Here is a 55,424-nt window from a genome sequence, read left to right as displayed (position 1 = left end):
GGAAGCTGCCCGGGAAGGGGCCGAGTTCGGGCACTGCTGGGCCCCGGGCTCGTTGCACTCGTTGCTGTGTGAGCCCGCAGCCCTGCCCTGCCCATCGCAGCCGCCGGGGCTCGGTGCCAGCACCCAGCGCTCCCACAGCGACCCACCAGCCACCGCGGGCACCGGCACCCGCAGGCCCCGGCCCAGCACGGCCAGCGCTGGGCCCTCCAGGCCCTACCCGAGTGGGGCACAGGGGCTGATCCCGCTGCGGGCCAGGGCAAGGATCCCCTCGCTTGGCTTTTTTCTCTTGAACAATCCGGGCACAAAGCTGGTGGGGAAGCAAAGGCTGGAGCCTTTGGGGGCTCCAGGCCTTTAACATCGGCCGCTGCAGCTGCAAAATCTGCTCCCCAGATCCTGGCTCCAGCTGCTCCCAATGCTGTGACGGCCTTCAGAGTGTGAATGTGGATTTTGTATCCCTGTGGCCTGATGCTGGCTCGGCCCAGAAGTCCCCGTGGCCAAATGTTTCCTGCCTGCTTTGGTGACATCGCTGCAGGGGCCGCTGCTGTCAGAGCCCCCTCTCTGCTGGTGACAGCTTTGCTCTTGGGGACACTGCTCTGCAGCAGCCCAGGAACACGAGTAGTGCCCAGTTCCAGGAGTGGCATCAGTGGGACCCCGTGTGCACAGGGACCCCCAGCTCCAGGGTGGCCATGCCAGCACCCCCAGGGACCTCCAGCCCCAGGAACCCAGAGAAAGTGGAAACCAAAACTCTGCAAACACTACTTGTGCCCAAAGAAAATGCAAAGAGAACTGTGACAAACAAGGACAATGTATTTACAGAAGACGAGTAAAACCAACAAACTTATTTACATGATAAGAATCATTGTAACAACAACAATCTATAGAACATATTTACAGAAGGGTCCAAGAAAAAACAATCTTCAAAATGTATTTACACAAGACCCAATGAAATAACAACCCGTGAAACATATTTACAGAAGGCTCTATGAAATAACAATATTCATAACATGTTTACAGGAAACTATCAAAGAACAGCCTACAAAACATATGTACAAAATGAAGATTCCACAGCCAGCATCTCTGTCAGTTCTGGAAGAGAGGGAAGCAGCACAGGACCGTTCCAGCCTGGCCCTGAGGGCTGTTCCCTGTGCCCCCAGGCTGGCACACACTGGCACAGTGGCACTCTGCTGCCAGCACTGAGCCCAGCTGGGCTGGAGCCGGGCCCCAGGTGCTGGGATGGGGCTGGTGTGGCCCAGAGCAAGCACAGGACAGGCTGGGGTGGTGTTTGTGCCACCACAATCCAGAGCCCCCTGGGCACCGTGTCCCTGAGCAGGGCACCCAGCCCAGCCCCAGCCTGGCAGCAGGGGACCCACCCTGCCTGTGGGCAGGGCATGGCCAACACCTGCCTGTCCTGTCCTGGGGCTCCATCTTCATCCCAGGATCATGGGCTGCTCCTCATCTTCCTCATCGACCTCCATGTCCTCCATTCTTCCTCCATAGCAACCTCCAGCTCCCCAACAAACTCTTCCACATCCACCTCCATCAGGGGCAGGGCATGGCCAGCACCTGCCTGTCCTGCTGTGGGGCTCCATCTTCATCCCAGGATCATGGGCTGCTCCTCATCTTCCTCATCGACCTCCATGTCCTCCATTTCTTCCTCCATCAAGCTCCACCTCCATCATTTCTTCATATATCCACTTCCATCTCCTCCTCTCCACCTGTCAGGCTGCAGCAGGAAGCCAAACCTCACAGTGGGGTCTCTGTTCCACACCATTCCCACTTTGCTCCAGCCTGTCTGGGCAGTCAGGGGTGCCCCCCTCCCTGGAATGGCACTGCACCTTCACTGGGGCAGCAGTGCACATCCTGCAGGGAAAATCCAGACAGCAGGAACAGCTCAGAATTGATGGACATACTGGGGAGCAGGTGACAAGTGACCACTGGCAGCAGGTGAAGGGTGTGCTGTGCTCGTTTCCAGCTGCTGGCTTCCAGTGCCATCTGGGAGCTGTGGTATCACCAGAATTCCAGGGCTGCTCTGCACTGGTGGATAAGGATTGTAAAATGATCAAATCCTTGAATGATTACACTTACAAGGACCCTAAAGATCATTCCATTCCAACCTGAGCAACCTCCCAGCAGCCCTGAGGTTGCTCAGGGCCCATGGAACCTGGCCTTGAATGTTCCCAGGGATGGGGCATCCACAGCCTCTCTGCACAGCCTGTGCCAGGGCCCAGCACCCTCAGAGTAAACAATTTCCTCCCATCATCAAATCTAAGCCTACTCTCTTTCAGTTCGATCCCATTCCCCTTGTCCTGTCATCACAGTTCCTGACAGTCCCCCCACAGTTCCCTGTGGCTCCTTCACACCTGGGAAGGTGCTGGGAGGTCTCCACACAACCTCCTCTTCTCCAGCCTCAACAGCCCCAGCTCTCTCAGCCTTTCCCCATGGGGAAGTTCCCCTCAGGAACTTTGTGGCCTCCTCTGGAGCTTCAACAGCTTCTTCTGTCCTGGTGGAGCCCCAGAGCTGCAGGCAGCCCCACAGGCACAGAGAGAGGAGCAGAGAGGCAGGGTCCCCTCACTGCCCTGCTGCCCAGTGTGGGGTGAGCCTGGCACACGGGGGGTCTGGCTGCCAGGGGACAGGGCTGGCCCCTGTTGGGATGCAAATGTGAGGCTGCTGTCCAGCTCTTGCTGCCTCGGCTGCACGTGAGCATCACACCCCATCTCCTCACCAGCCATCCATGGCTTCAGACGTTCCTAGCACAGGTTACAAACCAACTCCAGCCCTGCAGTTTTGGTTGGAGCCTCACGGTTCTGTCCTAAATGAGCTGTGAAAATGCTCAAGTCATTCTATTATTTCAGTGGATGCACAAATGTTTGCCTTGTGATGACAACAAATCTTGTTTCTTTTTACACTGTTGGAGGTACCAACACAAGGTTGTCCCATTTCATTACACTTATTCAGAGGACAGACAAACTTAGGACTGACAGTTCGTCTGCACATTGAAATAAAAAAGTAGAAAGGACCTGTTTGGGTTTGATTTATTTACATCCAACTTCTGCTTGTTCCTAATAGAAAATTAACCCTCTCGATTTCCCACACTGTCATTTCAAGCCCTTTTGTTGGGAATTGAATGTCCTGTAAGTACATGAAAGGGTTCTGAGACCTGCTCTTTGCCAGGCATCCCCAGGTGAAGAGGCCCAAAGATCCCCAGTCTTGGCTCTGTGTGACATGAGGGCAGAGAGCACAAAGCCACGGTCACAGGGCCAGAAAAACCTCAGCACTGTGCCCCAGGGCACCCAGAACACTGCTGAGAACCTGGGAGCACCTTCCTGCAGGGCACATGGCCGGGACATCCCCCGGGGACACCGGGGAGCACGGCGCAGCTCCATGGGCACTACAGGGGACATCAGCCCTGGGGCTGCACAGGGAACCCTCGGCCAGCCCTTCTCAAAGGCACCTGCGTGAGGAACAGGGCAAGAAACGGAAAACAGAACAATATTCCAAATTCCCTTCCTCAGGCAGGTCCGCAGTTGCTCTGTTCTGCCCCGCCTGCCCAGGGTGCATTCAGCTCCCGTGAGGGCAGCAAGGGCGGGGAAGGTTCGCACGGAATTACAGGATCGGTGATGTTGGAAAGGGCCTCTAACAACACTCCGCCCACCGTTTCCATGGCTCTGGGCTCCCAGCAGCTCTGGCCCCGAGCAGCCGCCGCACGCAGTGGGCGGATTTCACGAGCTGCATCTTCAGCAGCCTCGTCGCCCTCATGATGTCGCGACATGGCGTCACACCGCCGTAACACAGCCCGGCGCGTGCGCGCTGCGCGCTCCCGACGCGGCTCCTCCTCCTCCCGCCCCCGCTGCGCGGCATCGCACACGAGGGGCGCTTTCACCACACTGATTGGTTCATTGAGCTGCCAATCTGCATGAGGGGCGGAGCGAGGGGCTCGGCTCGTCCAATCACGGGGCGGTCCGCAGCGCCCGCACCGAGCGGCCGGAGCGGGTCCGGGTCCGGACGGCGGAACCGGGGGCGCCGGGACGGACCGGGGGTCAGTGAGGGGCTGGGACGGACAGCGGGCTTGGGGGTCAGGGACAGCGATGTACCGGGGACTGGGGCTCAGGAAGCGGGGAGCGGGAACCAGGAAGGGGCCGGAGGTTGCCCGCCAGGGTCGGGGCGCGCTGACAGTCTAGGGGCAGGGGGCCGGCGAGGGGACAGGGAGCGGGGTGAGAGCACAGGGAGCGGGGACAGCCGGGGGCTGGGATCAGGGCGCAGGGGCTGGGGACAGCACAGGGGGTCGGGGCACAGGGGCCGGGGACAGCACAGGGGCTGGGGACAACCAGGGGTTGGCGCTCAGGAGCTGGGGACAGCCGGGGACCGGGGGTCAGGACACCGGGCCTGGGGGACAACCGGGGCTCAGGGCACAGGGGCCGGGGACAGCCGGGGCTCAGGGCACAGGGGCCGGGGACAGCCGGGGCACAGGGGCCGGGGACAGACAGGGGCCGGGCTCAGGGCACAGGGGCTGGGGACGGACAGGGGCCGGGCTCAGGGCACAGGGGCTGGGGACAGCCGGGGGTTGTGGGTCAGGGGCTGGGGACAGCACAGGGGGTCGGGGCACAGGGGCCGGGGACAGCACAGGGGCTGGGGACAACCAGGGGTTGGCGCTCAGGAGCTGGGGACAGCCGGGGACCGGGGGTCAGGACACCGGGCCTGGGGGACAGCCGGGGGTTGTGGGTCAGGGGCTGGGGACAGTCAGGGGCTCAGGGCACAGGGGCTGGGGTCAGCCGGGGCACAGGGGCCGGGGACAGACAGGGGCCGGGCTCAGGGCACAGGGGTGGGGACAGCCGGGGCTCAGGGCACAGGGGCCGGGGACAGACAGGGGCCGGGCTCAGGGCACAGGGGTGGGGACAGCCGGGCCCGGCTCAGGCTGCGGGCCGGGCGGTGACGCCGTGCTTGCTGTGCCCGCAGCGCTGCCATGGCCGCGGCCTGGCAGGACGTGGTGCGGGACGCGGCGGCCGTGCGGGAGGCGGCGGCGGTGGCGGTGGACGCGGCGCTGCTGGCGGGGGTGCTGATGCGGACCGGGGAGCAGCCCAACACCTCGGATGTGAGTGCACAGCGCGGGGAGGAGCCGCTCCGTGCCGGGGGTACTGAGCCCTTGGCAAGGAGCGGCTCCCCTAGGGACAGCCTTCACTGGGGTGCAGCTCACAGCCCATCCCAATGATGAGTACAGCTCCCCAAGGGACAGCCTTCCCTGGGGTGCAGCTCACAGCCCATCCCAATGATGAGTACAGCTCCCCAAGGGACAGCCTTCCCTGGGGTGCAGCTCACAGCCCATCCCAATGACAGCCCTGCCATACAGATTCCCTTTTCCAAGCAGAGGGATAGGTCTGAGAAGGCTTAGGAAGCTGCCTGTTGTAGTGCTGGGAGTTATTCCCTTTCCCAGCCTCTCACCACCCATATGAACCTTTGAACCAGAGGAGAGTCTCACAGAGGGGCCTCTTTTGGCATGTTCCCAGCTACAGTCAGCCTTTGTCCCATAACTAGGGTGAGGTGACAGGGGTGGAGATGGCTGATGTGTGGGATTTGCCTCTGAGCAATCCCTGGTGGATGGCTGGGGTGGGAGGGCTCAGCCTGTTGGAGCAGAATGCCATGAGGGGTCTCAGAGGAAGAAGTGCCCCTGTGCAGGAGGGGGGGGCACCATTGGGGAAGGGTCCCTGAGGAGCCTGAGGGCAAGCAGGCAGCTGGCAGAGGTGCAAGGAGGGAGTTGTTCACCACAGCACTGCTACTTGATGTCAGATCAGGGCTCTGAGTGATATCAAAGGGTGAGGGAGCCTGGGAGGAGAGGCCAAACACACTGCCAGTGTCCCTTGTTTGATGTGAAAATCCAGGTGAATTGGAAACTTCTCTCTGGTGTAATATATGGGCTGTGAGCGTGACCCTGTGCATGTAGAATGTGCCAGGGCTCTGGAGCAGGGATCAGAGGAAGTAAGAACCAAACAGCCAAAACCCAGGACTGGCAAATTACCTTTTTCTCTGCCCCTGAGAAGTTCTGGAGGCAGTGCTGTCCAGTTCAGGGGGAGGCAGGGGGAGGCAGTCAGCCCAGCCCCTCTGCAGGTGGTTCATAAAGCAGAACCCTCAGAAGTGAGCAATCAGCAGGGTTGAGGCCATCCATATGTCTGCCCTGCAGGGCTGGGGGTGCCCTCAGCCTTCAGACAAGCAGAGGAAGCACCTCCTTAGCCCCTGTTGAGCTGCCCAGACCTGAGTGCTGTGTTGCATCCCTGCCTGCAGGTGGTGAATTATGCCCCCTTCACGCTGCTCCCATCCGCAGTGCCACGGGCCTTGTTTGAACAAGCCTATGCTGTCCAGCAGGATTTTAACCTGCTGGTGGATGCTGTCAGTCAAAACAGAGAATTCCTGGAGCAAACTCTGGCCAGGTAATGTTCTTGCATGTTGCATTTTAATGAGATATTTTAAATGTAAAGCTTTATTACCCTTGTGACATCTCTGTCTTTCTGAGGTTTTCTTGGGCCCCAGAAAATGGGACATCTGGCCAAGACCTGATTCCCTGCTATCATCTTCAACTTTGCCACTTTTTCAGGCTCATAAATTCATACTCGTGGGCTTTTGAGCTCCTGAGCCTTAAATGCAAATCACTGGAGTCTTTGAGTCCTGGTTTTAGGAGTCTCTTTTAGTTTTATTCTGCATCTGCCTGTGTCTGTTCAGTACCCACCAGCTGTGCTGCAGCAGTGATGAAAAGGTGTCTGTTCTGTTTCCACACCCTCCCTCAGTCACCCCCTGCCCTCTTTCCCAGCCACAAGCTCTGGCTGCAGGAGAATTGTCCAGCTCTGGCTCCTGGGTGCTGCTGAGTTTATCTGTGGCTGTTGCATTTTGTCACTCGTGATTGTGGGGCTGATGTTTGCACAAATCCCTCTTCCCTTCCCACTGCCCGTTCTGTGCTGCCTGTGCATGTTCTGCTGCCTCTGGCACTGGGACAGAGCAGAGGAGGCTGTTTTCCAGCATCCTTTTGTTTTGTTAAATCCTCACCCTTTGGAGCTGTTCCAGAGCTGGCTGCAGCCAGAGCCTGTGGGGACACGTTTGTACCTGTGCTTAAAGAATGCAGCACCTGGGGCTTGTGTGTGCTCAGGTGCCTGCCCTGTGCCAGGGCAGCTCCCTGGAGGTGCTGTTCAGGATTTGGGGCCCTGAGGAAAAGCCAGGTCTGCTCTAGCAGGGCCCCAGTGTGTGGGGTTTGGAGCCTGACAGGACAGGGGGATTGGATGAAGCTTCTCTGAACTGTGTGTGCAGGCCCAGAGAGACCTGTGCTTTCTGCCTGAACCTGCAGAATTCTGTCCCATCTCTGCCCTGGCAGTGAGTCACCTCTGCACAGGAGGGCCTTTTGTGCAGAGGCTGTGCTTGGCAAGCTGGGTTTGTGTTGTGGTTTTGCACTGAGCATTCTTGGGGAGGTGTTTCACAGTGCTACAGCACTTGGCTGAGCCCCAGTTCAAACCCAAGAGATCCCCAGAGGACATGGTTCTGCTCTTTGTGCTGGAGAATGCCCCTGCTAAGGGCTTTTTCTGCAGAATAATTAATTTTCTTGTCCCTCTGTGACAGCAGCAGGGGACTGACCTGGTCTGTGTTTCTCTCTAGCACCATCAAGGTCGATGACTTCACAGCTCGGCTCTTCAGAATCTACAAGCAGGTTTTGGAGGAAGGCCTGGCTCAGGTACCTGGGCAGGGCATCCCAGTGGTCTGTGCCCCTTGGCATTGTGCTGGGGGTGCCTGGGCTCTGGCTGCAAGCTTTGGCACTGTGGACTCTGAGCTGTGCCAGGCTGGTCACTCCCTGCCCTGCAATGTCTTGTCACAGTGCTGAGCTCAGGACCTTGCCCTGTTGAACAGCTGAGCTCTTTGGTTGGTGCTGCTGGAAACAGCCTGGCCTGGAGAGGGAGGAGTTCATGGGGTTTGTCCTCTGGGAGCCTCAGGGTGTGCAGGGACATGTGTCCTGTTGAGAACCTGCACCATCCCTGCAGAATCTCCTTTACTTTCAGTGTTGGGAGCTCCTCTGGAGCTCTGAGAGGGCTGTGGGCAGGGAGCAGAGCACCCAGGGGTGTGACCTGCATGGTTTGTATCAAACTGAGGGTGACAGGACAAGAGGGAATGGCTTCAAACTGACTGAACGGGTTTAGATGAGATATTAGGAAATTTACTGTGCAGGTGGTGAGGTGCTGGCACACATTGCCCAGAGAAGCTGTGGCTGTCCCACCCCTGAAAATACTCAGTTCCAGGTTGGACAGGGCTTGGAGCAGCTTGCTCTAGTGGAAGGGGTCCCTGCCAGCTGCAAGGACTGGGGTGAGGTGGTCTTCAAAGTCCCTTCCAACCCAACCTATTCTGGGATTCTCTGGATCTGCTCTGGGAGGATTTTGAAGCAAGGTCAGCAAAGGATTTGCAGTTACAGGCCACAGGAGACCCCAGCTGCCCTCCCTGTGTTGCAGACGGTGTTTTTGGGCATCAACCGCTCGGATTACATGTTTGACTGTGGGCTGGAAGGCACAGCAGCTCTGAGGCAGATAGAAATAAACACCATTGCTGCCAGCTTTGGAGGGCTCACCTCCCGCACTGCTGATGTCCACAGGTAAGGAACACCTCCCCCTGCATGGCCCCTGTGCTCTGCAGGCTGCTCCTTGCTCCATGGACATGGCATTTACAGCTTTGTGTTCCACAGGTTGGTGTTGAAAGTGCTGGGAAAGAGTGAGGAGGCATCACAGCTGCTGCCCAACAACCCAGCCAAGGGGCTGGCCTTGGGAATTGCCAAAGCTTGGGAGCTCTATGGGTCCCAAAGGTAAGGAGCAGTGCAGGGAGCCTGAAGCACAGAGATGGAGAGCTGTGCTGCTCAGGTGGGGTGATCTCAAAGGGTGAGAGGAAGAGGGAGCCTGGAGGAGATGCCAAACACACTGCCAGTGTCCCTTGTTTCATGTAACAATCCAGGAGAGCTGGTGATCCAGCTAGGAGCATGTGGAGTGTTTATGGGTTTGATGATGTCCTTGGTATCTCTTCCAGGGCTGTGGTGATGTTTCTGGTGGAGGATGTCCAGAGGAATATTTTTGATCAGCGTTGTGTAGAAAATGAACTTTGGAACAGGTAAAGTTTGAATTTTCCTGGGATGGGAAAGGAAGGAGGTTATGGTTCAGAATCTGATATGGAAAGCTGAGCATACAGCTGGCAGATCTTAGGAAGTGTAGGATGGGTTCCTAAACAGGGAGTTTTTTGGAACAGGTAAAGTTTGAATTTTCCTGGGGTGGGAAAGGTGGGAGGTGATGGTTCAGTTTCTGATATGGAAAGCTGAGCAAGCAGCTGGCAGATCGTAGGAAACACAGAATGGGTTCCTAAACAGGGAGGTTTTGGGGATTTGTAGGATTTCTCTGGCTCCATAGCACAAAGCTTAGTCTGTTTGTGAAGGAACCTGTAGATGCATGAATTCCACCCCTGACCTGCAGCTCAGGTGCCTGTGGGCAGCCTGGTGACTGTGGCACTGCTCTTGCAGGAACATCCGCGTGCTGAGGAAGCGGTTCCGGGACGTGTTTGAGCAGGGCTCCCTGGATGCCAGCAGGAGGCTGTATATGTGAGTATGAGCCAAGGTGCGCACTCCTGCCTGCTCCTGGGCACCTGGGGCTGCCAGGGGGAGCCTGCAGCCAAGGCTGCCTGGAAGAAATGGCTGAGGAAACAGTTCTCTTCCATGCTCCAGGCTGCTGCTTCCTCCTGGAGCTGCCATGGCTGTGTGTTCACAGTGGTGAGATTTTGCAGATACACATCAGTGCCTTACAGTTGCAGTCATAACCTCCCTCCTTCAGCCTTCATTGCTCTGGGGGATCTTTACCTCCTGCACAAAGGTCTGCTCTGAGCAGCCCTGGCTGTTTGAGAGGCTCCCACAGAGCCATTTCCTGTTCACTGTTCACGTGCTGCTCTGCCAGGGGGGGCTGGGCTGGGTTTTTAGTGCAGGAGAGGAAGCATTCCATGTCCTCTGGGGATCTCTTGGGTTTGAACTCTCTGTGTCTTGCCTATCCCTGTGGAGACCAGGATGGGAGGATCACAGGCTCCCAGCTGGTCCCAAGTGTGACGTTTGTCCTATTTCCAGGTAATGTGCTGGGAGCTATATGAACCCAAGGGAAGGGACTCTATGAACCTAAGGGAACATGTAGTTTCATGACAATGATTTTTCTGTAGTGAGATTTTTTGACCTTTGGGGTCTGTGCTGTGTTTAATTAATGAATGTGTTGTCATGGCTGGATAGTTGAGGGGAAAGTGTATCCCTTGTTCTTCCTCCTGAGCATCCCCCCTGTTGCTGCTGGATATCTCCTGTCTGCCTGAAGGAGCTCCCAGACCAAGTGCACAGTTTGGATGCCAAAGCTTGGGCATGTGGTGCTACAGCTGTGCTGCCAGCCCAGCCCTGGCAGCAGGCTGGTTTGGTGCCTCTCAGGTTGTTGAGTTGATGTCTTACCTTGAATTGCCACAGAAGAACTTTGTTCCTTCCAGCTTCAAGAATCACAGAGCTGTTAAGGCTGGAAAAGACCCCTGAGATCGAGTCCAGCCTGTAACCCAGCACCACTGAACACGTCCCCAAGTGCCACAACCTCACATTTCAGGTCCCTCCACTGCCCTGAGCCGCCTGTCCTAGTGCTTGATCACCTTTTCAGTGAAGAGATTTTCCTTAATCTCCAGTCTAAACCTCCTGTGGTACAACCTGAGGGCGTTTCCTCTTATCCCGTCCCTGTTCCCTGGGAGCACTGCCCAACCCCCGTGGCTGTCCCCTCCTGTCAGGAGTTGTGCAGAGCCACAAGGTCCCCCCTGAGCCTCCTTTTCTCCAGGCTGAGTCCCCCAGGGCAGCATGGGGTAAAAGCTGTTAAAAATGAGGTGCTTACCTCTCTGCAGAGCTGGGTGTCAGAATTACTGAGCCTTTGGTTAGAGCAGAGGCTGGTGTCAGCTCCCCGTGCCTTGGGACAGGCTGAGCTGTGGTTCAGTGGAGAGGAGCCAGGACTTGCTGTGGCAGAGCCAGGCAGGAGCAGGAGGGCCAGAGGAGAAGGGGCAGGGGGCTGTGATCCCCCCTTGGTGCTGGGGCCTGGCTCTGTGAGCACTTCTGGTTTCCTTTCCAGGGATGGCCAGGAGGTCGCAGTGGTGTATTACAGAGAGGGCTATGTGCCCCAGGTCTACGATGAGCAGGTCAGTACCCACCCCCCTGCCCCAGAAACCACAGCTGGGCACTGCCCAGGCAGCTCCAAATAACCTCAGGGGCAGCTACCCTCTGTGGGGTGGGGTCAGTCCTGCCTGGTGGGGCTGAGAGCATTGGGAGGCTCCAGAGAGCAGGGGGGTGACCCTGCAGTAAGAAAAATGGGTGGCTTTCTTCTCCAGGGGGTCATCCCTTAGTGCAGCACTGAATTGTTTCTGTACAGTAGGGGTTAACAGGTATGTTGTACAGGTATGTTCTGTACAACAGGGGTTAACAGCTATGTTGTACAGGTATGTTCTGTACCACAGGGGGTAACAGGTATGTTGTACAGGTATGTTCTGTACAATAGGAGTAAAAGGTTGTACAGGTATGTTCTGTACAGTAGGGGTTACCAGGTATGTTGTACAGGTATGTTCTGTACAGTAGGGGTAACAGGTATGTTGTACAGGTATGTTCTGTACAACAGGGGTTACCAGGTATGTTGTACAGGTATGTTCTGTACAACAGGGGGTAACAGGTATAACTTACTTAAAGGTTTCAGACTTGGTCTACAGATCACTCTGTGCTCTCTTAGCATGATCAGGCTGCAGGTAGTAATAGCACAGAGCAGATCTGGCTGGTGTCTCGAGGTGGCAGCACTGGACCAGCTGGGGAAGGTGCACACTGTGGATTAATTTAACTGTGCCACCCAGAGGTGGCGGGAAATTCACGCCTGCTTTTCTCTGGAGTGCTGCTTCCACCCCCTGTCCCTGCCAGCAGGCAGGGAGGAGACAAACCATATGTTGAGAACTGCACAGAAAAGAGCAGAGCAAACCTTTTGTGTGCTGTTTTCCCTCCTGGCACGGCTGCTCCTGCTCTGCCTCAGAACTGGGAGGCGCGGCTGCTGCTGGAGCGCTCGCGGGCAGTGAAGTGCCCCGACATTGCCACGCAGCTGGCGGGCACCAAGAAGGTGCAGCAGGAGCTCAGCAGGCAGGGGACACTGGAGAAGCTGCTGCCAGGCCACCCTGAGGCCGTTGCTCGGATCAGAGCCACCTTTGCAGGACTCTACTCCCTGGATGAGGTGAGTGGCAGCGGGGCTGGAGCAGGGAGGGACATGCGCTGCTGTGCTCTTAGCAGAGCCCTCTCTTCTTCTCAAGCAGTGGGCCTTGGGGAATTTGTTGGTGCTTCTGCTCAGAGGGATCTGCTGAGGAGCCCCTGCTGCTCCCTGAGGCTTTGCTGTTCACAGAATCATTGAGGTTGGAAAAGCCCTCCAAGAACAAAGTCCAACCTTTGCCCAAACACCACATTATCAACTAGACATGGCACTGAGTGCCACATTCCATCATTCCTTGAACACCTCTGTCACAGACGTATTTTATGAAAAATCCTTTTGCTAGGATTTTTTCTCCTCACAAGCTGAGAGGCCTCAGAAATTAAATGTAAACAATGATTATCTGCTGCTGTGGAATGCAACAGGTGCATCTGTGATTGGTCCATGTTGGTTGTTTCTAATTAATGGCCAATCACAGCCCAGCTGGCTCAGACTCTCTGAGAGTCATGAGCTTTTGTTGTCGTTCCTTTCTATTCCTTTCAAGCCTTCTGATAAAATCCTTTCTTCTGTTCTTTTATCATAGCTTTAATATAGCATTTTTCTTTGAATATAATATATATCATATCTCTTTTAATATAATATATATCATATATATATTATATTAAAAGAAAATGATATATTATGAAAATAATCAATCAGCCTTCTGAAACATGGAGTCAAGATTCTCATCTCTTACCTCATCTTGGACCTCTGTGAACACCACCACACACCTCCAGGGGTGGTCACTCCATCCAGCTCATTCCCATATGAAACCACCCTGTCCATGAAGAAATAATTCCTGGTGTTCACCTGTTTCCCTCCTTCCCTGCCAGGGTGAGGAAGGTGACAGAATGGCTGCTGCAGCCATCGCTGACCCCGACCGCTTCGTGCTGAAGCCTCAGCGTGAAGGTGGAGGTATGAGCTGGGCTCTGGAGGTGTGAGCTGGGCTCTGCAGGTGTGAGCTGGGCTCTGCAGGTGTGAGCTGGGCCCCTGGGAGTTTCCATTGTGGTTTGTGCTGTTTTTGGGACAGGCAGGAGCTCTGTGCCAGCTCCTGGCCTTCTGCTGAGGGACAAAGGGTGGCCTGTGGCTACTCGTAGCCATGGGGGCTAGTCCTGCCACTAAGGCAGTTTGCTCCTGGAGGAGCTGCCAGGGCCCTGGTGCTGGGTGTGGGGAGCCCAGGCAGCACCTGGGGAGACAAAGGCTGGGTTATTTGGGCTGCCAGGGCCACAGAGCTGGGGCCAGGGGATTCTGCTGTCCTGGAAGGGTTTGATGTGCTGCTTTTGTTTGCCAGGGAACAACCTCTATGGTGAAGAGCTCAGGGAGGTTCTGGAGAAGATCAAAGACAGCCCTGAGAGAACTTCCTACATCTTGATGGATAAGATCAAACCCCAGCCAGCACTGAATTACCTGCTGAGGGCTCACAGTCCCCTCCAAGTGTCAGAGTGCATCTCTGAGCTCGGGATCTTTGGGGTCTATGTCAGGTGAGCAGTGTGCTTGTGTTCCAGGGCAGTTCTCTGCTCCTGATGTGGAGCAGGAGCGTTTTGCCCTCTGTGCAGCCCAGGTACAGCTGCATGACAGATGTCTGGGGACATGCAGGTGCAGGGGACAGATGTGACCATTCAGTCTGTGCCCCTGCAGCAGCTCTGAGCACATGAGCTGCTGCTCTAAACCTGCTGCCAAATGAGCTGTTGGAAAACCACAGGGCTGGTGCTGGCAATTATTGGTGCAGTGGGATCCTGAGCTCCTTGTGTCTCATCCCTGATTTCTGGGGGCACTTCTTGGGTTCTGCATGCAGCCCCATGTGTGGCTTTTCTGAAGCCCTAATGATCTCTGGATACCTGAAGGCCTAATGCCCGTTCAACTCTAATAAGAGCTGGTTTTGTAACCCTCTTAGGCCACATTTCCATAGAGTATAAATGGAAGTCCATTACACACAGTTTTGGGAACAAAGGTGCTCTGGCAGCATTCATCCCCTGGCAGTGCCCATTTGCAGAATGGCCAGTGCAGCCCCCACTGCAGGGCCCCCACATTAGCCTTGTGTGCCTGACAGGGACGGTGCAACCTGCTGCTCCAGAGAGCTGCCAGGGGCCCTGTGCTCTGCAGGGCTCAGTGCTGGCCAGGGGCTCAGTGTCCCTCTCTGTGCTCAATGTCCCTCTCTCTGCAGTGTCAGTGTCCCTCTCTCTGTGCTCAGTGTCCCTGTCTGTGCTCAGTGTCCCTCTGCAGTGTCAGTGTCCCTCTCTGTGCTCAGTGTCCCTCTCTGTGCTCAGTGTCCCTGTCTCTGTGCTCAGTGTCCCTGTCTGTGCTCAGTGTCCCTGTCTCTGTGCTCAGTGTCCCTGTCTCTGTGCTCAGTGTCCCTGTCTGTGCTCAGTGTCCCTCTCTGTGCTCAGTGTCCCTCTCTGTGCTCAGTGTCCCTCTGTGTGCTCAGTGTCCCTGTCTCTGTGCTCAGTGTCCCTCTCTGTGCTCAGTGTCCCTGTCTGTGCTCAGTGTCCCTCTCTGTGCTCAGTGTCCCTGTCTCTGTGCTCAGTGTCCCTGTCTGTGCTCAGTGTCCCTCTCTGTGCTCAGTGTCCCTGTCTCTGTGCTCAGTGTCCCTGTCTCTGTGCTCAGTGTCCCTGTCTCTGTGCTCAGTGTCCCTCTCTGTGCTCAGTGTCCCTCTGCAGTGTCAGTGTCCCTGTCTCTGTGCTCAGTGTCCCTGTCTGTGCTCAGTGTCCCTGTCTCTGTGCTCAGTGTCCCTCTCTGTGCTCAGTGTCCCTCTGCAGTGTCAGTGTCCCTGTCTCTGTGCTCAGTGTCCCTCTCTGTGCTCGGTGTCCCTGTCTCTGTGCTCAGTGTCCCTCTCTGTGCTCAGTGTCCCTCTCTGTGCTCAGTGTCCCTGTCTCTGTGCTCAGTGTCCCTGTCTCTGTGCTCAGTGTCCCTCTCTGTGCTCAGTGTCCCTGTCTCTGTGCTCAGTGTCCCTCTCTCTGTGCTCAGCGTCCCTCTCTGTGCTCAGCGTCCCTCTCTGTGCTCAGTGTCCCTGTCTGTGCTCAGTGTCCCTGTCTCTGTGCTCAGTGTCCCTGTCTGTGCTCAGTGTCCCTGTCTCTGTGCTCAGTGTCCCTGTCTCTGTGCTCAGTGTCCCTCTCTCTGTGCTCAGTGTCCCTCTCTGTGCTCAGTGTCCCTGTCTCTGTGCTCGGTGTCCCTGTCTCTGTGCTCAGTGTCCCTGTCTGTGCTCAGTGTCCCTGTCTGTGCTCAGTGTCCCTCTCTGTGCTCAGTGTCTCTGTGCTCAGTGTCCCTGTCTGTGCTCAGTGTCCCTGTCTGTGCTCAGTGTCCCTCTCTGTGCTCAGTGTCCCTCTCTGTGCTCAGTGTCCCTGTCTCTCTGCAGGCAGGGCAGGGAGCTGCTGCTGAACGAGGCCGCCGGGCACCTGCTGCGCACCAAGGCCACCGAGCACGCGGACGGCGGGGTGGCAGCCGGGGTGGCCGTGCTGGACACGCCGTTCCTGGTGTGAGGAGCCACGGCCCCACCCTCCTTCTCTGCTGCCTCAAGAGCTGCTCTGCCCCAGGGATTCCTCCTTAGGGTGCTTGCCACGGTCTGACTGCTGGAGGCTGTGAGGAGGGACTGTGTGATGCAGCTGCTCAGGGCTCCTGGGTGCCAGCCCCAGCTGCTCAGAGCTGGTTCCCCCTCCAGGAAGGATTCCCTTGCTCTGCCTGCTCAGAGGCCCTGCCCTGGGCACAGCCCAGCTGTGACTCCCAGCACTGCAGGGTTCTGGGGGCAGGGGGATGCAGAGCAAAGGGTCAAGGTGCCATACAGGCCTTTGTGCTGCTCCCACTTCTGAGCTCCTTATGCTGCACGGTTTCTGGAGACATACACAGCCTAAGGAATGAGAGGAGAAAGGTGGATGGGCAAGGATCAGCCTTTATGTGCCTCAGTGCTCTCCAGATTAAAGAGGAGAGCCCAGCTCCACTCCCCATGGCCTCTCCAGCCCTCCTTCCCATGCTGCTGCTATCCTGATTTCTGTTTTCCTCTGTGCCTGAGGATCCTCAGGGTTCCTGCACCAGGCACAGCTGCCCTGGGTAATTTGCCCAAGGGCCTTTTGCTTTTGCTTTGCCCAACTCCTGTTTTATTGCACTGGGTGCCTCTGTGCCACACAGGGCAGGCAGCAGTGCAGGGTCCAGGGCAGGCTCCCTCTGCCTCCTGCAGCCATGTCCAACAGATCTCCACAGAATCCCTCAGAGATGGAGGCAGCTCCCAAGGCAGCAGAGAATTGGAGCCTCGTGTGTGTTGATAAATCCCAAAGCACCCTGGGTTTGGGCCAGTGCATCCCACTGCAAATCAAACCCTGAGCATCTTCCTGCCAGGGAGCCCCAGGCTTGGGAATGCTCCTGCTGAGCCTGGGAGCTCTGTGGTGAGGAAGGAATTGCAGGGGAGGCTGGGCAGCCCAGCCCCAGCTCCCAGCACCTTACTGTGGGACCAGCACCAGCAGAGGGGAACATGTGGCTCCCTCCAGGTTTTATGGATCAGTGGGAACAGCACAGCAGTGGAGCAGTGTGGGCTCTCCTGCTCAAGGTCTTCTGCCTCTTCCTCCAGCCCCTTCTCCTCCTCAGCCCTAAAAGCTGCACCTTTCTGGCAGCAAAGAGCTCAGGCAGCCTCAGCCCAGCCCTGTCAGTAACACAGAACCAGCACAGAGGCAGAATCCCTGCAGAATGGGATGTGCTGAGTGGCAGAACCAGCACAAAAGCAGAATTCCTGCAGAGAGGATGTGCTGAGTGACAGAAGCAGCACAAAGGTAGAATTCCTGCAGCCTGGGTGTGCTGAGTGCCAGCCCTGCTGGCTCTTTGCTGCTGCAGCATCAATCACCACTTGGTCACCTGGGAAACTGCTCCATTCTCCAGGTGTGACTGAAACTGGGCTTCCTGGGTGTTTTGTTGGGGGATTGATTACCCCAAGCCAGAGATTAAAAGGAATGTGCAATCTGACTGCTGTTTGTGCCATGTTTGTCCATGCCCAGGGGCACACCTGGCCAGGTGTGCAGAGATCCATGGCTGTGCCTGGAAGGGGAGGTGGGGCAGCCCTGAGCCGTGCTGGCAGCCCTGAACCTCCTCACCCAGCTCCCTGGAACCAGTGATGCATGAGGGGGTTGGTGACATGTGGGTGTCACACTGTGTTGTGCTTTCCATGAGCCTTGGAGCAGCACTGGCTGAAGAGCAGGGAGAAACTGAGGCACAGGATGGAGCCAGCACTGCCAGCCACAGTAAATCACATGTGAAAAAAAAAATAATCCATGGATAAACATCACTGGCAGGACCCTGCCCCTCCCATCCCAAAAGGCAGTCCTGGTTTCTGAGCACTGAGCATCTCCCACCCACACCCACTCCAAGCCTGTTTCCATTTTGTTTTCTTGAATTTTATTCAATTTTGCATTAAATTCTCGCTGTTTTCCAGCCAAAATTACATAGCTAACAAAGAGTAACAGGAGGAACGAGGATGTAGGAATCCTTGTCACCAAGGTGGCACAATCCAGTGGTACAGAGCTGTGGGGGCACATGGGGACAGGCAGGCACCGAGGTTACGGGTGACACAGCTGCTGTGCCAGTGAGAGCAGCAGGTAACAAGTGAGATTTGGGACTTGGCCAACAGCCCAGAGGAGCACCCCAACACCTGCCCTGGGCACCCTGAGGCAGCTGCTCCTCCTTTCCAGCCCCAAGTCAGCTCAGGTTGCAGGTAATCCCAGGCCACTGGCACTCCCCAAAACAGCTGTTGCAGCAAGTTTTAAAGCCCAGTTCTCCTTTGGTTTAAGTGCAAAATCAAAGAGTTCACATGCAGGTTTCACAGAGACATTGCAAAGGAAGTATGAGCCCCAGCTCAGCCTTGGCTGGAGTTAAAGTTCCTTCACTGGAGGAAGGATGGCTTTGGCAGGACCCTGGTGGTGGTCAAGGCTCTTGGGGAAAAGGGTTGTGGGCCTGTAGCTCTCATCATCCTTAAGTCAGGTCAGATTGAAGCAAACACTGACTTGAAACATCTCCCACCATTTTTCCTGATGAGGAGATGAGTAGGACTCCCACAGCCCTGCCTGCCTTGGTTTCTCTGCTGTGGCAGTGCTCATGGTGCCATGGGAAAGGTGCCTCTGCCTGGCTCCATTTCCTCTCCTTCCTCCCCCAGGACACAAGAGGAGCATCCAGCTGCTCCAGCTCTGCTTCAGCTCTGAGCTGGTGCAGCAGAACTGGAGGAACTGGGACTCCATGGAAACGTCACACCAAGGCTTTTCCCTTCCAGTGGTGTCCATGGCCAGTGAAGGACCCTGGGCTGGGGACAATGCACCAGCTGGCACAACACAGTGAGGAGCAGCAGATCTTGGTATCAGATTGCCCCACAAAACCTGTTTAAAGCCCAGAGCTCCCTGGAGCCTTGCCCCAGTGCCCTGGAGGCTGCAGGGAGCTGTGCTAGCAGCAGGCCAGTGGATGCAGGACGAGCACAGCCCTGCAGTGATGATGTGGCTGCTGCAGTGCTCCTGCAGCTCTCCAAGCACAACAGGAAGCTCAGCTGCTCTGTGGGCAGTGGTGGATGCCCCTCCCAGGCCTGCCTGCATTGAGTAACTCCAGCATCACTTCCCCTGCAAGCCCCAAAGCTCCTTCCCACTGTGCACAAGGTGCCAGGGCCCCTCCAGACAGAAAGTAAGTTAACACCCTCTCCCCAACCCCCCAAAATTAAATTAAAACCAAGAACGAGGTGCTGAAAAAGGAGGAGGATGAGTCCCTCTGTGCACCAGGCTGACCCTCAGATGTGTGACATCCATCTGGAACATGACAGACACCTCACCCAGGGCATGGACACAGCCTCTCCAGAGCCAGACTCTCCTTGTTTCTACCATTGGTACATTTAATTCAACAGGTGAAGGTTTCCTTCCCGGGCAGGCAGTGGCTGTTGGAGGGACCTGCCCATCAGATGCCACTGCCACTGTCCTACTGAGCTGCTCCTGCAGGAGCAGTGTCACATCTGCTGTTGAAAAGCTGTGTGATGACACCCGGGTCTGCCAAGGTGGAGATGTCTCCCAGCTCGTGGTCATCTTTGGCAATCTTCCTCAATATGCGTCTGGTGATCTTTCCTGTAATGACAGCCAAGAAAGGGAAGCAGGAGTCAGAATCCCAGGATGGTCTGGGTTGGAAGAGACCTTAAAGATATCTCTTTCCAACCCCCTGCCATGGGCAGGAACAGCTTTCACTGTCCCAGGTTGCTCCAAGCCCCATCCAACCTGGCCTTGGACACTTACAGAGATCCAGGGGCAGCCCCAGCTTCTCTGGGCACCCTGTGCCAGGGCCTGCCCACCCTCACAGGGAACAATTCCTTCCTTATGTCTATTTAATCTACACCTGCCTTCCACCAGTTTAAAACCATCACCCCTTGTCCTTCATTATCTGTCTATATAAAAAGTCCCTCTCCCCAGGAGTCAGGATCTCTTCAGCATCCTTAGCAGAAGAGGGAAGTACCAGACCTGCACATCCTGCTCACCCTGAGTTTGTACCACCCTAATCTGAGCAGCCCTGGACCAGCAGAGCAGGGCTGCTCAACTTCCACTGGCAGGAGCTGTCCACTCCTGCCCTGGAACTCACCTGAGCGGGTTTTGGGCAGGCTGGGGGCGTACTGGATGTAATCAGGTGTTGCTATGGGCCCAATTTTGTCTCTGACTGCAAAAAAAAAAGAGAGATTTTCATTGTAGGGCTGAGGAGAAGCCACACATCCTTTCCATGATAAAAGGACAGAAGGGTAAGACACAGAGCCCAGCTCCTGGGACACCTGGCAGGGCAGTGCCTGGGGACAAGACCTACAATGCAAACAGGGCCAGAACCACAGCTCCCCAACACTGAGAGTACTCATTTTTTCACTCCCTCCATCTTCCACACTCCTCCCTAACAGCTTAACTCCTCCCAACACCATGACCTTGATAGAGCAAGGATTGATTCAAATTCACTCTTGGGTTCCTCCAGAGAAGAAGCTGCCATTGGGTCTGTTTGGTGTATTCAATGCTGCAGTTTGCAGTGAAACAGCTCCTTGAGAGCAGAGCACTAACACCCAGAGCACCTCCCTAAAGAAACGCCATGATCCTCTCAGGATGTCCCAGTCTGGCAGGGAAAGCCCTGCTGCAAACAAAAGCCTGCTGAGCACCCCAGCCCCTCACAGGGCTGCCAGCTCCCAGAAGGCAGAGATGGCATCACATGAGCAGCCAAAGGCTGGCAGAACTAATTTTAGTCTTTGCCACCCTGCTGTGTAATCAAGAGGCACCTTGTGGCACTTGTCCACACTGCACTCCCCAGACCACAGGCAGCACCAAGCCTTCACCCCCTCCACCACCTGTGCTCCCCCTGCCTGCTCCCCAACATTTGCCTGTTGCTACCTTGTTTTTTGAGCTCATCTGTGAGGTCCTGGCTGAACTCGTAGCCCTCTCTCAGGGTCACAAAGCAGTAGAGGCACTCTCCCTTCAGGGGGTGGGGGTGGCTGACCACGGCAGCCTCAGCCACTGCAGGGTGCTCCACCAGGGCTGACTCCACCTCTGCTGTGCTCAGCAAATGGCCTGCAAACAAGGGGGACACAGAGCTTTAGAGACCTGCAAACAAGGGGGACACAGAGCTTTACAGGCCTGCAAACATGGGGGGACACAGAGCTTTACAGGCCTGCAAACAAGGGGGACACAGAGCTTTAGAGACCTGCAAACATGGGGGGACACAGAGCTTTACAGGCCTGCAAACATGGGGGACACAGAGCTTTACAGGCCTGCAAACAAGGGGGACACAGAGCTTTACAGGCCTGCAAACAAGGGGGACACAGAGCTTTAGAGACCTGCAAACAAGGGGGACACAGAGCTTTAGAGACCTGCAAACAAGGGGGACACAGAGCTTTAGAGACCTGCAAACATGGGGGGACACAGAGCTTTACAGTCCTGCAAACAAGGGGGACACAGAGATTTACAGGCCTGCAAACAAGGGAGACACAGAGCTTTAGAGACCTGCAAACAAGGGGGACACAGAGCTTTACAATCCTGCAAACAAGGGGGACACAGAGCTTTACAGGCCTGCAAACAGGGAGGACACAGAGCTTTACAGGCCTGCAAACAGGGGGGACACAGAGCTTTACAGACCTGCAAACAAGAGGGACACAGAGCTTTACAGTCCTGCAAACATGGGGGGACACAGAGCTTTACAGGCCTGCAAACAAGGGGGACACAGAGCTTTAGAGACCTGCAAACAAGGGGGACACAGAGCTTTACAGTCCTGCAAACAAGGGGGACACAGAGATTTACAGGCCTGCAAACATGGGGGGACACAGAGCTTTACAGGCCTGCAAACAAGGGGGACACAGAGCTTTAGAGACCTGCAAACAAGGGGGACACAGAGCTTTACAGGCCTGCAAACATGGGGGGACACAGAGCTTTACAGACCTGCAGGAAGACGCCTTAGGCTGTAAAAGGCCCTAAACTACAGATCTGAGGGCATCAGTTTGATGTGCTTGGGAAAGGACAACAGCTGGAGAGTGACACTCGTTTCTGCAGTGCTCTGGAAGCTGCCAAGTGTCACCTAGCTGCAGAAGCCACCTCCCTTGGCTGCTCCCCCTCCCACCTTTAGGCTTTCTGGAACAGATCATGAACAGTTCACAGTGATGCCTTTCCAAGGCACAGGCTGAGGAGGAGCTGGATTTGGCAAGAGGAGAGCTGCCCACATGGTCAGCCAGGAAGTGCAGAGGAAGAGGTTGGATCTGCAGAGTCCAGGCTCCAGCCCAGTGCTGTGGGGAGGGGCAGTGACACTCCAGATCTGGGGACAGGGGCACAACTCAGTCCTGCACACCTCTGCTCTCACCTTCCACCCCAGCACTGCTGTCACAGAAAGCCACAGCAAAGTGGTCAACTCCCAGAATGATCAGTTGGTGGAGAATAAAGCACTGCTGGTCAGGTGAAAGGATCTAATTTGATCCAGGGGCAAGTAAAGCAGCACCTCAGAGCCAGCAGGACATCCCTGAAGGATACAGGCTCCAGGAAAGTAGGGAGGGAGGTATTAAATAGAGTACATGGAAAATTATGGGCTGAGAAGCAAGTGAATCTCAAAGACTCAGTTAAGAGAGGTGGGAGAATCTTCAGAGCTCTGAGCAGCCTGATCCAGCCTTGAGGTGAGCCCTTCATGGAGCAGCAGGTTGGATTAGTAACCCTTATGGTCCTGCCCAAACTCTGTGAATTCCCTGTGGCCCTAAATCCTGCAGCAGAGGTGCCCTGGCTGGTTACAGAAGGTTCCTTCCTTCCAGGGCTTTGTCTCCAGGGAAAACGGTGCAGAAAGTCACCAAGTCACAGGTTTGTGTGTCCCTGAAATAACCCTGAGCCAGAAACTGGATCCACCTTGAGGACAAGTTGGACAAGCAGAATTACAGGTGCAGAACCATCCCCTTAGAGCAGGGGGCTTTTGAAATGGATGTAGAAGTGTCACAAAGCAAGGTGTCACAAAGCACATTGGTCCCTACTGAAGACAAAACTCCTTACCAGAAACATTCAACATGTCATCAATTCGCCCTGTGATCCAGTAATAACCATCTTTATCTCTTCTGCAACCTAAAAATAGCCAGAAATGAGTGTGAGGCAGCAGTGCCAGCCCTCAGAGCAATTGATAAGGGATTCTGAGGGCAGGACAGGGCAAGATTCCCCCTGCTGTCCCCAGGCCCCTGTGACCACAGCAGCCTGGAGCCCCTTACCATCTCCTGTCAAGTAGTAGCCAGGGAACTTCTGGAAGTAAATGGTTTCAAACTGCTGGTGCTTCCCGTAGACCGTGCGCATGATCCCTGGCCAGGGCTGCTTGAACACCTGGGGAGAGACACACAGCTGGGCAGTGAGAGCCAAAGCAACAAGCCAGGCTGGCACCACAGGGAGAGAGATGTCAGACAGCCATAAACAGCACTCAGACACTTGCTGCCAGTGCTGATCCACTGGGAAAGTCCCACCAGCTTTGGCAGGGGGAAGGAGCTTGGCTGAGCTCTTGTTCCCATGCTGCTGTCTTGCCCACATGTGCAAGTGCATTTAGTGATCAGCTGGAAAAGCTCCCATAGTTCTGGCCTTGGAGGGAGTTCCCACCACCCAAGGGTATGTGGACCAGAATTAGTGGAGGCAGAATCACAAATTTTTTAAGGTTGGAAATGTCCAACCATCACCCACATTCACTATGTCCTCAAGTGCCACCTCCACACATTTTTTGAACACTTCCAGGGATGGTGACTCTACCCCTTTCCTGGGCCAAAAGGTGTGGGTATTCTAGCAGGGATGTCCCAGAGGCCACAGGGAATGGACAAAGGGAGGCTGGGGAAGATCAGCCCTTCCTTACCACATTATTTTTTAAAGCTGGAAATGTCCAATCATCACCCACATTCACCACTAAACCATGTCCTCAAGTGCCACCTCCACACGTTTTTTGAACACTCCCAAGGATGGTGACTCTACCCCTTCTCTGGGCTAAAAGGTGTGGGTATTCTAGCAGGAATGTCCCAGAGGCCACAGGGAATGGACAAAGGGAGGCTGGGGAAGATCAGCCCTTCCTTACCAGGAAACCTTCTGCTTCTCCTTCCAGCTCTTGCCCCGAGTCGTTCAGGATGGCAGGGACCACACCAAAAAAGGGGAATGTCTGCCATGAGGACCAGGGAGAAAGGAGAGATGGAGGTGAATCCCTGCATTAGACCCCCATTAACCAGAGGGAGTGGGAGGCAGGGCAAGGGCAGCTTTGGAGAGCTGTGGTACATGGGACCCACAAGTGTGGCTGCATGGGGATTGAGATTTTGGGTGGTGGTCACCTCCCCATGTGCACCACTGTGCCCCCAGCCCCTGGCAGGCTCCAACCCCCCAGCCATGGCACAGCCAGGGCCCTGCTGAGGCTGCTGGGGAGGAGAACACGGAGGAGTACTCACGGCAGAGCCTGGCTTCGTGGGGGTGGCAGCAGGAAGGGGTGTCAGCATGTGGCCTCCCTGCAAAGAGAGACAAAACCCAGTGAGTTTGGGCTGTGCCAGCCCATCCCACAGCTCTGGGAGCAGCACATCCCAGTCAGGGCTACTCAGGGCAGGTGTGGAGATGGGCCCTGGGAAGGATATGGCAGTGGATGGGGAATCTGGGCACACACTTGGAGCTGGTGGAGAGAAAGAGGGGCAGGAGAGCAGTGTCCAGAGCAGAGTGAGGAAGAGAACCTTGGGAGAGGAAGGTTTCTCCTTTTGGAGCCTGCTTGAGTTGCAGGATAGGAAGAGAAGGAGCACATTAGGAGTTTCCTGGGCAGGCCAAACAAACAGAACCCACAGACCCCAAACCCCACTAAGGGAAAGCTGCAAGGAGGCCCTGCAGGGAGCACAAGGGACAGAGAGGTGCCAGGGACACCCGGACAGGACTCACCGTCTCTGTCTGCCAGAAGGTGTCCACAATGGGGCACCTCTCCTCTCCCACCACACGGTAGTACCACAGCCAGGCCTCGGGGTTGATGGGCTCACCCACGGTCCCCAGCACCTTCAGGGACTTCCTGCTGTGCCTGCAGAGAGGAGGGGGCGGGCAGGGGCTCAGCAGGCCATGGAGCTGTGAGCCAGCTGCCGAGCAGAGCCTGGAGGAACCCCTGGGCTACTCAAAATGCACCTTCCAGGTACAGGTCAGAGATTTCTCAGCACTCTTCCACAGGGGAGGAGAGGAGACCTGGGTCATTTTGGCATCTGCTGTGCAAAGCCAACATCCTCCTTCTCCTGGGACTGGCACTCACTTTTTGACAGGCTCCTCGCCGTACTTCATCAGCATGCGGATGGCCGTGGGTGCTGTGTAGAACTTGGTCACCTTGTACTTGTCAACGACGCTCCACATCCTGCCAACATCTGGGTAGGTGGGGACGCCTTCAAACTGAGCAGGAGACAGAGCAGTGACACAGCTGCTCCTCACTGCTCCTCACCTGCAGCACCTGCCCAAGCAGGAGGAGCCAAACAGCAGCTGGACCCCAGCATGTCCCTATAGGGGTACACAGTGAAACCAGCCCGGGTCAAGAACCCCCTCACGGGGCAGATGGCATCCCCCCTCATCCTAGCACGTCCCCTGACACCCCCTTGCAGCACAGGCACTTGGGTGGCCACCACAGTGACACAGTCCCACCAGCCCAACTGACCCTGCCCACGTGGCAAAGGTCCAAACACTGAGACAGAATCACAGCCCAAAGCACCAACAACTCCCAAAAGGCCTCCCTCAACACAACAGTGATTTTCCTGCTTGCATTTCCCTGGGGATTCTTGGGTACAGCTCTCTGGCTCCCTGATCTGTTACACTGCCAAGAGAGATACAGGCACAGGAGTTAGACAACAAGTTGTCAAATCAACATCAGCAGGGAAAACATCACTCCCTGATTGAGTTTTTGCATTAAGTCAGAGCAGCACTGACTCCATTGGTACACAAGGCTTGTACTTTTATGGGAAAGAAACAGGCGAGCAGTTTGAAACAGTTTGAAAAACTACAAAAATTTCTGTAGTTTGAAAAAGCCACACACAAACTACTCCCCCGAGAAGTCATCACAGAGCACCACCCTTGCTCACAGAGCCCTACACACCATCACAGAGCAATGCAGGGGTGCAGCTCAGCACCACCACCTCCCTTTTGCTGGAGTGACAGCAGCCAGGGGCACAGGGCACTCACCAACACGCCGGTGGCCCCGTTGGCCAGGGGGCCGTAGGTGATGTAGGAATGGCCTGTTATCCACCCAATGTCAGCTGTGCACCAGTACACGTCCTCAGGTTGGTAATCAAACACGTATTTAAAGGAGGTGGCAGCAAAAATCATGTATCCACCCATGGTGTGCAGCACACCCTGCAAGGAGAAGGCACAGCAATGTCAGGGTGAGCTCCCACCAGCACCCTCACCCTGCCAGGCCCAGCTGAGCATCGCTGCCTCCAACAGCTGAGCAGGAATGACCAGCACAGCCCTTTTCGGAGACCTCTGTGGCTCCTCTTCCTGCTGGGGCCTCCCAGCACCCCCCACACCAGTTCCCCCAGCTGAGGGGTCCCCAGGGCTCAGGCTGCCCCGTGCAGGGAGCTGGGAGCACACCTTGGGTTTTCCAGTGGAGCCGCTCGTGTAGAGGATGAAGAGCTCGTCCTCGGCGTCGCACCACTCGGGCTCACACTCTGTGCTGGCACCAGACATCAGCTCATGCCACCACGTGTCTATGGCTGGGTTCCAGGGGGTCTGAGGAAGGCACAAGGTTGGGAACAGGCTTGTCCAAAAACAAGAAAGGGGGAATGAGGAGCACAGCCCAAACCTTGCCCCCGTCACAGGCCATTGAGGGGGATGTTCACAGCACAGCCTGCTGCAAACCATGCACCAGAGCTGCAGCTCCCACTCCCAAAGCTCCTTTTGACAGCTCACAGCCACAAGGAAACCTTCAAACACAATCTGGCTGCAAGGCCGTGTCTGAAGCAGTGCCCAGACCACAGGTGATGGTGGTGAATCCCCGTGGGTGGCAGCAGCAGCTGCTCTGGGCTGGTCCCACTGCCAGGCTCCTCCTGCCCTGTGCTGCAGTGCTACAGCCAAGCAGCAAGCACAGCCACCTGTCCCACACACCTTGTGGGGACCCTGATGGCAGCACGGCCTGAGCTGAACAGCAGCACTGTGGGCTCACACTGCTTGGCCCTGCAGGCCCTCCAAAATATCTGTTCTCTGGGTTTTTAGATAATAACTATCCAGCTAAGAAGTGACTGCACCAACGCAGAGCCATGCAGCACTGCTGACTGAAGATGCCAGAGCTGTGACAGAGCCACCAAGCCTGTGGCTGATGGGCAGAGGGCACCCTGAGGGTTGTTCTGGCTGCCCACCTCTCCAGGGTGGTGGCACAGCTCAGGGAAAGATTTAACTTCCCCTGACCTTCTCACCTTTCCTCAGAGAAGCCTGGGGAAAGCTGGGCAGGGAACAAGCCCAGCCTCAGCTCAGACCTCCACTTCTCACATCTCTGTGAGGGCAGGACCTGACCCAGAGCCCTGCACATTTCCTCCTCACAAAGCCAGGCTCACCACAGCTCCCTCAGCTGGGGTGCACAGAGAGCAGCCCCATGGTGACTCTCTGCAGCCCTAAAGATGTTCATGAGACATCTGGAGGCACTGGGACCCCACAGCTCCTGCACATGGGGAGGGGACACCAGCTGCTTGACAGTTTAGCACACTTGGAAAGCTTTCACGGACCCTCAGGCTCCTGGGTTTACCTGGCAAAGCAGTTTCCACAATTCTGTCCCACCAGCAAGCTCCCAGCAAGGCACCAGGTAAACAAGCCCAAGGCTACCCAGCAGTTTTCTCTGATTTAGCAGCCAGCCTCCAGTGCCCAGGGAGGAGGTCACACCATGGCACTGTGTGTCTGTGCCTGCCTGCCCTGGGGTCACAGCCACAGCTCCTTGGATGAGGCAGGACATCAGGTGGTGGCTCTGGAGATGCAGGTTTGCTGCAGGTGCCCCCTGCCAGCCTCCCCACAAAGGGAAGGGCATTGTGAGAGCTGCTTCTGAAAGGCAGAGAGCCAAAGCCTGGCCTGGATGGTGACATCCCAGCGGCTCTGCACTCCCAGGGGTCACCCCTGTGGCTGTTTCTGAAGCACTGGTGGCACTGCACTCACCCCCATGCCCTGGGCAGCCCTGCCAGGCTGGGTGGGCTCTGTCACTGCCATGCAGCTGCTGCACCACGGTTAGGAGGGCACGTGTGGCTGGGCAGCAGTTAAGGGAGGTGGGGAGCTGCGTGGGAAGCACAGGGGAGGTGCCAAAAAGAGGAAGGCAGTGCTGTGTGTAAATACCTTGGGATGGAGTCTCTTTGAGCTTTCAGTCTTTTTTTCCTGTTAAAAATCCACAAAGAGGGTGTGAAATCTGGGAAGGGGGGGATCCACACCGGGCTTTGCAGGAAGGGAGCTGGAAGCCCACAGGCCTGGATGCTGGAAAGGCTGGAAAATCACCACCTGGCAGGCTGGAAAATGCTCAGAGATCCAGGGCTAGGCCAAGAGATGCCCTCTGAGCACAAGCCTGCCCATTTCCATCACCTTCCTAGGGTACCAGCTGCCCCCAGGGCAGGTCCCCAAGGCCACCCCCTGCACATGGCTGCCTGGGAACAGAGGCACAGAGCCAGCACACAGCCCACAGACCATCCAATAGCCTCACACAAGCCAATGGAACAGTAAAATGCATCCACAAAGGAAAAAATCCTTAATAAAATATGGAAACAAGTAAAGAGAGACAAAAGGTAAGTAAGAGACACCCTCCAGCCTCCCCCAGGACATTCTGCACAAAAACCTCACCTCACCTACTGGAACCAGCACAGGGACAGGCTGCCCTGCAATCACCCTGCCAGGCAAACCTCACACAGAAAGGCTGGTCTGCTCCACTTTTCCCATTCATTGCATCTACCCTGCTCTCACAAGAGAAATGGCAGAGCAGGCCAAGGAACACGGCCAGGCTGTCAAACAAAGAGCAACACTCCAATAAAATTAACACAGCTGAACGAGGGAAAATAAGTCAAAGGTAGAGAATCTGCTGGACTTCTTGTTCCAGGGATGTGCACAGACCACTCCTCCTGAAAGCAGAGTCTAAAGCTCAAATACTCCCCAAACACAACCCATTTCTGAGCCAGCAGCAGCCTGGGGATAACTCAGTGCAAATAATCACCCAACACAGAGGGACAGAAGACAACATGGCAAGATTTGGAGCTGTGGGGTAGCTGAAAGCAACCTCTGGAGCAGGTAAGGGCTGGGCACAGCAGGGCTGCTCAGGAGCTCAGCAGGCAGGACACCTCTTCCTTCCACTCCCATCTCACCACATGCCTCTGGCCCACATCCTTTCATCTCTAGCTGCAAATGAAAGCTCCAGCCTGAGAGCTGACAGAGTCCCTGTGGCAGCTGCACAGCCCCTGCCCTGCTCTCAGCAGAGGGTTGCTGCCCTGAGCTCATGCCATGAGCACAAATCTCCTGGGTGTCCTCTCCTGCTGCCACTGTCACAGCTACAGTGCAGCACAGCATCACTCTCTGCACACAGGGGAGAGAGACAAAGGGTTAGGAAGGAAAAACCTTGTACTGGGCAGAGGAAAATGGCCATCTTGTCCCTAGTGGCTTTGGAAGCTTGCAGCTTGTGAGGGTGGCAAAGGAAGCAGCAGGGAGAGGATCTCGGTAAGGAATAGGAACCATTTTTCAGCCACTCACACGGCAACATCAGCAAGGAGGGGTGAAACAGGAACAGGAGTGTTCAGAGAATCACTGAGGTGGTTTTGCACTGATCAATTTGCTGGTTCTGGCCTGTGATAATAAACCCCCCCTCTCATGCCACCAGGAACACACCTGCAATTCCTGGCACAGCTTTTTCTGAGGAGGAGACTTGCTGCAGGTCCCAGCCGCTCCCGCCTCCTCCCTGCCCAGGTGCTTCACCACGATGCACTTTTTCAGAGAGAATCCCCTGTAAAAGGAAGGAGCTGTCACACTGGGCTGCTCAGGGGCTGAGCCAGCCCTTCCTGGGGTTCACAGGCAGCACTGGAGGCAGGGCAGGGGCCTGGAGCTCCTTTGGTTGAGCTGGAGCATTTGCTGCCATGCAAACTCCAGGTACACCATGAATTTCCAATGGCACCTGCCACAGGAACAGCTCAGACAGCAAAAACAGTCTGAGTTTACTGGGGATTTATCAGGTGTGATTCCTGGGGGTCCCACAAGTCTCTCTCCCAAGACACTGCTGTGGAGATTCCTTACAAATCCCAAATTTGCCTGCCTGTGACCAGGAACAACCCCTCCTACCAGATGTTAGTGGCTGCTCCAACCCCTAGGCATGACTGACTGCCTCAGAGGGAGGAAAAGCTTCCAAAGCTTGATTATACATCAAGGAGAGGAGTAGGTGTTTGCCCCCTTCTGAGGGAAAAGACAGCCTACAGAACACTGACAGAATGATCTTATTTCCCTTCAACCCTGTTCAGGGTATCAACACATTCTCCACCAGTTAATTCCCAGCTTCAGGACCACTTCTGTCCTCCCAGGTACCTATTTTTACAGACATAAAGACTTAGATTTTCTTAAAGAGTTTGAATTTGTAATGTGCAGACTATCTGCCCTGAATTTCCATGTTTGATCTAACACACAAACCCACGTTCAGTCTCACCCAAGCTACACAGATGCTGTGTCTGTAAGCTTGGCAAAGGCATTTCAGCAGGATTATTTCCCTTTCTGTAACATCTGATGACTGTTTGTGTCAGACCTGCTGCAGAGTCTGCCCACCTATGACAACTCCCACTTGTGCAGGAGCAGATTCTGGCAGCAATGCCCTTTTCTAGAAGGGAATCCAAACTTACTTGTCTGCACATTTCTGGATGGCTTCGTCTGCAATCTGCTTCAAGTTGACCAGCTTGTCCCCTCGATAAAAAGCATCTGCAAAACATTGAGGGAAATGTCAGGATTTCCCAGCCAAGGCAGCCTGAGGCAGCTGGAGCAACAAGCAGTTTCAGGAGGGCAGAGCAGACTCATGCACTGGAGTGAGGGGAAGCAGACAAACAGCTGATGGGAAAGCTCTCCTAATGCACCCTTTTATTAGCATGGAGAAACACGTGCCAAAAGACACAGTGGAATTCCTTCTCTGGGAGAGGTCCCAGTTTGACCTGACAAATCTCTTGGGAATATTCTGTGGGAAATAATCCATTGCATCCAGAATACAGACTGCAGTTTAATGGGTCCTTTTCATGCCATGGGAATTAATAAAAACACTATTCCTTGCACTTTTGGAGAAAACAGCTGGGGAAATGCAGTGGGCTTACATGCAGCTACTGCCACACTCTTGATCCTTTGCTTTAAAAAGCCAGGAGCTGCAGCAGAAATGCCCTTCAAATTGGGAAAGGTGGGAATTCTTACATTAGGCCTCCCTCATGATATATCTTGCAAACATCTGGCTGATTTGCAGGAGAAACATGGATGAGAAGTGTTAGGAAACATTCTATTAGCAGCTGGTGACATGAAGCTTTACAGGACAAACTGAGGGGCTGCACAGTGTGTGGAGTGGGAAGCAGCATTTGGGCACAGCTACAGCCCTGCAGCCACTTTGGGAGGCTCAGCTGAGGCACTGGCTTTCTCTCTCCCACTTTCCAGGCTTTTAAAATAAAGACCTTTCAGCCAGGCAACAGGAAGAGAGCTGCTCAGATGTGTGTTTTACCTGCTGTGATGAGGAGGGAGCAACTGCAGTCAAGGATCCGCTCGCAAAGGGAGTCAGCAGAGAAACCTGCAAACTGCCAGAGAGCACACAGCAGAGTCAGCAAGGACACACAGAAACCCAGCCCACACCCCTCAGCTCCTGTGCTGTTCACCCAAGGTAAATGATTCACCACCAGGCACTGATGGAGAGAGCTGAAGGAGCTCATTGCACAGCTAATGCAGGCCAACAGCAGCATCTTAACTGAGCTTCCATCCATCTCATGGTCAGCACTCATCTCTCCAGCTCCTCTCCCAAAACCAAGAGCTGCTCCCCTCAGAGCTCAGCACCAAGAGCAGCACAAAGAGCTTGTTCCTACCACAATAGAGTGCAGAGCTCCAATCCTGGCACAGGCAAGCATGGCTACGACCAGCTCCACGATCATTGGCAGGTAGATGGAAACCCTGTCTCCTTTCTTCAACCCTATGGAAGGAAAGTGAACATGGCATTTGTCAAAATGAACACTACATGGCAAAAGAACAGGATATAGAAATAAATCAATTCTTTTAATTCTACATTTATATGCACACAATAAAGCTTCAGCTGCAATGAGAGCTGAAGCAGCCATGGGTTTTGCCTTTCAAGCACTCTAGCTGGTCAGAGTGACCCCAAGATGGGTTAGAAAGTCTCTTTTCCCAGTCTGGTGGTCAAAGAAGGAGTCAGAGCTCTTCATTTCTGGGTCTCAAGGTTGTTTATTGTATCTTATCTATAAAATTCTTTTCCTGTCCAGCCGAGGTCTGTTCAGCAAGACAGTCCAAGGCACTCTGCCTGCCTCAGAGGCAGTGTTATCTTTTTATACTAAAAACTACATGTACAATATTTACAATTACTTTCTAATACTTATCACTTATGTTAGACAGTGAACTTCTACTCTAAACTAATCTAAAAGTGCCAACATCACAGCAGAAGATGGAGGTCAAGAAGAAGAAGGAGAAAGGCTGGACACCCCCAGATTCTTCCATCTTGCCTCCTGAACCTTCATTCTAAAAACCTCAAAAATCTATTTTTCATCCTGTGATAAATTCACTATTATTCTACTTAAATTTTCATGACTTGTAATTCTTCATACAAGGTTGGTAATTGTTTTTTCCAAGGGCTAAGTCAAAGGCACAGGGGTCTTGGGCTCTGTGCCAAGGTTTCTGAGCCCCCTGACAGGGTCTCGAGTCCTCCAGGGCAGCCAGAGGAATTTCTTGGGTTCTGACAAAGCACTATGGCTCTTGAAAGATGAAAACTAACAATTCATGTTCTCATCTGCCTCCCTGAAGGGAACAGGAAAGTAACCAGAGCCCACTGCTTGTTGGAAAACCCCAGAGCATCATTAAACACTGATTTCTTCCTTGTACAGCTGATATCACCAGCACTGATCAGTTTTCACTGACAGAGCCAGGAACGAATCTGTGCATTGCAGAACAAATTACTCAACAGATTGGCAACCACACAAGCAGTGACCCCAGTCTCCAAACCCTTGGCCAAATGCCTCCCCTGTGTGCAGTGCTCTGCTGGCCCAGCTGTGTACCTTGGCTGCGGAGGACATTGGCAAACTGGCACACTTTGTGCAGCAGCTCACGGTAGGTGATCTTCGCGGAATCCCCAGGTTCATTCCCTTCCCTGGAAAAGCAAGATAATCTTTGTTACTGTGCAGCAGTACAAGGTAAGGGTGACACTGAAAACTGCTCTGGCCAACAAATATGTCCTCCCCTGCCCTTCTGAGCACAGAGTAAGCAAACTCCAGAAATTCAGTTCTGGACTAATAGTAGGAAAATCAAGTCCAAAGTGCCCAGCCCTGAGTAGATCACTACTGAAAGCAACTGAATGTGTGAAATGGAAATACTGGCACTTTCAGAGAGGCAAGAAGAGTCCAAAGCTCAACAAAGAACCAAAGCTAAGAGTGCACAGGCTCAGGAGCACTCTGGGATTTATGGCATGGCTCTCTCTCTCCCGGGTGCTCATGCCTGCAGATATCTTGGTATGAAACACAGCCCCCAAATACCTGACATCTGATGGGCTGTGATGGGATGCCAAGGCCTGTCTTGTTTTCCAAGGTCATATATAAATACACCCATGTATGTGTGTTCAGTGCAATGCCTGCTCTGCCCTATTCTCCCTGTGCTCCTCTGTGAACCAACTCTAAGCTCCTGCAGCCCAGGCTCTGATGGGAAGGCAAGCCAAGGGACAGGAATGTCACATCCCCGGGGAAATGATTTGCTACTGAAGTGAAATTTTAATGTGACTCAACACTTCAGCCATGTAAATCAGGTGGCACTCCCAAAGTATCAGGAGATTCAAAAAGAACTCGACATGACTTCACAGTTGAGCAACAGCAGTCTCCTACACTCTGGAAGGACACAGACACTTTGCAGGTCTCTCCAAGGCAGCCAGCACAGAAACCCCAGTGATCCATAGATGAACAGGGGTATCACATCACTCTCAGCTGCCAGTGCTTCTGCAAAAGTGTCCCCTCAGTGTGTGCAGCCAAATGAAAAGCACCACTGGTGCTGGGGAGAGGCCAGGAAGCACTTCCATGCCATGTGCTCCCTCAGGATTGCAGCCAGGCTCTGCCTAGCTCTGAAACAGAAATTACACCACTTCAACATGTCAAACAGAGCACTCCAAACTAAGTATGGAATTCTAGCAAAACCACTTCTCCCAGCAATACAAACTGCAGGAAGGCTTCTGGGATGCAGAAATGCATAAAGCAACACCTGAATTTCCCAAATAGTACTGTAAATCATGTCATTCACACCAGTGACCACATGCTCCAATGGCAGACATGGTCCTGGTGGAGAAACCACAGCAACTGGGAGAGCCTCACTGATACAAGCTCTGCTCCTGCCCCATGTAGAACAGGAGTTACAAAACTGGGGTCTACACCTGGATCATCATTTGTGCAGCTGCTGCTTACACACTTGCCTTATCCTTCTTGATACCCAGTTACACTCCTGGCTTCCACAGTGCTCTGTAGCAACTGGAACCATGGATACCTGCACTGACACACAACTGACAGGAATCTTCCCACCACTGGTTGCTGGAAGGATGATTCCCTGCTTGATATTTTATGCAAGTTTGGCCCCTTCTAAGAGAAAAGGGGAGAAACAGAACAATACAAAGCTAAAGTAAAGTGTGGGAATGTGAACCAGTGTCCAAGGCAGGCAGCTCAACCTTGACATCCCAGCACTTTCCTCACCTTTTCCCATCACAGCCAGAAGCATCACTTTGAGCTAAATGACATGTGAAACTGTTAGTCAAGGTGCTTACAGCAGGACTCTCAGCTAGGAAAGGGAAACCAGGAAATCAGTTTCCCTTTTTCATTCTGTTACTTGAGGTCAAAGATGCAAGAGCTAATTCCAGTGCTGGGCTGAGCAGCTGTAACTGATCTGGCTCACAGGAACAGCATCTGCCTCTGCTGTGTCTGGCTGCACACTGACTGCCTTCCCTCACCATCCAGCTTTTCCTTTGTGCACCTACATCAAGGCTGGTGCTGTGCAAACCTGTTTGTGTCCAGGTGTACAGCATCACTGTGTGTGCAGCTCTCCCCTCAGCCACGAGCCTTGCTATGGAATAGCTCTTAAAAGACAATTATAATGCTTCCAAATGCAAGCTGGAGCAGCCCAGCCCACTAAGGCCTCACCTGAAGGTCACTGGGTGACCAAACAGGCCCTGTGCAAGCAGCCCCCAGCTCAACAAACAGGGCAGGAGGAAGGATGTCCCTTTGTCCATGCTCCAGCCCAGGAAAGGATCTAATTACAGCCTTTACTAAGAGAGGAACACATTGGGAGGAAAGACTATCACAGGCTGCCCAGTGTGCTCTTTGGGGGCTGAGCAGCCAAGGGGAGAGGCAGCCAGGTCAGCCAAGCTGTGGTTCTCAGGGGAACTGCCCTGCACAAGGTGCCCATGAGGGACACAGAGCTGCCCTGAGCCACCCGGCACGAGGCACTGCTGGACATTCCTGCTCTCCCTGCACAAGAGAGGCACATCCCAAACACGCCAGGTCCTCCTCCTTGGCAGCATTTTGGAGGGGCATTCAGGCCAAGGAATGTACCCAGGCTAGTCCTAAGGCCTCTTGCATAAGGCACTGCAGGAAAAGCACAGAGCAGACTCAAAGAGAAGTTAAACTTTTACAAGGATTTTCTGGGGTTTTTCAAAGTCCTTTCCATCCATTTGTGTGACTGTAAAACAGCTCCCCAACCACTAGCAGGGCAATCCTCAGGCTTCAGATTTTAAGAAGAGCTTTTGTTCAATGGGAAACAAACCATGTCCTTGTTTCTACAGGACAAGATGCCTCCTTTCAATGCATCTCCAGTCAAGGCCTCGAGCAGTCTCCCAAGAGCAGGCAATTGTTTTACGTATCCAAGCCTCTGAAAATAGTCTGGAGTGCCCACAGCTGTACTCAGTGGGCTACAGCAGCACTCAGGCTGCCCAGGACTCTGCTCTGGCACAAAAGCCCAGTGAAAGATGGATTTTAGACAGGGCATTTAAAGGAATGCCCACTTGCAAGCTATTGAATGCTCCCTGCATCAAAACTGAGCCTGTAAAATCATGGCATCCATCTTCTGCCAGCAGCACCTTCCCAACAATGCCCTTCTGACATCAGTAAGAGCTGTCAGCCCTGAGTGTCTCACATGGGCTCCCTTGTCCAAATTCAAATGAAAAAAGAAATAAAACTGCAAAAATAAACCTCACTCTTCTAAAAACAGCGCTGCAGAACTCACCTCCACAGTTCTAACCCCACCAAATCCAACACTCCCCAAATACATATTTTTTTAAGATCTATTGGTGAAAATAGGTGGCAGCAGCGCTGCTGTGATTGTTCATGTGCAATCTGTGCTCTAACAGCAAGGCTTCTTCTGAAAGGAAAATCCAATTCTCACCTCCCCAAACATCCCAGATACATCATTAGATGAAATACATGGTGAAGCATAGTGAGTCTGACATTTTTTTCATCTTCAAACCAAGTCCTACATTTAGCAACTGTAATCCAAAATTTTACAGTATCATCTGGCTCATGGCAGGAATGCATTTGAGATTTTTAGCACTTGAGAAGCCTGTGTTTTACATATTGCATGTTGTGTGAATTCTCAGCTGGAAAAAGACAAGTTTGGCCATATGGAATACATAAGGAAGAAATTCTTCCCTGTGAGGGTGCTGAGGCCCTGGCACAGGGTGCCCAGAGAAGATGTAGCTGCCCCTGGAACCCTGGCAGTGTCCCAGACCAGGCTGGACAGGGCTGGGAGCACCCTGGGATGGTGACATGGCAGGGGCTAGAACTAGATGAGCTTTAATGTCCCTTCCAACCCAAGCCATTCTGTGACTGAGTAAAAGCAGCAACCCAAAGTCATCAAGCACAGGTGGAAGGCACCTGAAATATAAATTTTCAGAGCACAGCAAATCATCTCAAAGCTACCAGGTCTCATTTTCTGACTGGCAGAGATTGATGGCAGGCCACAGAGCAATTTTTCTTAATACAGGACAAAGGTTCTGCATTTTACCAACTGGAAAGCACCCTTAAGAAAACACTGATTCCCAGTTTGGAAAAGGTGTTGTAAGAGGGAAAGAAACCTTTATCAGATGATGCCATGTCACAGGAACAATTCACACAGTGGGGAACCACAGAGAGGCTCAATGATCTCAAAGGTCTTTTCCAATGTGGTTATTTGTGTGATTCTGTGACTCCAGCAGAGCAGAGATGGGGACTGTGGGAATGTGTGGGATCTCAGCACCTCAGGACTGATGTGCTGAGTCACCAAGACCACCCTTGGGGGGCTCGGGAGTCCTGGAATGTTGCCAGAAGTGTCTGGTGGCTGGACTTTGATCCTGCACAGGAGACGACACCTGTATGAGGATGGGAGGATTTCACTGGGTGAATGGTGAAGGGATAAGTTAATTAGAGTGTGAAACACAGGGTTTAGGATTTCTGTACAGGGGGGTCTAGAGAAGTAAGACGGAGGAATTGGGGCGTGTCCTGTTCTTCTTCTTCTTCTTCTTCTTGGCCTCCATCTTCTGTGGTGATGTTGGCACTTTGGGATTGGTTATTACTAGAAGTGCACTGGTCAATAAGGGTAAAAGGTATTGGGGAAAATTGATAAATATTGTATACGTAACTTTGAGTATAAAGATAAGTGACCGCCCCGGGGGCTCTCAGTGTGCTCATGGCTGGCTGCTGTGCAGACCTCTGTCGGGCCGAGAGAAAATCTTTTAGATAAATAACTAATAAACACTGGAGACCGAGGAAAAACCTGAAGCCTCTTCTCGTCCTTTGGAGCGCGGGCTGCCCAAGGCCACCCCGGGCCTTTCCAGGTCTTTGAAACAGCCGAGAAACCGACAGGAATGTCTGCCCTAGAACATCTCTGCTGCCATCTAAGCTAAAACATGCTCAGAGCCCAAAATCCCTTCTAAACATGGAACCAAATGCATCATGAGAGATCTCCAGCTCCTGCTTCACCAACAGCCTGTCCCCAGAGCAGGGTCCAGGGCAAAGGAAGGAATTTTCCTGCTGTGGTGACAGCTCTTCACGTGCAAGGTCACCAGGGGCGGCCAGGAGGGCTCTTGGGCTTCCTGATCTGTTCCACATCCAGAATTAGAGCAGCCAAAATGCCAGGCAGAGCTGGGCCAGCCAGGCTGCTGCCATGTGGGGAATGTGCTCACGTGTGAGCTGCATGGGCAGCGAGAGCCCCCAGCGTGCTCGGCCACCCTGGTGTCAGCTGCTCACACACCTCCTGCCACAGCTGTTCCTAGGACAGCCCCAAAAACTGCTGCCTGAAAAGGCTCTGCCTGGACACATCTTGGTTTCTCAGGAGCAACAGCAGGCAAAACTGAAAAATAAATAGGATTTTTCTCCCTACGCCGCAGCTTTGCTTATGTCATTTGAGAGAGGAATGGCACTCGAGTAAAGACAGCCTTTAAAATCTGTTTTTGAGAAAATAGAAACATGAAGCTGAACATTGAAACATGAAGTTTGGGGAGAGCAGCTGTGCAAGATAATCAGAAAAAGACACCCTTTCATCGGGAAAAAAATTACGGTATTTGCATGGATTGTTCAATATGGAAATGCTCTTAACTGCACAAACAGATGGGTCTGCAGCAGGTCTGCAAAAAAACCTCCATGAGAACATTTCATAATAACGGGGCAGACTGCCCAGCCCTGCCCATGCTTAACGTCACCATCTCCCATTGCAGTAATGCAGAATTCCCAAAGGAGTTCTGGGAAGCCTGAGGCTCCCTGAGCAGCAAGTTTACCAGAAAGCTCAACCCCACCATCACCAGGCTTCAATCCTCTTGCATCACACCACGGATCAAGAAAGAAGAAGTTGCATAATGACAGAGCTCAGCTTGGGAGGGGCTGGTGAAAAGGTTTTCCCAGTGTGTTCAGAAATATCTGGCAGCACTGAGAGAACATTGTTGAGAAAACCTGGGTACAGAAAGCCCAGGGAAAAGAAGAATCTTACCAGTTTAATGCCATCACTTCCTGAATCCACACAGCTGACTCTGACCACTGCATTAGAACCATCCATCAGTTTTCCCCTCCAGTGTCCCCCACATGCTTAGGTAGGGCCTAACCAAGCTCTGCTCTCAAATCCATCTCTGAGCCAAACCATCCCAACTTAAAGTTGATCATGTATCTAGCATGAACAGGCTCCTGTTGCTGTTATGAAACTCAAATCAGCTGTGTCAAAGCAGGAGCCCTGTGCTCTACAGGAACAATGTTCTGTGTTCAATCCCTTCAGCCCAACTGACTCCAAAACAGGCACTATGTATTTTACAGAACAGCCAAAATGGAGCTTATTTCCACAGGGATACTGGGTCACCATTTGCTCTTCAATCAAGGAATCAATCCTTTACTCACCTTTAAAAACAGCCATATGGACACATACCCTACAAAGCAAACACCCAACACCCTGCATAGCTGTTACTGTCCCATAGGAAAACCACATCCATCTTTCTGTCCTTCCTTCTCATTAAATACATACCCAGCTGCTCTTTGTATCTGCAGCCTTTCAGAAGCTGAACAAATACCAGATGCATCTAAAGAAATAATATTTATCTTGTGCAGCCCAACCACTGTTCTCTCTGCCATACCCTGAGTGATCCTACACCACAGAACCCAGACAGAGGTGGACACTGCTCCAAAATCACTCCTTATTTATCAACCTGCCAAAATTCCCTCAAGTTATCCCACTCATGCCAGGCTATGCCCTAAAATCTACTTCAAGCCCCTTCCTTTAGGCAGTGGGGTGCTCAGACATCTCTAAAGGAACCAACACCTCCCGGTGCTGCTGGTTCATCAGCCAACATGGGCAGGTGAACTCAATGCCATGGGATTTGTACACTCTGTGCTCACAACTCAGAGCCAGAACACCCCAGGGAAGAGTTTTGGGGAACACAGGATCAACAGCAGCCAGGAAATCCCTCTTCAAGGGAAATGTACTTTCACCCTGACTCATTTGACAAGATAAGTCATTTTACAAGTCATACAGACCACATGTAAATACCCTGGTGATGGTGTCAGCAGCCCCTCTGTGCTGATGGGCTCAGCAAGGAGAATTTGCTCTCTGTGGCTTCATAATTTTCCTACTTGCTTGATACCAAGTAACCACCAAGTCAAGAAGAAAAGCATTAACTCTTACTTTCTGAAGTACTTTAAAACACAAGAAAACAACCAGTGGAGAAAAACAACAGCTTTTTGCCTATTTTATTTAGGGGAGAGGTTTTTTCAAGCAAATTTTAATTACTTTTTTAAAAACAAAACAATCATATAGCGTTGCAACAGAGATCATGTGCAAGACTGACCCAGCACATCAGAGTTTGGCTGCCCTCAGCCAGCACTTGTAACCCTATCAGCCAAAACCACTGAATGCTGCAGAAGAATATGCGAGTTTGACAGTAGGGGAAACATTTTAGATGTTTACCATCAGTTGAGTTTTCAAATGAGCATGGACTATTTTTACCAGTCCAGTGGGAGTAGGGCTTATATTCAGTACGAAACAGCTGATTGCTTGTTTAAACAATTTACACTTGGGCTGTTGAACACACCCTGGATGAAGCTTCTGTAGGTAAAATAATCAACAAGCTGTCTGCCGCTGGGAAATGCCCCATTTTGGGAAATAGATGCATCCCTGGTGGGAACATTCTGCCAGATTTTGTAGAGCTTCTAGAAACACAGAAAGCCAGGCAAGGCAATTTCAATGGAGCTTCAAACAATATCCATGAAGGGCACGGGAGGAAATTAAGCTTGTAATCAGATTTTTGGTGGACATTTCAATTCCATGCATCATAAATCTCCAGAGGTGGAGGCCAGGTGTCACCTGTTGGAATGTCATCTAGAAGATGGTCAGTGGCAACAGGAATGGAAACCATGCTTCATTATCACAGAATGAATCATAAAATGAATGGTCTGGGTTGGAAGAAACCTTAAAGACAATCTGGTTCCATGGGCATGGACACCTGCCACTAGACCAGGTTGCTACAAGCTCTGTCCAGCCTGGCCTTGACCTCAGGAATGGGACAGCCACAGTTTCTCTGGGCACTATCAGGTAGCTAGGTGTGAGAAAGCAAACAGGAAGGCCCTCAACTTCCTTGAGGGATTCCCCTGAACAAGGGAGGTGATATCTATGAAAATGTATTAATGGCAAACTGCCAGCGCTCACAATTTCTTACCGCACCTCATTACAACATTTCCAAGTGATGTGCAGAAATGCAAACAGAGAACTGAAACCCTGCCCCAAAAGGGGGGAGGTGAGAGCTCTTGTGAAACCACTGCCCATCAACACTTCAGCCCAGGAGCTCTGGGCACAGAGTCCCCCAGGCACAGCAAGTGCAGCAACCCACCAGAAAATGCCACGCTTTGAACGAGCACCCACTCACACCTCTGTTGGCAAAGCCTGAGCATTTTGTTCCCTACTTGGAGCAAGTCTCACCCACGTGTAGCTGGAGTCCTTGTCACTGCTGCTCCATTCAGGGTGCCAAGGGAGAACACACAAGCCATTCACACAGCTAAAATAATCAGGTTTTCTAGTCCAACGAGCAAACTGAAGGCTCTGATCTTCCGTGTCCTGAATCCATACAGAAGTTCACCATCCTCTCTGTCCATGAACTCCATTTATCCACTACAAGTTTCAAATCTCCAGCCAATATTTGTAATATGCCATCACTGCACAACCACACTGCCCTTCCCTAAAGCAACTCAGTAGTTTTAAAACATATCCAGTTGTTTGTAACAGCTGCCAGCAGAATGAGACAAAAGTTTCACAGACATGAGAAAATCCAGGTGCCATTTTCTGTGCACACCCACCCCTCATACTGCCCAGGTAGTTATTGTAACAACCACACCCCCAGAACCATGCAGAAATACAGCATTGCACAAAACCAACTTTTTTAGGTAGGGCTCTAGCTTCAGCACAAATTATTAAATCCCTCATGCTATATCTAGAGAGCTGTCAGAGCAGTGAGGAGGATGAGGAAAAAGTACTAAATAAGAACATTAAAATTGTCACTGGTGTCATTTACACGGCAGCATTGCACTTGTGCTCACAGCAGCTCAGCCAAGAGCCTCTCAGACTAAACTAAAGGACCATGTTAGGTCAGAACCATGGCTGGTGTTTGGCCTCCAGGTGCAACAGCAGCAGGAGGTGCTGTTTCTGGAGCACATCAGCCTGGCCACCACCAGCAATTCTGTTTCAGCACTGCCCTTGGCAGTCCTGCTGCTGACCCTGAAGAACGTCCACTGAAAGTGAGGAAGCAAAGGGCAAGGCTAAAGCAGCTCCATAAGAACGTTGTTCTTCCAGGCACACTTGAACTACTTTCCTGAACAATTTTTTGCGGGAAACCTCCTGAAGAAGGTGTGAGAAGAGCCATCTCTGCATGCTCAGTGCCACCGGCCTCGTGCTCCGGCAGTCTGCCAGCAGCTCCACCACCTCTCCCAGTGACCCTGTTCCACTGCACCCCCAGGGATACAAGTCAGATTTACTGGTTCCCAGGACCCTCTCCATTGCCCTCTCTGGGCTAAGGGGGACTGGCAACCTCCCAGCCCTTGGCACTGCAGCCTTTTGTAAATACAACCGGTATACCCTGGCCAGCAGCTCTGCAATTCCACATTCAAGTTCCTGCCCCTATCTGGGGCACATGCCATTTAATCCTGGGCACTTATGGACATCCCACTTGTTTATCTGGTCCAATACTTCCTGGATAATCCCTTGGATTTATATGGATGGATGCTGTATCCCTGCCAGAAGCAGCTACCGAAGGTTTCTGAGCAAAAGGCTGGAAAGAAACAGATCCAACAAAACTCAAATGAAAGCTGCTCTCTTGATTCAAGGCAGTTGAGCTGCTCTCCCAGGCAGGAGAGATTAAACAATCCCTGTCCTCACTGCTTTACCATGGAGCAACCACCCAAGTGCTACCTGAGTGCCTTCTCTCTTAACAGATTTGATTCAACGGAGAAGAAAAATTCCACTCTGTCTCCAGGAGCAGGATTATGTGGTATTTGAGCTCAGTAAAGACTACTTCCAGAGGATATCTTCAATAATGTGGAATGCCCTCCCATGGAGGCACATGTCCAGGGGTGCTTCTGAATGGGCAAACCACAAGAGACCACACAGGCACTGGGTAATCAAGTGTCACCAAGCTTTAATATCTGTCCCTTTCCTTCCCTGCACTGCAGAAAACAGCAGGACAGAGACTGAGAACATTGGCAGCTCCCTGCTCCTGCCCTGCCTGGCATCCTGGGATGCAAGAGGCTCTGCAAAGCAGGAATGGGGCTTGAGATCTCCAAAACATCAAACTTATCACCCTTCCCTGCATCTCCCTGCAAACCAGCTACTGTACCTGACAGGGATGAGTCAAGTTCTGCTTTCAAGTCACTCCTTGCAATGGAAAAACAACTTCCAGTGACTCTGAGCATGCCAAGTGCCTGAGCACCACAGTGCTCAATCTGCTGACTCACAGCATCCAGGAAAGCACACCCCACATGTGCCTGAAGGAGGCAGTTTGCTGTTCTCAGACATTTATCTCATCCCTTTGGGACAACCACTCACCTGGGAACTACCCTGGAGGTTCCACTAGTAATGAACAGAATGGAGGATGCAGCACATAAAGTACAACAGAAACACTTAGGACAGAAGACCCTCAAGATATGACAGGGGAAAATGGGTCTCAGCACACACACAGAGAGCCCTTGGTTACAAGTTTTAGATCACAATCCCTGTGTTTTCCTGCCCCTCAGGCCAAAGTGACAACCTCAAACCCTTAAGCAGCATCACCATGCTGCCCTGGAGCAGCATCATCTTTGTATCTCATCTGCACCCCAGAGCAGGGAATTCAGAGCAGTTACATGAAATCAGTTAATTTTAAACCCATCATGGCCTTGCTCCAAACAGCCACAGCCAAACCTAGAGACTCCATCCACCTATGGAGAGAGGTCAGGGAGCTACACCTGGGGAGAAGCTGTGAGTCCCTCCTGTCCCAGCCTGTGCTTCATAAATGAGTGTCCAAACACAGGGGCTGCTGCTTGCACTACCACACCATGCTGCTTGGTGACTGCCCAGATCTGGGAGAGGAAAAATTTCAAAGAAGCCAGGAAAACACATGCCTTGACATGCCTGAGGTACTACACTACTCCCTGTTTTAATATCCCATGTTTCTATTGATGCTCCCCCCACTCCTGCACTACCCACACAGCTCAGTCATCCCCACGATGCAGGGATATTCCCTTTTGGAGGGATGAGAAATGCTGTCTGAAACTCCCAGTTTTGTCACCCTCTCCCACACTGGCAGATTTCAAAGCCCACCAGAAAAGAGCTACACTTTCTGTGATGGAATCTACAACTGTCATTGCCCTTGAAGAAAGTACAAGATTTACAGCTTCATAAAATACTAATATATTCAATGTAATTTATTACCTATTTTAGGTGCACATAATGTGCCTGATTTCCAGAAGCACAGCACTGTAGTGCTCAGCAATGCTTCTAAACTAATTAATATCTGCCAAAACCAACAATCTATCTCATCTCTGGTGCTCTGATCACCAGAAGAACATTTAAAGAGGCTGTATCACTGGAAGGGTAACAAGTCATCCAGGAAGTTACCAAAGAATTGAATGGTCAGTTTGACACAGGATGATCCAAAATCCTGGAGCCAGTGGGAGCAGCAGAGCCAATGTAGAAGCATGATGTAGAAGCCCTAGGAAAGGCTGGATGTTAACAGCCAGCATCTGTGCATATAACAGATGTGTGAGGCTGGTTTGTATATTTTATTTTTTTTAAACATGCTCTCATAGTTGTTTGGTTTTTTCTTATAGAAATATTTATAGGAAGAAACCTCAAGGCTACAAGGCCCTAAATCTATGATTACATTTTAAAGTCAAATCATATAAAGAAACCCAAACCAAACAAACCACATCTCCTAATTCTATATTTGCATGTCCTGTTTGTTCTAGGCCCAGAAGAGGAACCATAGGCACTTATTATTTTGTTAAACAAAGTTCCAATAAGCTCTGGCAGCCTTTACTATCTTTATTGTTCCTTTCTAGATGTGCAATGTCATGTGCCAATAAAAATAAAAGCAGAAGGTGAATACATTCTCCCAGAGATGGCAGAAGCCAGGAGCACTGGCCAAGCCCCATCTCCTTGGTTAGAGGGACTCTAAAAACAAAGTTTTACCTCCTGCCTCTGCCCCTGGTCCCACCAGGCACTACCAACACTGCAGCTGGGATAACTGGTTTGAGAAACAGAGGCACAGGTTACACATAAAACAGGTCTCATCCAAATACCTTCACAATCCAGGGTCTAATTAGAGAGTTTTGCAATAGGTGGCATTTTTTTTTTTTAATTCCCTCATGGTTGTATTTTTACCTCTACAGGCTGCCCAGGCTGAAGTTTGTATGAGATTATTAACAGACACTTCAGCACAGAACTAAGGGCTGTCCAAGTGACTTAGGCATGTCTAGAGCAGGGTGAAGGAATACTGTGCCCCTGCCCTAATTAACCACCCCTCACAAAGTCCTCAGCACTGCTCCAAGTCCCCTTGATGTCCCAGTGACTGCTCCAGCCTGTCTCCCCTGCAAAGCCCACCACAGGTACCCACCTGCACAGCAACCACTGCTACTGACCTCAGCCTTTACACACCATTATGAGATTTCACTTTTGAGAGCAGCACTTTACCAGAAGCATTTCCTGGAGCTTCTGTTCCTTTTTTTAGGCCACATCAGCAATACTAAGCAGAGAAAGAGGAATCAGAAAGCCAAGAAACTAGAAATATTTGTAACGTTCACAAGCAGCCAGAGATATCCTAGTGAAAGAGAAAACAGGGAAAAATCCATGTTTCCCACCACCTCAGGATGGCCATTTGGAACTACATGGTCCTATGAGGAGGACACCATAACAGCAAACACCACCTATGTACAAGTTCTGCAGCATTAGGCAATGCCATGTGCTGCTCTTTGTGCTGCAAACGCAATTCCATGTGGCTTGGGATTCCACCCTCTGAGTGGAGCCAATTTGGGCAGTCCTGGACTGCTGCTGGTGCAGGCACCTTTAGTGCAGCTTGGCCCTAACCAACCCAGATGAGCTGCTTGCTCCTTCCCATCCAAGCAGGACTGGAGACAGCCACAGGCAGCAGTTCTGAGTTTTGTAAGGACATGTTGCTTCTAAGAGACACTCAGCAATGCTCCAAACACAATTCAACTTTTCCCTAATCTCCTCTCTGAAAGCAAAGACCATGGTTCTGTATCTTTTCAGAGCTCTCAGAGCTGGACAGTCAAGCAGACCTTGGTATAAGTTCAGCACCTCTCCCATCTAGTAGGCTACAGACTTTCTTAGGCGCAATCTAGTGGCTCAGGTGTTTAAAAATAAAAAAAACTCTTCACCTTTCAGAGGCTTTAATTTCTTTTTTGACTTATCATATACAATACGATAAGTCTTAAGTATTTCAGGGAGTCAGGCTCATTCCAGAGTGTTACAACACAAAATGTGAGAGGACAAGATCAGAGAAATTAATTATTGTTTTGAAGCAAACCACGTGCCTAGAGAGGAGTAATTTTATGAGTTACAACCCTCAGCCCTGCTTTCCCCAGTCTTCAGTGCCACAGGTTTGTCACAGAGTGCCTGTTCCATTGCTCCTACCAGCACTCCTGGCTGACAGCTCCACACTACAGTGCCTGGTCACCTGTGACAGAGCCACACTAGCAGAGTTTGTCCCAAAACAGTCAGGGGAAACTCTCTGCTTAGGAGGAAGAGATTTTATTTTTTTAGCACTGTGAGCACCATGACTGACAGCCACCCACCATTTTCATATCCACCCCAAGCTTTTCTCAGCATCACAAATACCCCACAAAGGCTGCTAGAATAACTAACAAGAAAAGTGTTCACCAAGCCCAAATTAAAACTGTGAGTAGCTACCTCACTGTCACACAAAGATTTACGTGCATGAAGAACCCAGTCCTTCAACAAACTGCAGAACAGGGCCAGCACTGGCTGCCAAATGGCTTTGTTTGCTTTACAGCTTTACCTGCAGGAGTTTACAAAGGAGTTTTCATTCAGAAGCTGCAGTCATTTTACATCAGAGCCAGCCATAGAATCTATTTAACTAGCATGGGAGTAAACACTTTCCAGCATTTCACCTGTGCCTTATCAATATGATTAACTACTAGGCAGTGTGTGTAATTCTTTCGCTGAAGGAAAAGGGCTGTGGATAGAAACTGCAGAAACTCTGTGAAGGCAATTTGACAGCCACTGTCAGCCACACTGCTATAACCATGTTCCCTTCAGCAGTGGGGTGGTTCCCCAGTCAACTTTACACCAGGTGACTCAGGGGGACCTTCAGCTGCACAATAAATCACTTAGACTATCTGATATTTTTATTGCAATGACAGTAAGATTTCTCCATCTGCTCTGCTGTGCTCAAGGGACTCACCATATCCCAACGAGTTACTGCATGCCTACCATGGGGTACATCTAATTGTGCTTCTGCCCTGTCACATACAGTCACAGCCAGGTTACATGAATACGAGCTCAAGGGAAACAGCAAAATGCACAGGAGAGCCAGGCACAGCTCTGTCTGAGGACACAGCTGCCAGCTGAGTTAGTTCAGCAGGAGTGCATTACTTCTGGAGCTTGGATATCGCGAGTGAAACCTACTTTGCATCAATATGAAAAGTAAGTTTTACATGGATTTTAACACTAGTAACTACTCTTGTGAAAAAAAACCAAAAAAACAGAAACATACTTCAGATAAGGCTGAAAGTAACTTTTCATCCCAAAGGTAGAGAAGCCAGGCTGTCTGAAAGCACCTCACATTCAAGTTCAAGGAATCTACATATACACTCAGGTATTAGCAGAACCTTTCTGCCACAGGAGTGGAAACTCGCCAGCCCACAAAACATAAACACGAGAGATAATGGAGCTCATTAGCTTTTAGCCGTCGGATGTTGGCTGCTGCTATATCCACATCTCCCTCCTTCCCCAGGCGGTTGTGGCACCTACCTCACTCCAGTCTGAGCGCTCGGAGCTCTCAGCAGGTGCAGCTGCAGAGGCAGAGCTGGGAGTCAGCGCTCTCCTCACTGCCATGCCGGGCACCTCCTGCATCCCAGAAGGGCAGAGAAGCTTCCCGGGAAGGGCAGAGAAGCTTCCCGGCACAGCTCTTCCCAAGGACACCACAAGCAAACACGTGCTGAACCCACCTAAGGATTAGCCCCCCTCAGGTTTTACGTTTTCATTCACCTCAGTAGAAACTGACACTGTTTGTACATTTCAGGGTGCTATTCACACATCCTCTCCACCACTATAAAAACAGAAACTTACCAGTAAAAAGCAATTTTGTCCCCAAGCTTCTTTTCATTGACATTTCTATCCAGGACGTTGTAGCAGATGTTGGTGGTCGCTCCTTTCATCCATTCGATGAAGATCTTCCCCTTGGTCACATCGAAGTTGTACTTCAGGAACGGTCCCGTGGGCTGACTCTTCCAGTAGAACTCTTTAGCGATGTCCCCCCAGAATTCTGCAAAGGCAAGGGGCACCGGAGCCCGTGAGCGGGAAATAGGGATGAAGGAAGGGGGATGAGGCAGGTAACGTCTGTGGGGACACGCGCGGCACCCCCGAGCACCCCACAGGCGGAGGCTCTCGGGGGGCTCCCCACAGCCCCCGGAGGGCCCGGGCAGCCGCCGCCCCGCCGCGCCGGCCCCGCTCACCGTGAGGCTCTTCCACGGAGCGCTGGTACAGGCGCTGGTAGTGGGACAGGGAGGGGATGTGGGCCGCGGGCAGCAGTTCGGGCCGCGGCGGGTAGACAAGGGCCTTCTCCCCCGGCAGCCCCATGGCTAGGCACCGTCGCTGCGCGCGGGCGGGGGCCGCCCAGTCCCGCTCCGCCGCCGCGCGGAGCCGGGGGCGGGTACGGCGGGCACGGCCCGCCCTCGCGGCGGAGCGAGGCGGCGGCCATGTTCAACGGCCTCTGCTGGTGGCGCCGTTTCTCTCGTGTCCCGCTGTCAGTGGTGTCACCCTCCCTGCAGTGTCCCTGTGTCAGTGGTGTCCCCTTGTTTGCTTTGTCCTTTCTGTCTGCGGTGTCCCCTGTCAGCCGTGTCCTTGTTTCAGTGCTGTCCCGTGTGAGTGGTGGCGCCCTGTCAGCCGTGTCCCCTATGTTAGTGGTGTCCCCTGAGTCAGTGGTGACCCCCTATCAGCCATGTCACCCTGCAGCTATGTAAGCTATGTACCCTACACACCGTGTCCCTCCTGGCACCAGTGTGTCCCTCTCCAGTGGCGTTCCACTGTCAGACATGGCCCTTCTGTCAGTGGTGTCCCCCTGCTGGCCACGTCCCCATGACCAGCAGTGGCCCCTGTTAGCAGTGTCTCCTGTCAGTGGTGTCCCTGTGCCAGCCACATGCCCATGATCAGCAGTGACCCCTACACTGGTGTCCTCCCCATGATCAGCCATGTCCCACTGTCAGTGGTGTCCCCCTAACAGCCATGTCCCTAAGACCAGCAGAGACCTCTGTCAGTGGTGTCCCCTGTCACTGGTGTCCTCCTGACAGCCATGTCCTGCTGTCAGTGGTGTCCCCTCACAGCCATGTCCCACTGTCAGTGGTGTCCCCTGTCACTGGTGTCCTCCTGACAGCCATGTCCTGCTGTCAGTGGTGTCCCCTCACAGCCATGTCCCACTGTCAGTGGTGTCCCCTGTCACTGGTGTCCTCCTGACAGCCGTGTCCCCCTGTCCTGCACCATCAGCCCTGTCCCTCCATGCCAGCAGTGTCCCCTATAACAGCCCTGCCCTGTCAGCCACCTTTCCCTCACCAGCAGGAGTTGTGTCCCCTCTGTGCCAGTCCCTGCCACTTTGCCAGGCAGAGGGATTGAGATCCATGAGCTCCTCCTTCACCAGCCCCAGCACAGGCCAGCAGGTATGGCTACACTCCGTGCCTTGTCCCCATGCAGAAAACAACTTGCCTGTGGATCCATGGCCCTCCACTTCTCCACTGAGCTGTGTGTGCACAGCAAGCTGTGGCAGTCCACTGAGCACCTTCCTCCTGCAAAAACTTTGTACAGATCTCCTGAAGTAGTGAGAAATTAAACATTTTTTCACTTTTGTTCACCAAGAAGGCAGTCAAATGCTGGAACAGGAGGCCAAAGTAGGAGCAGGATCGCAGTCCTTAGATACAGAGAAAATTCAAGATAAGCCCCTGAGTGGCCATGCCCATTGGAGCAGGAGGCTGGAGCTGGGGTCTCCCAAGGACCAACGTGATTCCAAGAGTCTGGTCCCAGAGCAGGAGTTGCCTGTGGTTGTTCCTCCTGCAGCAAACCCCTTCTCATCCCAGTCCTTAATATTCCCTGCTTTGAGCCCAGCTGCCCCAACAGCATTGCCTGCCCCTATGACATTGCCTGCCAAGAAGATATTTCTTAGGAAGGCTGCCAAAACCTCAAATTCCTTTTCTTCACTGGGGAACTCACCCCTTGGAGCAAAGCACAGGCCCAGGCAGCCACCTGCCCTGGGAATTTCTTGCTGGTTTGGGCCAGGGCCAAAGAGCACTCAAAAGATTAAAGTGCATAAACTTAAAGTTGGTACAGTGTCAGTGGGCAGGTACAGCCTACTCTGGTATCCTTGGGTTTTCCCAAGTGCTTTGTGCACTCCCTGGGAGTGTTGCCCTGCTCTAGGCTGGAGAAGACACAAACCTGTGGATTGGTGAGCACTGTCTGCCACTCCAAGCAATGTTCTCATCAGCAAAGAGGCCAGAAACAGCTCTGTGCACAAAAGCAGCAGCACTGGTCTGTATTTTTCATTAAGGATGTTCCCTAGTTTTGAAGGGCACAGCTGTGCTGCAGCTCCCTGCTCTGGTGTCAGTTTGCTGCCTGCCCACACTGCTTCAGGGCAAAGGTTCTTCTGTGACCCCTTGTGGGAGGACACAGCTGGTTTACTCCGAGGTGAAACCCAGGAGTAGCTCAGGTGATACCTCCCTCCGTGGACTGTGTCCTATGGGCAGTATCACTCCAGAGATATTCTCTACACACCTCCAACATGAGCTCAGCAGGATTTACATCCCAAATCTGTCAGTCACCTTCACACCCTGCTGTAGTCCACGTAACAAAGCTTCCTCAGCCGTGTAATATAAAATCCCTGTTCTGGAAAGCTACAGGGTGGCCTTATATTATTTATTTTATTTTATTTTATTTTATTTTATTTTATTTTATTTTATTTTATTTTATTTTAATTTTATATAAATATAAATATAAATATAAATATAAATATAAATATAAATATAAATATAAATATAAATATAAGCTATATATTATATATATAATATCTATATAGTTCATATATATAAGCTATATAGACATTATATATATCATATATATTTACACAATATATAATATGTTATATAAAATATACATTTATATATTATTATTTATATATTATTATATATAATATTATTTATATGTAATATAATATGAATAAATAATAAATAATAAATAATAAATAATAAATAATAAATAATAAATAATAAATATGTATATATTGTGTATTTATATAATTTTAATATTTTATTATATATTATATTTTAAATTTTATTTTAAAAAATAAAAAATTAAAAAAAAATCACAGGAATATTAGTGTGAAGGGTCTCATTCTCTATCACATAGATGAAAGTGAAGTCTCCAACACAATTCCAATGCCCAGATTTAGCCCATTCCTTTTTAGGCTTTCAGCCTGCGATCAGCAGTTTCTGAGCCCAGGCCTTCTCTGTGGGTAAACCAGTAAGGATGCAGCCAAATCTTGCAAGAAGTTTCCCTTGACCAGCCAGCAGTATCATTACCTCCAAGTTCCCAATTACAAAAGGTGGGGTTTTTTTAAGAAAAAGTCATTTTGGCTCTGCAGCCTGAGCCCTTGGACAGGGGTATTTTTGAAGCTCCTCAGGAGTTTTGGGAGTTGCACTCCAGCACTGTCCTTGAATCGATGGTCTGGGAACAGCTCCATGAGTTTCTGGATACACTTGGCACATCATTTAACCCCAGCTGGAAACCACTCTGTTCCTCTCCTGAGAAGTGGGACAAACCCTGCACCTCTAATGGCCTTCACAAGACACCTCAAGCTGATCATTTTCTGAGTTGCTAACCTTCAGTTCCAGCAGCCTGTGTCCCAGGGATTTTGCATTTACCAGCAGCTCTCTAACAAACCCTCTGTCCCCCTCAGTGCCAGGAAGGAGGCTGTCACTCACCCCATGGCCTTTGTCACTCTCTTTGTCACAGGACAGTGTCCCAGAGCCAGTGAAGAGGTGGTTTGCAGATCTGGGAGGTGTCCTCTGCTTCCCTTCTCATTGGCCTTTTGCCTTCAGTGATTTGGCCAGCTGAAATCCCTCACCAGCCTCAGTGACAGCATGATTTCTGTCCAGCACCTGCTGCCTGGGTGTGTAGGACATTGTGAGCCATGAGGCTGGGACAGCCCCACAGCTGTCCTTATCCAACATTGTCCAGCCTGGGCTGCTGCAGCCAGGGAATTTTGTTCTTGTGCTGCAGCTGGCCAGCCCAGGAATCTGCCTGATGCGGAGAGGATGTATCTCCTCTCAGAAAGCACCTGCAAAGCAGAAAATTCCAAATAACCTCCTGTTGTTTTCTCCAGCTCTCTCATGTTCCAGTAAATCTCCCAGCAGCTGCATACAGGGTTGTGAACCACAGAGACCCATGGCACAAACACAGCCCTCCTCACCTTTTCATTTCAGTGTCTCACAGCTGGAAAACCACAGAATCATGGAGTGCTTTGGGTTGGAAGGGAACTTAAAGCTCATCTCATTCCAACCCCCTGCCATGGGCAGGGACACCTTCCATTAGGCCAGGTTGTTCCAGGCTCCATCCAATCTGGCCTTGAACACTTTGTGGGTATGCCCAGCCTTCCCTTGGTGATTTTACAGGATCTAGGAAAGGGAATCCTGCTGTGTGACCATGATTTGCTGCTCCAGTTCCTCCACCCCAGAGCAGTTTGCATCCAGCTGGGCTCCTGCCCTGGGGGCTGGTGTGTGCTGGAGCTGGATGCTGCAGGGTTTGCTCTGAGCTTGGCTCCCAGCTCTCCTAACTCACCAGGCAGTCCTGGAAAATCACATGCATATTAGATTATTGCCTCTTCCTGTAAAGGAATAAAAGTACTTAAAGTGTGTATGTTAATGAAATTACTTAAAGTGGATATGTTAATATATATTAAGGTCTCTTGAAAAGATTCAGAGGGTCAAAAAAAAATATACTGGCCAGGATATGTGGTATCTTGCTCACACTCTGCTTTGGATAGTCTGGAAACTTGGGGAAACAGCCTCTAGTGCAGCACCCACAGCAGCTCAGCAGCTGTGCTGGGATCCTTCACTGAAAGATCTCAGTCCTGGAGATGCTGGGGGTGGGGGAAAGAAACTGGGAAGTGTGGACTGGTTTGTACACCTCAGACCTCCTGATCCTGGTTAGGTGAGCAGGAGGCAGCCTCACATGGGAACCTTGTGCTAATTTGGGGTAAGTACTGCTCCAGGTGGGCAGGTGACTTACCTGGGGGTCCAAGAGGGGTCACAGGGCATTGCCTTCTGGCCTTATTGCCAATAAATGTGGGAATCACATCCCCATTCATGCAAATCACTGAGAGAATCAGGCAGGAAGGATCCAGGAAGGCACAGAGGTGTCTGAGCTACACTAAGGCACCAGTGTGATGGCTGAGCCTCATGGGCATGTCTGGAGGAGGGCTGCAAGCCAGCTCCTCTCCCACTGCCTGTCCACTCCTCCCAGAGCATCTCCTGGGCAGGGCAGCCTGGACCAGGGCCTGGTGAGGCAGGTGTAACACCTGTCAATGATGCTAATCAGAGAAAGCATCTTTTTATCATGGATCTTACTCTTGGTGAACTTATCACAAGTTTGTGCCTTGCATGGCTGTGCCAGAGGCACTTGGAGCCTTTATCAGAATATCCCAAAGTGGGAAGGGAAAGATTTCTTTAACCACAGGCAAGGGCAGAGAACTGAGGGGCAGAACAAAAGAGCAAAGGATCTGGAAGGAATCACAAGTGACACCAGCAAAAACTCCTGGGACCTGCAGAGCAGGGGTGAGATGGAGTGGGAGGCACAGGAGATGGAGTGAGAGGATGTGACCAGGCTGTGGATCTTCCTGCTGGGGCTTTCTGGGCTAATTTTCAGCACATAGCCAGGCTGTGCAGCCCGTCACTTGTGCTGGATGAATCAGCACTCAGCAGCAGCAGGGTTAAACACCGGGTTGTTCTGTCTCCCCACTGAGGACACTCCCCCTCGTCGCTGGCTGCAGAGGAAATTTTAATCAGCACCGTGATAAGAGCCCTTCAGTCCTGCTGGGAGTTATCAGCTCCTTTGTTTGTAAATGTAACTGCTCAATACCAATACACTTGGCTCTGGGTTCCTGCACTTCCCTGCTCCACAGCCCTTTGGCTCAGGCTGCTCCCTCCCTCCAGCCACCCCTTAATCAGGGTGTTAAACCAGCCCAGGTTGTGCTGAAAACACGGATCAACCCTGAGCTGTTTCCTTTCTACCCCTGCTGTCACTGGGAGACAGAGTTCTCAATCTGAGGCTGTTTTAATCTTCAAGGAGTAGCTGATGAATATCAGAGCCTGGTAATTTAGCCCTCTGCAGAGTACAGACAATATATTCATAATCATTCTATATGGAGATGAGCTAGTAATGCAATCAGGCTTATAAATCAAACCCAGGAGACATGTTGGTGCTGTTTGCCTGAGCTTCTCGAGCGATCTATCCACAGGAAAAATGTCTGTCTGACTCTTAGATGGGGCCAATTAACTTATAAAGATGCTCTCTCCTCTCACAGTGGCTCATTTGTTTACTTGGGCTCTGCCAGCTGGTGCTATTTTCATTCTGGGAGAGGGGGCCTGGTTGGTAAGAGATTTGTTGGACGCCTGGGCTGCAGAGGAAGGGAAACTGCCTCAGGAGAGGCAATGCCTTCATCAGCAGCACAGCAAGGAGACTGGGGTTTAATCAACAGCTTCCCTGTGTGAGCTGTCCCCAGGCTCCAGAGCATGTCCTTTCACTCCCATAAACGTGCCTGCCTCCTTTTGTCCCTGTTTTATTGAGCAGAGAGGGATAGCTGGAGCTCTGGTCATGCCCAGGGTGAGGCTGTGTGGGCACAGGAGCACATCCCACACTCTGGCAGATTGGGAATCAGCACCAGTGGGGCTGGGAGGGTGATGCCAGCAAGAGCTCTGCTCTTGCTTTGCTTCCTTCTGGCCTGGCCACATCCTGCCCCACGCCATGTGCTGGGAGCAGGATGGGACCTGCTTTGAGTGAGCAGGATTTAAGGTGTGCCAGCAGCCAGGCAGGGCTGGGAGCAAAGGGACAAGGAGCAAAGGGACACAGCTGGAGCAGGGCCAGCACAGAGCTGAGATCGGTGCTGACACCAGAGGGTGGTGTGGTCTCACGCTGGAAATTCACCGCTGGAGGCACATCCCTGTTCTGGCACGTGTGTAAGGAGACAAGCTCACATTTATTTTTTCATTGAGATTTTTAATGTTTA

At 52.3% G+C, this 55,424-nt stretch overlaps 2 protein-coding genes across 2 annotated transcripts; one reads left to right on the top strand and one right to left on the bottom strand.

Moving 5' to 3' along the window:
- Positions 1-4,960: 4,960 nt before the first annotated feature.
- Positions 4,961-17,213, top strand: GSS (glutathione synthetase). Its single transcript, XM_058036487.1, has 12 exons — positions 4,961-5,089; positions 6,274-6,419; positions 7,630-7,705; positions 8,472-8,611; positions 8,702-8,818; positions 9,037-9,117; positions 9,521-9,598; positions 11,127-11,193; positions 12,066-12,260; positions 13,103-13,184; positions 13,561-13,750; positions 15,622-17,213. The coding sequence occupies exons 1-12, from the start codon at positions 4,961-4,963 to the stop codon at positions 15,743-15,745; spliced, it is 1,425 nt and encodes a 474-aa protein (XP_057892470.1). The 3' UTR covers positions 15,746-17,213.
- A 412-nt stretch (positions 17,214-17,625) lies between these two features.
- On the bottom strand, positions 17,626-48,769 carry ACSS2 (acyl-CoA synthetase short chain family member 2). The gene is made up of 18 exons (XM_058036421.1): positions 48,616-48,769; positions 48,230-48,425; positions 32,959-33,050; positions 31,762-31,865; positions 31,407-31,479; positions 30,556-30,631; positions 29,561-29,675; positions 26,312-26,449; positions 25,904-26,074; positions 24,990-25,123; positions 24,635-24,767; positions 24,163-24,219; positions 23,802-23,882; positions 22,963-23,071; positions 22,754-22,822; positions 20,627-20,803; positions 19,845-19,919; positions 17,626-19,339 (listed from the first exon to the last, which is right to left on the bottom strand). The coding sequence occupies exons 1-18, from the start codon at positions 48,737-48,739 to the stop codon at positions 19,197-19,199; spliced, it is 2,067 nt and encodes a 688-aa protein (XP_057892404.1). The 5' UTR covers positions 48,740-48,769; the 3' UTR covers positions 17,626-19,196.
- Positions 48,770-55,424: the final 6,655 nt, after the last annotated feature.

The sequence above is a fragment of the Melospiza georgiana genome, chromosome 17, assembly GCF_028018845.1.
Source record: "Melospiza georgiana isolate bMelGeo1 chromosome 17, bMelGeo1.pri, whole genome shotgun sequence".
In the NCBI taxonomy this organism is placed as follows: Eukaryota; Metazoa; Chordata; class Aves; order Passeriformes; family Passerellidae; genus Melospiza; species Melospiza georgiana.
This window is presented reverse-complemented; position numbering and strand designations above follow the sequence as displayed.

What these genes read in the sequence shown, in the direction of transcription:
- ACSS2 (XM_058036421.1), bottom strand. Translation starts at nt 48,739, where the DNA reads ATGGGGCTGCCGGGGGAGAAGGCCCTTGTCTACCCGCCGCGGCCCGAA. An exon ending in GAGCTCTGCACTCTATTGTG is followed by an intron (nt 31,480 to 31,761) that starts GTAGGAACAAGC and finishes GCTCTCTGGCAG; the next exon opens with TTTGCAGGTTTCTCTGCTGA. An exon ending in CTACTACTTGACAGGAGATG is followed by an intron (nt 22,823 to 22,962) that starts GTAAGGGGCTCC and finishes GGCTATTTTTAG; the next exon opens with GTTGCAGAAGAGATAAAGAT.
- GSS (XM_058036487.1), top strand. Translation starts at nt 4,961, where the DNA reads ATGGCCGCGGCCTGGCAGGACGTGGTGCGGGACGCGGCGGCCGTGCGG. An exon ending in TGGAGGAAGGCCTGGCTCAG is followed by an intron (nt 7,706 to 8,471) that starts GTACCTGGGCAG and finishes CCTGTGTTGCAG; the next exon opens with ACGGTGTTTTTGGGCATCAA. An exon ending in GACTCTACTCCCTGGATGAG is followed by an intron (nt 12,261 to 13,102) that starts GTGAGTGGCAGC and finishes CTTCCCTGCCAG; the next exon opens with GGTGAGGAAGGTGACAGAAT.